This window comes from Ammodytes marinus (assembly GCF_949987685.1).
Source record: "Ammodytes marinus genome assembly, chromosome: 11".
NCBI lineage: Eukaryota > Metazoa > Chordata > Actinopteri > Uranoscopiformes > Ammodytidae > Ammodytes > Ammodytes marinus.
In genome coordinates, this window is record NC_137215.1 from 19,185,358 (window position 1) to 19,245,745 (window position 60,388).

At 41.6% G+C, this 60,388-nt stretch overlaps 4 protein-coding genes across 5 annotated transcripts; 1 reads left to right on the top strand and 3 right to left on the bottom strand.

The window, feature by feature from the left end:
- Positions 1-397: 397 nt before the first annotated feature.
- zc3h6 (zinc finger CCCH-type containing 6) lies at positions 398-10,317 on the bottom strand. The gene is made up of 12 exons (XM_080036527.1): positions 9,914-10,317; positions 7,710-7,929; positions 7,485-7,607; positions 7,137-7,380; positions 6,852-6,994; positions 5,834-5,962; positions 5,592-5,708; positions 5,365-5,472; positions 5,044-5,267; positions 3,803-4,209; positions 3,511-3,699; positions 398-3,034 (listed from the first exon to the last, which is right to left on the bottom strand). Exons 1-12 carry the CDS (start codon positions 9,997-9,999, stop codon positions 1,545-1,547), a joined length of 3,480 nt encoding a protein of 1,159 aa, XP_079892653.1. The 5' UTR covers positions 10,000-10,317; the 3' UTR covers positions 398-1,544.
- Positions 10,318-10,995: 678 nt separating this feature from the next.
- Positions 10,996-21,167, top strand: fbln7 (fibulin 7). Its single transcript, XM_080037403.1, has 8 exons — positions 10,996-11,569; positions 12,819-12,981; positions 14,238-14,414; positions 16,508-16,633; positions 16,724-16,861; positions 17,448-17,585; positions 18,008-18,146; positions 20,027-21,167. The coding sequence occupies exons 1-8, from the start codon at positions 11,492-11,494 to the stop codon at positions 20,397-20,399; spliced, it is 1,332 nt and encodes a 443-aa protein (XP_079893529.1). The 5' UTR covers positions 10,996-11,491; the 3' UTR covers positions 20,400-21,167.
- A 3,865-nt stretch (positions 21,168-25,032) lies between these two features.
- tmem87b (transmembrane protein 87B) lies at positions 25,033-35,434 on the bottom strand (the record flags this gene model as incomplete). Of its 2 annotated transcripts, none has more annotated exons than XM_080036399.1 (19): positions 25,033-26,908; positions 27,405-27,435; positions 27,542-27,594; positions 27,744-27,811; positions 27,919-27,992; positions 28,086-28,189; positions 28,273-28,331; positions 28,501-28,607; positions 29,654-29,727; positions 30,985-31,078; positions 31,203-31,302; positions 32,479-32,662; positions 33,117-33,178; positions 33,320-33,488; positions 33,731-33,784; positions 33,875-34,009; positions 34,111-34,202; positions 34,288-34,348; positions 35,285-35,434. In XM_080036399.1, 19 exons carry the CDS (start codon positions 35,432-35,434, stop codon positions 26,867-26,869), a joined length of 1,713 nt encoding a protein of 570 aa, XP_079892525.1. In that variant the 3' UTR covers positions 25,033-26,866. The 2 variants fall into 2 exon arrangements, with proteins under 2 accessions (XP_079892525.1, XP_079892524.1); XM_080036398.1 differs by lacking the exon at positions 29,654-29,727 and adding an exon at positions 29,995-30,068.
- Positions 35,435-39,230: 3,796 nt separating this feature from the next.
- mertka (c-mer proto-oncogene tyrosine kinase a) lies at positions 39,231-57,124 on the bottom strand. Its single transcript, XM_080036924.1, has 19 exons — positions 56,923-57,124; positions 55,578-55,896; positions 54,779-54,879; positions 54,522-54,692; positions 48,474-48,560; positions 48,239-48,354; positions 47,966-48,155; positions 46,692-46,837; positions 44,572-44,707; positions 44,011-44,161; positions 42,171-42,259; positions 41,956-42,051; positions 41,764-41,844; positions 41,579-41,671; positions 41,362-41,480; positions 41,137-41,246; positions 40,861-41,020; positions 40,150-40,286; positions 39,231-40,009 (listed from the first exon to the last, which is right to left on the bottom strand). The coding sequence occupies exons 1-19, from the start codon at positions 57,053-57,055 to the stop codon at positions 39,550-39,552; spliced, it is 2,895 nt and encodes a 964-aa protein (XP_079893050.1). The 5' UTR covers positions 57,056-57,124; the 3' UTR covers positions 39,231-39,549.
- Between the last annotated feature and the right edge of the window lie 3,264 nt (positions 57,125-60,388).

Below are 60,388 nucleotides of genomic sequence, written 5' to 3' on the forward strand. Positions count from 1 at the left end.
TGCCCAGCAGACCTCAAACCCAGAAACCGATGAGCTGGGTTTAAGGAAGACCTCATCCCACCCTGTAGCACCAAGTCTGGCCCCGCAAATTAATCTGACCGCTCCTCCTTTAAAACACAAGTAGTTGTTGTGTCTGAAGAAATAAGAAGCATAGCAGTTATTACTTTCTTTGTTTCCTATTTGATTTAATAATACAGATGAAAATCCAGTTAACCCTTGGGGGCAGCGTCCAAACACTGTCATGCTCAAGGACACTTCAGTGAGGTGGATGACGTAAAATTAATCTTCGTGTTGAAGCTGAAATTTACAGAACACAAGACATTTTACTAAATGCATGTGCAGTAAAATGAGACACTGACGCTTGATTTGTGATTTTAAAAGAAAAAACACTTGTTTTATCTCTTTATTTCAGTTATTAATAATAAAATCACAGAAATGTGATGGCCATGTGTTGTTAAAATTTCATACAGTATTAATACAATCATTATCACCATACTGACAAGGGAATAAAATAAAGCATTATTCATTAAAACACTCAAAACAGACTGTACAAGTGATAGAAAAAATGGCATTTACAATGTGAATTATGACAAATAAAAGTAAATAGCTTAATTTCCTTACCTTACAGGACTGGTTAACATCATTATAGCAAACATCAACCCATATAAATTCATTGACAGTGAACTCCAACAAAATTCAACTTCAAACATAATCGTATAATTCATATTTGTTATATTATATACTGTATATCTGCAATGTGACTCAGATATTTCGCTGCACAGTGCACTTCTCTCTTTCTTTCTTGATTTCCCATTCTGATGAAAACAAGCTAGTCACCAGGTAATTTTACCATGACAAATAAAATGAAGTAACCAAAACCAAGTCATCTGCTTCATTAAGAGCTGTCTTAACTGCTAGGTAAGCAAGTAAAAAAAGCATGACATCACAAAGGCAACTTAAAATGAAATAAATCCAACAACAATGCACAAGAATGACAAGTGAAATGGTTAGGGCAGGATCTGCAGGGGTTTTCCAAATTCATAAGGGTGTGTGGTAAACACATTTAAATGTTCAAGAAAACAGATGTTGACTTATAGTGCAACAATCCTTCATCATAAAAGTGAGGATACACATGAGGATGTCATACTATGAAAGTGTCTTCAAATAAATATGAATAAATACAAAAAGTCTCAGGGGAAAACTTATAATATTGTTGCTTGATCGATTACATTGCATTACTCGGCATGTAGAGTGAATCAATGCTCTGTTCTACGGGGTGTACAGCCTGGAAATAGAACCAGAGGTTTATTTACTTTTATTTCTTTGATTTTTTAGATCGTACAAGAAAATCACACAATGATAAAACCCTTAACAAACACACCTCCAAAACACACATTTCAGCATAATATGATCTGTGCACATATCTTACATCATCTCCCTACCGACAAATGTGTGGTGCTCTAGATCTGATGTGCTTCTATACAGGCTCATTTATATACAGAAATAAATAGACTTATTTAAAGCTAAATTAAGATTAATCGTGTTTACTGACAGAAAGGGGAAGCAGTGGGATCAAAAGTCTTGAACACATCTTTAAGTGTCCTGTCGTCTGCCTCTGGATCGTCCAGTTTTGGTTCTTTGTCCATGACCTCCTCCTCCTCCTTCTTTTCCTCCACCTCTTCTTGTGGCCCCGTAGAGCCCTGTCCTCCTTGTTTGGCCTGCCTGGGGTCAGTGTACAGGGGTCGGATGAGCCCGGCCAGCGCCTGGATGGGGAGATTATGAACTGCTGGGGGTTTGACAGGTGAGGCAGGGGTGACTGTGGGAGGACTGGAGGGCGGTGGTTGATCTGAGGCGACTTCTGTGCTTTTGGACTCTTCCAAAGAGCTGCTTTGTTGGGTCGGCGAGGTGGACGGTGGTGGAGTATTTTCTTTCTTATCTGGCTGTTTCAGAATCCCCAGCTTTTTAGTAGGCTCCGTTTGCTCCTTCTGATCCTGCTCGGTTTGATTGCGAGGATCGTACAGACTGATGCCCCCGAGGATCGTAGTTGGACTCTCTAATCCCCCACCGGAGGATGCCAGACGGGGGGCGTACGGTGGCAGCTTCTCTGGCTCTGGCTCTGGCTTGGCTCGAGCGGTGTGAGGTGGAGCACTAACACTGGCCTTCTGTAACCTGGGATCAGCGAGTCCTCCCCCAGAGGAGAGCTCCTTTTGGCCCAGCAGTTTGGAGTCCAGACTACATGTACGCCTAAGTCTGGGGTCCAGAGTCTTCTGCTGACGCGGATCGGCAGTTCTTTTTTCAGCAGACGATCGAGACTCAAGAGATCCGGAGGATAACCGGGTCATACGCTCCTTTAAACGTGCGGCTGCCAGTCTGGGGTCTGTCCGTGGAGGGCTGGAGACGGGGGGATGGTCTGTCAGGCTCGTTCGGTTCATCTGAGCATCTGCAATCAAAGGTGGGAGGGGCAGGTTGATAGAGTGTTCCTGTTTGGGCACTAAAGAAGGGAGGAGGTCTTCGGGGGCCCAGACCACCGTCTGAGCAAAGGAGGGTCGCTGGAGCAGGATGTCCACCCGGATGTGGCTGAACTGCTTTAGCTGGCAACGAGGGTCCCGGAGCACCGCACCGGAGCTGGCGTCCAGTGGGATGAGAACAGCTTTGTCCTTGAGCTCCCTCTCTCCCTCCTCATCCTCCTCTCCTGTGGGAGGCTTGCGAGGTGCATGGTGGCTGTGCTGGCGGTAGGAACTTGCCTCTGTCGGTCTCACCTTCCTAGGGTCTCTGGAGAGCCGAGGGTCCGCAGCTCCGTCCGGCTCCTTTTTCATATCCTGCGGTCGCTGCCGAGGGTCTGCCTTCACACGGGGGTCACTGGGCAGGGCCCTCTCCTGCACTAGTCGAGGGTCTCCCAGTGCGGGCGCCACAGGGTCAGCCTGGGGAGGCTTGGACTGAGACTGCAACTCATTCTGCTTCTTTAGAGATTTAAGAATGGAGGAAACACAGCTCCCATCCTCCTCGTCACTTGAGTACCAGTTTGTAGTTTCATCTGCAAAAATACAATAAAATCAGGTGGAGTCTGCCCTTTGGAGAACGCTTGTTTACACAATAACTTGCCAATATCTGTAAATATCTCCTCATGATCCGCACTGTGTGCGCTGAAATAAAATCCAGTGTATATACACAGCATAGGCTATGTAAACAGATAAGTTGGTAGCTATGGTGGGCCCCTTTGTTTACATACACTTTGTTTACATACCAGTGTGCATAGCCTATGGCTGTGTATTAACAGGTTATGAATCAGGAGGAGATATTCACTGATTTTGACAAGGGTCATTTTTGACAACAAGAGTTCTCCAGAATCACTAACTCAAAGTTTAAATGTTTGTTCTCTCCCCGAGCATGCTTGTAAATAATCTATGAATCTATGCTTTGTCACACCTGGGGCTTGTTTCAAAAAGCAGGATATTTTTTTTATTTATAGTTTTAATTCAGCAAACCCGCTTCTTACTTCTGGGCACTTACCTCTGTTTGAGTTGTTATCATCCTGGCCCTCTGCACGCTGTGACTCATTCCCCGCTGGATGTGACTCTTGTTGCTGCTGCTGTTTCAAGTGCAAAAAGATGGCTTTCTGCACTGCTGGTGGTAAAGACTGCAACTGTGGGTCTGCGCCCATCTGCTGCTGGAGGTTCTGCATGAAGGCCTGACTGGGGTCTGCCATTTTGAAAAATAAAACAGAAATACACCATCTTGTCATTTTTAAGAAGTGTTTAAAGGTAATTCACCTTTTGGATAACCCTGCCGATGTAACACTGACCTCCTTGTTGACCCATGGCCTGGTTTGGGAGGAAGTTTCTGAAGAACTCTACTGGGCTCTGACCCACCGGGGGAAAAGGGAAGAGACTTTGCATCATCTGTAAATCTGGTATAGGAGGGAATGGAGGCATCTGCATATTGATCTGAGAGTTCATATTAGGTGGGAAAGGTGGGGGTGGACCAGGGGGAATTGGTGGCGGCATTAGAAATGTGTGTGGTGGATGCAGTCCGGGGGGGCTCTGGGGCATGGGCGGTCCAGTGAGGTGACCCATTGGAACAGTTGACACAGGGGGGAGAATAGGAGGAGCCGTGGTGCTCGGAGGCACCAGACCTCCACTCTGCGTGTCCTCTGGTCCTCCACTAAACTCATTAGTGCCTTCACCTTCATCCTGGGAGTAGTTGGAGCCACTGAAAAAATAATGTGCACAATTCGGTTGAGCTCCAAGTACTGACTTTAGAGGTCACCTATTATGCAAAATGCAATTTTCTCATGCTCTTTCAACATTATTATTGGTCCCCACCAATGTGAGAAGACACTCCCATATGAGAAAAAACAACCCACTTTTTCTCTACTGCCATCTTTCTGAAAACCTGTGTTCAAAAACCCCAGTCAGACTTTTCTCCCCACATGACATAAAAGGGGAGAAGCATCGCATACTCTTTCTTTTTTCTATTCTACATACTACATCCGACGATAAAAATAATCTAGTTAGGATGCAGTAGGCATACTATTGGGACATACTTTTACTCTTTTATTTCATCATAACATTGCGCCTTGATCTTGCCTCTTGCTGTTATATCCGGCGCATCCCTGTTTGTTTTCATATTGAGGCTTCGTCGATGTGAAGTCACTTCACGTGCGCACCGGATTGTGGGTCAGAATCGCCCAAATAGGATGCAGTTTTCAACACTAACAATCTTGGCCGGATGAAGTAGGACATACGGGTACTTCTAACCATCCTAAATCTGGCCACACGAATCGGGACATCCTAAATCTTTTTCTACATTCTATATACAATAGTAGAGAGTATGCGATTCGGAACGCAGGGAGAGTGTTTCAGACAGAAGGTGAAAAGAGGAGATTTAGCAATGGCACTGTGATAAATATAAAGGTTTTTTTGGGACACCACCATGAAAACGATTTCTAGTGCTAACCCAAATTACAATTCTGAACCTGAAAATTAGCATAATATGTGACCATTAATGTTTGATTTGAGTTTCATTTAAGATGATCTTGGTTACCTCTGAGCAATTTTTTGCGCCAAGTCTACTGTAGGATGAACCTTTATTTCAAAGAGGGAGGGGATCTTCTTTCCTGCTTGTCCATCTGTAGGGCTGGTCTGACCAGGAGTGGGCAGCAGCCCCACCCCAGGAGGAGGCTTGGGAAGTGGGGCGATACCCTGCTTCCTCAGATCCTCCAGCTCCAACTCATCCTCACGGGCGTTCTCCTCTTCGGTGTTAATTATCTGATACATGAGTCACAAAGCATATGCAAACGTCAAAACAGAAAATCCCTTGGCATAGAGGTGTTAGAAATTAACATAAAACATTTTTTTGTCTTACCTTATCCAGCAACTCTTTGGTCACATTGTTCAAATTGTCGTGGGAGAATTTGCAGTTGTCCCCTTGATAACATTTGGCACCAGTATGAAAGAACTTGCATGGGTATTCATGTGCAATCACAGGTTAAGGAACAGCACTCATTAAACCGGTATAATGAGATTAAAGTTCATTACGCATTACAATTACACAGAAGTGCTTAAGAACAATTGTCGTCATTAGTGAAGGATATTGTGCATGTAAATGCAATTATCTCCTTTACTGCAGTATCCCTGGAGGTAAAACTTACAAAGCTCCTTCTTCTTATCTGGTATGACGAGCTCGTGTTCGAACTTGCACTGTTCCCCCTGTGTAAAAAATTCATAAATTCTTATCTTTCAGGTAGGAAAGACATACTTTATTTCAGATAGTTCAGCAAATATAGGCTGAAATTGATAAAACAACCCAAAAAAGAACATTTGTGCCACTACACCTTGATGCAGCGTCCCTCTAGGAAGTACTTGCAGATGTATCTTCCATTGTGTTCAACTGTGTGCTGATTTATGAACTCCTTGCTCATGATTGGCCGTTTCTTCTGAAAACCGCAAGGATTTTTCCCTTCCTGTGACACAAAATAAATAAAAATGTTAGTCTTTTCCCCTCATAATGTATCAGAAAGCTGAAAGAATAACCAATTTTCTTATTATGTTACTTCATTGATACCAATAAATGTCTATCATCGGTGGGTGAGCGTGTGTGCGTGAATGGGTGAATGACTTGCAAATTGTATTTTCTCTGTTAAAGGTGGAGTCAGCGATTCTGGAGTCTTGGGACAAAGCTAGTGTTTGTGAGAGGGGACGTAAGATGGAAAAGAGTTTACAGCGTGCTTGGTCCAAGACTTCAGGGCACTTGACCTCATGTCTGTGTCACCTGTTTTTAGTCACAAAAAACACTTATGAATCTATTATGTAATCCTGTTCTCAATGGGAAAATGGCCACGTTACGTGACAACTGTCAAACACACAGAGAACGGAAAACATTTACTAATTTGTCCTGTAATGTCCCCTGCTTAAAGGTGCAGTCAGCGATTCTGGATGTTGTCACAATCACTTTTTGTCAAAATCAGTGAATATCTCCTCACGACCCGCCATCTGTTTATACTGTGTGTGCGTTGAATTCTTTGTTGATAATACACAGCCTAGGCTCTGTAATCTAAATAACGGGGTTTGTAAACAAAGGGGGCCCATTGTAGCTAACGAAATTGCCAGTTTAAAGAGCATGGGCTGTCTACTAACACTGTATTTGTTACAGCACACACAGCATGTACAGGTAGCAGACAGTGAGGAGATGTTCAATGATTTTGACAAAAAGTGATTTTGACAACAAACATTCTCCAGAATCATTTACTCCACCTTTACGGTAGAAACGCACCATAACGTCCATTTAGCATTATTTCTAATTAAAATATATAATTCTGGTACCTCTGGCTGTATTAAGAGGGCTTTACTTACCAGTGGCATGTCTTCCATCTCCTGGTCTCCTCCTCGACCCCTTCCGCGTCCTCCCCAGGGTTTGCCCTTCAGCTTCTTGTTCTTGTTGAGCATCCCACGCCCTCTGCCTGGTCCGTTCCCTCTGCCCCTTCCCCTCTGCCCAACTGAAAATTAAAAAAAATCAAGGTCTGTGCATCCATATTGATGCCTTACATTACACTTCCTAACCGTGTTAATAAATTGACACTGACTACAGGTAACAGTAAATATACAGGTTTAAACTGATATCAAAAGAGTTACACTAACAGTGCTGTTGTTTCATCCCCCTCATGTTTCCTCTCTTCATCTGGCCTTTAGCATGGCGTCCCCTTCCCTGATTGGGGAAAGTTGAATCTTTTGATGACTGCTGATACTCGGACATGTCGTCTTCGTAATCCTCCTCCTCCTCCTCGTAGTCATACTTGTCATCGCTGTAGTCGCTGTATTTGTCGAAATCATTGCTCTTGTGCGGCGGGGACTTGCCATGGCCTCCCTTTGAATCCCGTGTGTGCTAGAAAGTAACAAAAACAAAAAAAAACAACAACAAATAAGTCCTGTGATAATGCAAACGTAAAATGAGGTGTTAGCGTCAAGTGTCAGCAGTGAAGAAGTCACCAGAGTAGACTGGCCATCAGGCTCCCGGCTAGATCCCTGGCTCTTGCGGTTTTTGGGCCTTTCTGAACGCTCGTAGTCTGAGTCGTAACTTTCGGAGCTGGAGCTGCTGGAGGGGGAGTGGTGCTGAAGGAGGAAAAACACAACATCAAAGTGAATTTGTAATTAATCTCCACAGGTCACATGTTAATGTCTTAACTGCAAAAAGCCGTGAGAGATTGTTATTACTTTCTGTCTGTCGCGCCGCCTCCTTTTCGACCTCCTTTTCTCTTTGGTCTTTTTGGATCTTTTCCTGGAGTGCCGGTGAGTCTTTTCTTCTTTCTCTTTAGCTTTTTCCTTTTCCTTCTCTTTATCTTTGTCTTCATTCACCTCTGTGGCCTCTTTGTTTTCCTCCTCAATTCCAATCCCTTCATCGTCTATCTCTCCGTCTTCCAGTTCGCCGTCCTCTCTATAAAGAGGAAAACAGTTATTGTATAACTGTAAGGGGTTTATACAACACACCTGAGGAGAAAATAACCAGAGTCACCTGCTTAATTATTTAATAATAAATGACATTATGCTAAAACTATCATAATGTGTTTTCCCTTCATTTGGAGCAAAGTAGCATATATCATGCCTAACAGTTTCCAATATGCCCAGAGCCTTTCCTTCCTATTAAAAACATCCTGCCATTAATTAAAGGCTAAGCTTTGATTTCCTGTGAACTGGTGTGTAGTTATTTTATTAAAAAATCAATTAAATTCCAACTTAGGTTGAGTAAAATTAATGACAAGAAGAGTTATGTGTGATTCAGGCACATATACTGTATGAGTTGATGACAAAGGTTCAGTAAATGAAGTCTAAGCTGAAATGCTGGAGCGCTCCTACAGTGACTGGCTCTCCAAATAAATAAGTGCAAGGATTGAAAACATCATAGTAGACACTTGATAAGTGGGCATAACATTGGAATTATTGATCATTTCTCAGACATGGATGGTATGGGTAAATTGTCACACCTTGGCAAGCTTTTATGACACTTGTTCCAAATTCTAAATGTTGCCTGAACCTGCTTTGATTTAAATATTCAAAACTGAAATGAACAAATTCTGTCTTATAGTCGATGGCCATTACAGAGCAATACTTTCATGTAAAAGTAAGGCCTAGGTCTTGGAAAAACGATCTCCACTTTCTCATCAAACTATGACAATGATAAATATTGGCATTGCAGTGCTCATAATGCTTTCACAACTTGTAAGATGATTTGATTTGAATGCAGTGAAGGTATAAGCATGGCACAAAAATACAACAAAAGGGAAAAGAATGTCCACCCTCTGATCCAGTTGTCTGTTTTCATAGACAGTAGTCTTCCTCCTGACACCAGTGGCTCACTATCAGCCTTTAATCCAACATTTTCCACATAAGCGACTATGATACTGTACGGTACCTAAAGCTCACTTTCAGTCCAGTTAGAGACCTCAAGATTCAATAACAAAACACTTGCCATCTTAAATATGCTGCATAGGATTAGGAAAAACTGGAATGAAACCACCCTTTCCTAGTTGTATAATGATGTACCTAAGATAAAAAATGTTGGCAAATACTTGATCCAACAACAGTAATACCGCAAGGTGCATTCAAACCATAATTTACCTAATCCCTATTATTTAGAATCATACTTGATTCTATTTTAATTCAATGTGACCTGTCTGATCCGCTATAAGGAAATGTAGGCAGTGGGGGAAAAAAAGATGCCCAGAGAGAGGCATGGGAGGAGTAGAAAAAGAGACTGCCAGGCATGCCTTCGACAGCTATGACTACACCAGCTTTTGTTCCAATCAAACACCAAACCAGCTGGTTATTCTTCTTAGCTTTGAACTTGTGTTCCACAGTGAACATTTGGTAAGATAGGCCTATTATGTGTGAAACCTGAACATTCTCTGCGCTATTCTGTCAGTTGCTATAACAGGTATGTTGGGACTAGAGTGTAATCATAAGGACCAAGCCACAGGCCCTAAACCCAGCAGGAACACACTCTCTCAACCCTGTGTGAACCCTGTCTCAGCAGTACCGGCAGGTGACCGCTAGGTGGAGGTACCGTAAGAAGATGGGCGTGGCATTGACATCATAGTCATTTGCATAGTCTCCTGCAGATGGCAACAATGAAGCCATGAATCCAGCCCAGGATCACAACGACACAAACGACGGAGGTGTGCTATCTCGCATGGAAATGGTCATGAATGAGTTTTATCAACACGGTGATGGACCGTGGATAGAGACACCAAAGAGGCATGCAAAGATTTTCGAGGGAGGTGGGGGGAGGACCGTGGACTCTATTCTCTGCACCAAATGGTTTAAATAAAAGAGAGATTACAGTAACACAAGCATGTATAGAGCCACAGCACTGAAACGCACAGATGAGCGTATTAAGAATTGCATAAGAATGTTTACTCGACCTTTCATCCCCTGCAAGCTCAGAGTCTGTCATGTTTTTGTCAAGAACAGGGGCTGGGGGACTGGATACAAGGCTCACAGAAGCCATTGGAAAACGGATGTGCCTCCGTTCTCTCCGGTACAAGAGTGCATTAAACTCAAGTCACTCAAGGAGACGTTGTGTTGTTGTGAGAGATGCTGGAAGATGTCAGACTGGAAAAAAAACTCACGGTGTTACATGTCTCGACAGAGACAGTAAACAGACACTCTCCTCTTTCATGTCAATGACGTTTTAACTCTGTGAGCACGGCTTGATACCCCGCTTTGCTAATGTCCCGTCGGTTGACAGCTGCCATGTTGAGAGAGAGGAGACGGAGAGAGAAACAGACAGAAATGTAACCATGTTCGTTGATTTCAGCATCTTCATAGGCTTTTCTCAACAGGGACATCATCTCAAAATGGCTTCTGAGGTCTGCAGCACATTCCTGGATCGTGTGGTCCTCACGAAGCCTATTTATAGCCCCATCTGGATCTATCTAACGTGGATACAACAAATCCTCAGCAGTCATTGGCCAGACACCGCACGGGTAGGGAGAGCTGCGATTCTCACTGGTTCAAAGCGACGTCATTTATTTTCAACATCTGCAACAATAAAGTGTATACGACGCTCAGTGTTCTCCTTTGTCAATGTTTTAATTTACGACCTTGTGTATTACGCAGTCACAACAATTCGAGTGTATGGTATTTTTAAAGACAAAACACCGAAAGCTCTATGACGCTTTATTAATCCCTATTTCCTTCCTTGTTGTTTTCGCTCGCGGGCTCACGCGCTCGCGCATAGCGCACGAGCTCTCCATGAGCTCGATTTCACGCGCTCGTGCAGTGCTGTCATTGACCACCAGGTGTAGCACTGAGTCTACTTTATTAAACCCTGCAAGCCAATTCCATATTTTATTGTAGGACAGACGGTAACACCGTGCTAATAAACTAATGCAGGTCCGACATTAGGACAAACGTTCAGACAATAGTGTAACAATAGGCTCAATTTGAATGGTGTTCTTTCTAGTCGACAAAACATTGAAGCCTTGACAGGTAGGCCTACGTTAACTTGATATTAGACTACAGCTAACCACCTTGGTCGTTTTAGGACGGTGCGTTAAGGCGACTTTAAACCAGAAACCATAACGACCTGATGAATGAACGGTGAACAATAGCACCTTAATGGCTGTGTAAACAAACATAGCCTATAGATGTACTCGCGCAGTTTGCCAAAGATTGCTGATTTCATATTGTGTGAAACTTTCCTCGTCCGCCACAGAGAGATAAATATATAAATGTTTGGGAGTATCTCAGTGGGAGGGATTCCTGTCGTAGGAAACCTAGGTGGCGTGCAGAGCTCAGAGGCTAAACTTTCCGAGAGCGCACATAAGAAGACAGGAGCGCATCCCTCTCTCAGACACCTGACGAGCACCTCCCTTAAAGAACACAGGGGGACGAAACTTCTCAAGATATAAGAGTTGTGTTTGGGGAATTTGACCAGAGAAAAAGTTTTTCAGAACACCAACAGGTCACGGTACTTTTCTGTTGCTGGACTTTCGGCGATGGCACTGTCATTTCGGCGCAGGTGTCTGCTTTTTCTGTGTTTGACAGCGATCCAGAGTGGTCATGCTGCCGTTCAGGTAAGAACAATTCCCTTTAATTAACTTACTTCTCTTTGATGTTCTGCCGACTGGGCAAACTGGCTCAATAAAAAGTGGGTTACTGGTTCAAATCTCTCAAACTGACCAAACCATATGTTGGGAAAAGTCATATGCTATTAGAGGTAATTAATTGTAAGATCTCTATTCTATTATCCATAACGTGTTACCCCACATGTTTCCTTCCCCTGCTTTATCCAGCTAACATCTATTGTGTCATTTTAAGTTTTGTGATCTCAGTCACTGGAGAAATTATTCCACACTTTTTGCATTTCCAGAAAATGTTCATTGCAGCATCCTGCAAGGGATCCTCTCATGTCTTGTCAGCTGGTGGTATTTCCCCTTTGCCTGGGGCAGGTAAAGGAAACTGAGCACTGTCTAACTACTGCCAAGGGTTTAAACTATGTTCAAAATGAATATTACATGTATCAAAGCTTGTTCTTATTGTGCAAAGCCCCCATTGAATGCCCGTGCAGGAATTTAAGGTATGCTGCACAGAGATATTGTTCCAATGAGCATGTGATTAATAAAACCCTCTTGAAAGGATTAGATAAACTTTTTTCCCTGATGAACTTTGTAATGCCTTGACAAGCTTTCTACATCAAGTAACTTCTCCAAGTGGAACCCATGCTATTTTGAGTCTGACCATTCAGGATTATCCAATGAGCATGTGCCTTCCAACCGCCATGCAAAATATACAGAGGAACAGCATCTTGGACTTAGGTCCCACTGACATCTGCCAGACAGCTTTCGTCCAGCTGTGTCTGCCATTGGAGTTGAGGTAGTAAGTGGAATGGGATGAGGGAGAGGAGAAGAGAGATGGTCTGCTCAGGATATCTCGCATGTAAGCTCGATGAGGTCTAACGGAAAATAGTGGAGAGCAAAAATATTTGTTAAGTGAGAGAAATCCTGGTGAATTACTGCATGAGGCAAGTCCAGTAAAAACATCTCACTAATGCGTCCTGTCAATGTTAGAGAATATATTTTAATATCAATGAAAACTCCTTGTAACCATAACGACTGTGTGCTCACCAAAAAAAAGATGTATTTAGTTTCAATTGCATCATTCTCCACAGCTGCACATTAATGTTTATCCGCCGCTCATTTTAAATATTTTATGACCGTTGAACTGAGGTGACCGCTTATTCTTTCGCTCGGTTCCTCATTGGAAAAGCAGAGATGTTTTGCCAGGACTCCTTTTTACAACTCTTGATCCTGCTTTTATTCACAGACGTGCATGGACAAGCACCAGGTAGTGGGGGTTCTGCGTCAGATGGAGAAGTTTCTGAAAGGCCAGGAGATGAGGTTCACAGAGGGCCTCAGGATCATGAAGTCAAAGCTGGCGACGCTTCAGAACTCGGTCTCCAAGTTACCTCAGGCCGACCAGTCAGCCGGTGAGTAATAAAACAGAGGACAGCCATCATATTCATCACCATTAACACCACTGTTGTCATTTTTATGGTTCCTTTTTCACAGCAGGCATTTTGACTTGTGTGAGGTAAGTCCTGAAAGTGTGGAACTCAGCCGTAGTCCATTTTATTATTTGCATTTTCCATTTTTACATGTCATGTAACATGTCAACATTTCTCCTGTGAAAAAAGTAATGTAGCCAGATATGCCTTCTTCTATTATCAGATTATATTATTCATATAATTCATTCATATATTCATCCAATAAGGTCAGGGCTAGGTACTTGACAGGGGAAGTGGATTTGTGGAGCTGTGTTGCTTGGCAGCAGACACTGAGGCCAATTTGTTACTGATGGACCAGTGCAGTCCATAACTCTGCGGAGAGAGTACTTGGCAAGATATGAACAAGCTGATATTTCACATTATCTGCAATAAAGGCTCAACAAAATGATTAGACAATTAAACAAAATGACTGCGCCACCAGCTTCAAAATGCTCAGATATTAATCAGATCAGGATCAGAACTCCATAAATCCACATGTACTGTACAGTAAATAACAACTTAAACATTTCTTTTATATTCAAACATAGTTAGATAGTTAGATTTAATTGTGTGTATCATCTTTTTTCAGTGCTTATCAACTTGAAACACATTTAGCATATTCAACTGTTTGTGCTTCTTAATATACCTTAGATGCTTAAAAAAATATTAAACATAGTTATATTATCTTTTCCTAATCTAAAAGATTGCTCTGAAACAGGCAGAGTGGGCTTTCAAAAAGCTACAGACATGAGCTTGACATGATGGAGCTCAGACCACACAAGACTTACTCATCATACACTATCTTAAGTGTACGCGCAGTGGATTTCACTTGAGGATCAAAGAATAGAAAACATTTTCCCACAATCTATTTAGTGGGATGGAGCATGCAATTGTCATGAAAGCCAAAACATGTAATTAATTCACAATATTTTGCTATTTAATTATTACATTAATTATGCTACTTTCCATGCGACATAGCATAACCTTTGCCTGCTTGTGAAAATTCTGCCTCTAAAAGTGTCTGGTCCTCTGCTGGTCGACTGTAAATGAGGCATTTCAAGCGTCTTTTCCCATGAAAGCTCTGCACTGCCCAGTGACACGTGTACATCCCCAGGCAGAGAATGCCAGAGGATGTCAGGAGGCTTATGCCACATGTGACCAGCCTTCCTTTTCCCTTGCTCTCTTTCCCTCTCCCACAGCTCCCACCACCTGCCCCTCTCTGGATTTCCCTGCCCATGGCACCAAATTTGGCTCCAAGTATTTTGTCGGGCACGAGGTTCATTTCGCTTGTTCCCAGGGCTACCATCTTATCGGTTCTGCCACGCGTCTTTGCCGGGACAACGGCACCTGGAGTGGCAACAGTGTTGTCTGTAAAGGTGAGCCTCACTTGGAGTTCTCTTAGTTTGTTGATCAAGACGCAGCAACTCCAGGCCCAATTAAAGGTGGAGTCAGCTAAAATGGAGAACACGTGTTGTCAAAATCACTATTTGTCAAATTCAGTGATTATCTCGTCAAAAAATCCACTATCAATACCCAGCCTAGGCTCTGTAATTAGGCATGTTACTATCCATGGTGGGTCCCTTTATTTACATACCTGTTTGCAGAGCCTAGGCTGTGTATTAACACCAGAATTATTTTCAGCGCACACATAGTACGGACTGGTAGCGAAGATATTTACTTTTGACAAGTTATTTTGACAACAAGTGTTCTCCAGAATAGCTGACTCCACCTTTAACCCGCCACAAATCCTCATTTCTTGACCATGTGTGAGACCAGTGTTACACCAGATTCAGGTGAGGAATGTAGTTTCACTTAAGCTTTAACATACTGTTTTCATCACAGGATTAGGAGCTTTTCACCGCCACGACTTTCTCCACATGCAAACGCACATCCACTACCATGATTTGGTGGAATGTCTCGGGACAAGACTGATATGTCTGTTGAGCAAAACACTTCCACACTCCATTGAGGGTGACCTTGGCTCGGCCGCGCCTCAATGCCCAGCTGAAGGAGACAGCAGCCCAGAAGCCAAAACTGAGCTCCTCAGACACAGATAACAAGCGAAGAAAAGAGCCATTCTTCAGAGTAGCTGGAGTTCCTCATCATACTGAATGAAGCCCCTCGTTAAAATGGCATTAAATGTCTCTGGACACAGAAAAACACCTGTACTGCATTCCACTGTGGGGTGCCTTACCCTCCAGGTTTCTTCTTGTGAGGAGCAGTGGTAGGGCTACTGTAAGATAAAACCCCCTCTTTTGCTCATGTTTCCCTGGTTCTTTGACAGCAGTCCCATTGGACCGGGTTAGGTCCAGACATTATACCCACACCATGGTCTGATAGCACAGAAGTATGCTAAGCATGCTATTGATAGCCCCCTCAGCCTGCAATGGTGGAACTTTTCAAAAAATTCCAAGTGGCACACTCAGTTGAACATGTGCATACGTTTATTGACATTCATGGTTATAACAACACAGGAAGGCTTGACTCTGCACAGTATCATCGCTGTTCATGTTTTTCAGCCAAGCGTAAGAGGTCTAAATTTAGTCATGCTTAAAAAGCGGTATTGACGGAGTGTGAAAAGTTTAAAGTTAAGAAGAGTTTAAAAATATCTAGCAGAGTGAAGTGGGCCTTTTCATGTTATGGCCCTGCGGTGGCCCCCGGGGAAGCCGAATAAACATTCAAGGGATTGGTTGTTGTCCGGTATACTGTGGCCTCAGCACTGGAGCTCAGAGAGCAGAGGCTGCACCATCATTGGAACATCTGCACAACTCTCTGAGCTAACCATAGAAACAAGATTATACAACATGAGGTGCTATTGGTCAACTTATGTCCTAACTTTGGCATAAAGAACTTGTTTTAAAGCTGCCATCACCAATCATCTCATCTTCTGTTGTTGTCAACAATTTGCTTTCTGTAGCATTTCTCTATTATATTGAGTGATAGTACATTTTATACATGAGAGTAGTACAGGATAATTGCAGTAAGCTTGAGTATGTTTCATTGGAACTGAGAAGATGTTGACAGCGAGATTATTCACAACAGATTGTTTTGCTAAAACAAAAAGCCTTTAAATCTTCAAAAATGCTAGAAAGATGAGTAAAACATACGCTAGCAATTTACACTTTTAACTTTGATGATTCAGATGGATTTAATTGAATATCACCTCGATATGACTCACATTAGATTGGATCAAGATGACTACTTGTTTTCAACAACTGGAACAAATAAAAAGGCACCACTGACTTACTGCCCATAATGACAGTACCAGTTCTTCATTCTTAAGTACCAGTTTTCAAACTGGGTGGACACACATCCCTGCTCTATTAATGGATGGTCAGGCTGTTGTGCCTTTGATCTGTTTGCATCAGGACGATGGGAAACAGGGGAACAGGGAACTAGAGACTGCTGAAGAAGCTACAAGTGTCTCAACAAATTGAACCACTGTTATCATTCTCTTCTGCACCCACAGATATAAGTGAGTGTGCAAGTAATCCCTGCCAAAATGAAGGTACCTGTGTGGAAGGTGCTAATCAGTACAAATGCACGTGTCCCCAGAACTGGAGTGGCTCTCACTGCCAGCACCAAACCCAAACAGGTCAGTACCACAAAATGCATGTCTGAGAATCTTGAGAGAGAGGTTGTAGCACAGCTATTCCAACTTTCATATTTTCTCCCCTTCATGCAGCACCACCTGAGTGGAGTGTTATGAACGACCCAGCATTCAGCCGGAGACCTCGCTGTGCCCAAGTGAAACAAGCTCAACACTGCAGCTGCGATGCGGGCTTTAGCATGAGTGGCACCTCTGACAACAGTATCTGCCAAGGTAAACTGTAATTATGTGTTACTTAATTGATGTCTGTGGGGTAATTCTCCTCCTCCTCCTCCTCAAGGGAAAGCAAGGTCAGCTACCGAACAGTTTCCCTTGAACTGGCGCAAAATATATTATATGGGGACGCTGCTGCTGAAAAGATCCCACAGTACCAGAATCTTTTACTCCTCTGATTAATAAAGGTACAGTAATCTGGGTAGCCAGTCTGTGACAAACAAAATAATCCTCTCGAGAGGTCACAAGGTGATTAGCATGCATTCAGGCCATAGTTCAGTTGCTTTTAAGATGTTATTGGTTGAGTAACATTTCAAAATGGGACTGTTCTTGCGGTTGCTCAGAATGTGGAAATGTCCAAGGATCTTAAAGGGTAAAACTAAATGACCAAAACACTTATGCCAAACTGAGAGAAATAAGCAAAGTACATTGGTTCCTCAGATCGTGCGAGAGTTGTATCATTCCCTACATCCCCAATCACCTTCTCCCTCCTACCTACTTGTGTAAGTGCAATGCCTTGGCCTGATCATGTGATGCATATTTATGCAGACATGCACATGCATTTGTTTTTCTGTTTTCTCTGCAGATGTAAATGAGTGTGAAGTGTTCCGGCTGGACCAAGGAGGGAAGCTGTGTGTCCACGAGTGTGTGAACGTCCCGGGTTCCTACCACTGTTCTTGCCCAAGCGGCTACAAGTTGCTCCCAGATGGGCGGAGCTGTGAGGGTGAGTGACAAGAGGGAAACGGAGGACAAAGGCTCATTCAAAGGGCCCTGACCACATATCTGGCCAGGTATGTAGCTCCAGAGAGGAATACCTGGGATTTTTAGAAAGACCAAGAGTCTTTAGCTGCAGAGCTCTTAGTTTTTTTCTGCAGAGGTGTCTGTTAGCCCACTTTCATTTGCACCCATGAAGCTCACAAAGCTTGCCAGTGGAATGAATGATCTCACCACTTTCCCAGCAGAAGGGATCTTTGGGACATGAGGCGTTTTGTGGGGAGACTAAACTAAAAAACCAAATAAATAATCACAGCACATACAGCACCCCCCTGCTCAGACTGTGGTAACCAGGAAGCAGGGAGTCAGTCTGGCAAGTATCTTTGCCTGCTTCTACTTCTTCTTACACGCCTCTGCTGTTTTGTCTTCCAGATGTGGACGAATGTTTGAGCCAGCAGCACAACTGTAGCCGAGGGACAACTTGTATCAACACGGGTGGAGGCTTCCAGTGTGTCAACCCAGAGTGTCCCCGTTCTCATGGCAACATAAGCTACGTCAAGACGTCTCCCCTGTAAGTGACTACACCCCAATGTTTTCTTTGTTGTTTGTTTTGTCGGTGAATATAGACCAGGATCTTCCAGGTCTCAGCAGAAAGTCCTCGTCAAAACCTTCAAATGGCCATCTGCATACTAAATCAGGCCCCACTCTGAGACACTCCTGGTGGAAATGTTGACTAGTAATAGCAAGAAGAAGATGATTGATTATTGCTGTATTAAGGTGTGCCAGTGAAGCAGCATGCATAATGAAAAAACTGCTGCGATCTGGAAATGCAGCAATATCACCAACGGAGAAGTTAATACAACTTTATTAGAAGAGAATCAACGGCTTGGGATGAAATCATTACTAAAACTGTTAAAAACATCAGTAGCCCACAACCAACCAACCGCTTGGATCAAATTTGACCTGCTGAACTTCCAGTATCCGTGTGCAATAAGAGATTATTTAGAACATTCTGGGTCCACTCACTTTCCATTTTACCTAATTAAAGTAATTAAGTAAAGTGCTTCAGATAATTAAGCTTAACTGTTGTTCAAAACCTGTCTTGTTGTCTCATTGGTCTTTTTCCCATCAGACTTTGGTTGTTGCAGTGCCCCCTTGTTCGCAGCTCTTACTTTAGTGAGTTTAATAAATAGGATGATGACAATAAAAGAATAAGAGTTAGTTGGTTCGTTGGTTGTAGCTCTACCACAGTGAAGCAAATCGTTCGTGACAAAGAGCATGCACGCTTGGCGGATTTTTTTTCTTCAACGTGTGTCCCTGCCAAATGTTTGTAGACCTTGCAACTTCCATCTCGCCCATTTGCCAGTCATCAGCGAGCTTGCCTCATTTAAGAGTATGAAAAAAAGCTCTGTCTGCTTCTACTGAACCATCAATATGGTGAAATGCCGCTCCACTGCCAGCAAAGGGGATGGATAAATGTTTGGGAAAACATTTGTAGCACGGAAGAAAACAGGGAGTAAAAAGTAGATGTGTCCGCATGTTGTACTATATACTAATGCTAAGAAGGTTTTGCGTTTGTATTGCATAAACAATGAAAACGCAGGTAATGGCGAGGCAGCTTCAGGAAGATTTCGGGAGATAAAACAATAATTGTGTTATGACTTTCTTTCTGTAAAGTGGGAATGACTATTACAATCTACAATTTGATTGCTGTCTGACAATGTATGTATGTATTTGATAATTTCCCTTTATTATTAACATGGAAAAGAAATATTGAATAACTGCAAAAAAGTCTACTATGAAGATGTTGGTAGGGCCTACATTCTGTATTCTATTATTATGTGGCATTGAACGGTCTTGGGACAAAGCTAGTGTTTGTGAGAGGGGAAGTAAGATGGAAAAGAGTTTACAGCGTGCTTGGATTCAAGACTTCAGGGTACTTGACCTCATGCTATATGTATGTGTGTCACCTTTTTTTAGTCACAAAAACACTTAGGAATCCATTATGTAATGCTGTTCTCAATGGGAAAATGGCCACGTTACGTGACAACTGTCAAACACACAGAACGGAAAACGTTTACTAATTTGTCCTGTAATGTCCCCTGCTTAAAGGTGCAGTCAGTGACTAGAGAATGCTTGTTGTCAAAATCACTTTTTGTCAAAATCAGTGAACATCTCCTCACAATCTGCTAGCTGTCCATACTATGTGGATCCTAAAAAGAAAAATCCAGTGTTAATACAAAGCCTAGGAACTGTAAACAAACATGTTGCTATAGTTATGGTGGACCCCATTTGTTTATATACCAATTTAACAAGCCTGGGCTGTGTATTAGCATCCGATTATTTTTTTCAGTGCACACACAGTGTGGACAGATAGTGGATCGAGGAGATATTCACAACAAGCATTCTCCAAAATAGCTAACTCCTATTTGCTGTATTTATTTCCTTTAGTCAGTGCGAGAGAAACCCCTGCCCCATGGAGAGCCGCTCCTGCCACCTGGCCGCTAAGACCGTGTCCTTCCACTTTCTGTCTCTGACCTCCAACCTGCAGACTCCCGCCACACTCTTCCGCATGGCGACGGCCGCCGCCCCAGGGCGCACCGGGCCCGACAGCCTGCGCTTTGGCATTGTGGCCGGGAACTCCAGAGGCATGTTTGTCATGCAGCGCTCAGACAGACAGACCGGTGAGCTGATCCTGGTCCAGCAGCTGCGCGGGCCGCAGGAGATCAGCGTAGATGTGGACATGTCTGAGTACAGCGACCGCTCCTTTCAGGCCAAGCACGTGGCCAGGGTCCACATTCTAGTTTCACCTCACAACTTCTGAAAGCCAGCTCGCCAAGGGGGAAGACTAGAGACAAGAAAGGTGGAGAGGAACAAGGAAGAAAGTGTGTAATGGCCCTTTGCTGATACTGTTTCTTCATCAGAAATTCATAACCAGCATTTGTTTAGTGGCCAGATTGCCAAAAGAGTATGCCAACATTCAGAAGCTATATTATGAATAACAATATGGCAAAGAACATCATTAAGTTTAGTCAGTATGAGCTTTGACTGATGATCCTTGACTGAGTGTGGTTGAATGTGTGAAAGCTAGCTTAAAAAAAGCATAATGAATGGGTTGGGAGGGATGGATAAGTGTGCTGTTGCTTTATGTTTGTGTTGTTCTGTTTGTGTAGCTCAGGGTAAGGCCCCGGGGCTGATGCACTGCCCTAGCTTTATTGATGATAAATCCCCTAAGACATTAGTGCTCCTGTGGCTCTAATTTATTGGAAATATTGTTGGTTGCTTTTAAACTGTAACATACTGTAGACCACATGTTTATCTCCCATCATATACTGTATATTTGTTGTTTTTGTACTAGTTTGCCTTGTTTAAGTCACCTTTAATTATACTAAGGGAGTTTTTTTAAAGTAGTAGAAGCAGTACTATACCTGGGCATATTCCTTCTATTACTCTTATTCTGTATGTTACCCAAAAATAGTCGCATTATATTTTAAATCAAATATGATTTGGCAAACTTGTCAATGCACTATACAATTTATCTGGAATTTTAATTGCCTCTACATAACTGAAATAAAGTCAGTCCAACATTTCACTATTTGTTAGAACTACCTTACTTGATGCTGCACAGTGTGCTATTAAATGTCCTTGTGGCAGTGCTTGTTTTCATTCTACATTATGAGTGAACTTTAATGAGCGCAAATTCAAACCAACGCAGAGTTGATAAATGAAGGCTGGATGGCTATAAAAAGTTCTCTGAACAGACGGATGAAAGGTTAGAAAGGAAGGAATGTGTGTTTTATAATGTAACCCCTGGGGCAGCAGTTCACAGACAATACAAGTCAGAGCAGCATGTCTTGGAAGTAAAGGGAGATTTGCAGTATTTCCATTCGATTTTAATATGAGGAACAGTTGCTGTCACATTTGAAAAAAACATATCTCTAGTGTGTCTATTTGTCAGAGAAAGAAGAGACTAATGTTCACCACATGTGTTCTCTTAATCACGTCTCCATCCAGGGGTTTACGTTGCAATAAAAGGGGCCAGAAGAGTTGCATGCTTCCAGGAGGGAGTGGGTGGTGAGAATCAAAACACATGCTCTGACGGTACACACTGCTCCGCCACTGACGGTGTACCTTAATGGCAGGCACTATTTTCTCCGGTTACCGTACCAGGAGCACTCGCATTGCAGCCTTTTGTTTTGAATGCCAGCTCTCAGACCGTTTGATCTTCACACGTTTCATACATCCTGAGGCGGTGGGATGTTACCAGAGACAATTGGAGGGTGCTGAGCTACATAATATAATACATTTGCTGGACCAGTAATGGTGGAAATATAGCCTATAGAGGGCATTGAGCCAAAGTGTGGCTTGCACTGGTTTGACAGTAGTCACAGAAACATTTAGTGCACATACCCTTAGTAGGTGGACAAAATAACAGAAAACACACTCACAGTACACGCACACACAAAGATACAGTGGCCTTCAGTAATTGACAATTAGATTAAGCTTTTAATGTGTTTTTGAAACTTAAAGAAGTGTCTATTTTTTATTCCATATTTTCTTTATTTCTCTTTTGTCTGTTCTTTGGTGTTGTTAAGGATCCATCTGTTACCACTGTTCCCCACAGCCACTTCGCTGTGTCTGGTTAAGTGTCAAACTGAACTGCTGGTTGAAATGGGCACAAAAACAGCACAACAGTGGCACGTGAGAGAGTCTCAGAAATCACGCCATCAGAAGAGAACAAAACAGGAAAACCAAAAGAGGAGAGGTTACGGATATAACTCAGCAATCCGTAATTATCTTAAAGGTGCACTGTGCAGTTTCAAGGGAGGAGGATTTCTTTACATTTGCAGAGCCTGCAGTTAGTTAGTTATTTTCACTTAATTTAATTATTAGTATTGATTAATTATAGCATCATAAATCAAAACTAAATTATTTGGAGACGCCTGGAACCATAGGTAAGACTAAACAAAAACAAAAATGCTTGCAAACAAAAAGGCGTGTAAACAAAAATGTGGGCCCTGCTGATCTAAAAAAAAGTGAAACAGTAACTTTTAAGGTAGCTTTCTAACTTCAAACAGTGTATCAGGGATTTTTGTTTATTTAGTTATGATAATATACCTTAGACCAGGGGTGTCAAACTCATTTTGGTTCGAGGGCCACATACAGCCTCTCTGATCTCAAGTGGGCCGGACCAGTAAAATAATGGCAAAATAACGTACATCAACTCCAAATCTCTAGCTTTGTTTTTCAGTAATATGCTTTATCACTCAGTCTACATTTGTAACCTACATTATCACGGATCACAAGGGATCTCTGTACCCCCCAGGAAATGTCTTAGTAAAGGTTGCTGCTGGCCATGGGAATAGGAGGTGCGGCGCGTAGCGCCGCAGCAAAAATTTGGGGGGTATTTTGCTCAAAGATGCCAATACGCTCTAATGAAATAAACAACTGTTTATTTGAATACACAAATACAACAGGCACTGACCTTACAGTTGTCCAATTTTGTTTACTATATGTACAGGGACACATTTTGTGCAAACATGCAGACAGTACAAAATAAAATTTAATAAAAGTGCAACTTCTACTGTTTTGATTTATTTTTAAATACAGAGGTTATTGGTTGTTTTGGAATTCGTTTTTCCCAATTTAAAACATAAAAATAAAGCAGCATGGAAAATTAGGAAATAAATCTTGTAGGCCTACACTAGCATGCTCCTGCTCGTTTCGCACGTGCAGAGCCGCGGACACACCACGCTTGCTAGTACATTAATTGTTCAGCACTAAAAATAAAAATTGTTTTATTTATTTTTTATTTTTTTGGTTTTTACTTTGCCATAAAGCACTGGAGGAAACATTAATAGCGGTGAAGCAAGATTGCCATTTACCATTTCCCACGTTGCTAAAATGTGCTTTTTTTTTTATTTAGGCTGCCCCCTAGCGGCTGGAGTGAGCATTTTGGTTATTTCTTTAAAAATTCATATCTCCTCACAGGAATGGGCTAGAGACTTACTTTTTTTTTTTGAAATGCTCATAAATGTGTGCTCTACAAGTCGCGGGCCGGATTAAATCATCTCGCGGCCCGCGGGCCGTATGTTTGACACCACTGCCTTAGACAATGTTCACCTCTCTGACACAGCCAAAGTATCATAGTGCACCTCTAATACTAGAGTTAGAAGCTTTAGTAAACTGGTAGGCCTATGTGTGTATTCGTCATTTGTCTCTCCCCAAATAGTTCGTCATTTGTCTCTCCCCAAATAGTTGCGGCTATAGCTCCAGGTCGCATGCCACAAAAAAACGCATGCACCTTTCACTTCGGGGAGGAAACAATCTCCACATCAGACATTCTTGGAATTCCAGCACGTACAGTATCCTCCTAAAAACATCTCTTAACATAGTCGTTTTGAAGTGAAAACGCTTTAAATCTACCGATCTCCATCAAAACAGAAAAAAGAGGCAACATGTGTTGCTCGTGGGCAATTGTCCAGAATGAAAGGCGCTGCAAAAGGAATTTCGCTCTATTTTTTATTATCCACGAGAGGGGGAGAGGTCGCCTGTGGATCATCTTTCATGTGGGATAAATGTTTGGATGGAACCCAGAAATGTGTGAGCGTATAGAAAAGCAGAAGGAACGTCCCTTGTCTTTAGTCTCTGGCTTTGAAGTGGCTTTTAATCTGCCATTACAGTGTAGTGTTAAGTACACATATCAAACAGTTTGATGTCATCCTAGTTATTACATGTGTGATGGCTTGACAAGAAAACTTGTAAACATTTTTTTTTTATATAAATTAATTCACAGGTTGCTCAGATGTTAAAATATCCAACATGGATCTGGCCCCACAGGGCTTTTTTCTCAAAATGTGGCAACATTTTACCTTTTTGTTTCTACACTTTCCTAATGGTTTTGTTGCTGTATATGGCCCCTTAATGTTTGGTATTTTAAACCCAAATACTGTAGCAGAAGCCTACAGCAGGGTTAGAACTCTGCCTTGTTTAATGGAGAAGGATACAAACTCTGAAACTCGTGTTTAAGCCCCGACACCTGGTATTAAGGTGGAACTTTGAAATGGAAATTTATTTTCAAATGTTTTACTAGTCTGGTCTCCATAAAACTTGTATGTTGACACGACAAATGCATTGGGTTGTTTGTTTATTTTGGGTTGTTTGTGTATTTTATGGTGTTTCAGCACTCACTTTCTCATAAGCCTATTAAGAGCTAATGGCTTGAGATGGCTTCAGGGTTTATAATTTCAGCAACTTGGCTTCATTTAAACTCTCCTCTCAGTATTTCAGTCTCTGTGTTTCATTATCATTCATCGTAATTTTCCTCACAATAGCCCATTCATTCAACAGTTTCTTCTGCTATTTCCTCTTGAATCTGGTATTTGCAAGACCGCTTTAAAAAGAAACAGATTTTAAGTGATGTTGCAGAAGCACCCATTAGAATAAAATGTGGACTTTTATTGCCAGATTATTGCTGAAAATCATAGATCAGGAAACAAACATTCTCCTGTATAAGATTAATGTTACAGTTCAGACCTCCTGAAAGGGAAGTAAGGAGAAAACTGCTGGTATGAAAAGTTCAAAACAGTTCTCTGCGACACCTGTGAAAAAAAATCATATTATCCAGACACCTCTCCACCTGTGGAATTACGAAATAACAAGTATCAGCCAAAACCCATCTGTACAAATAATCAAGGTCCACTGCAGGTGTCTGCAGTTTTTACATAACAGACTGACAGTTGCCATCATAAGCACAATTATTCCAGGTTTCCAGCCCCAAAAGAAAAAAAAGTGACAATTATAATGCTAAGTGATCAGCTTGTGCTTGTGCTAACCACATAACTCATCTAACATGTCAAGTCCTGCTGTTTAATTTAGTCAAGACGTTGACAATGGCCCGAATTCAGGACTACACTGGCAAAAACACCAGGCAGGCCATTTTCAAAAATAATACTAATACAAAAAACCATATTAAGACTTCTGTTGGAAGGAACATGAATGTTATTAAGGTGTCTGTGTATCTAATGCACTAATTTCATCAGCAAAGAAAGCAAACAATAAAGATAAATAGGGAACAAGCTGCAGTTTGCTGTTTGCCTAATTCAATGTGAGCTTGTTCTGGGTCCAATGCATAGAATAAAAACAAAACAATTAAAGCACACGTTGTAAACATACTTAAGAGTAAACATGGGTGAACACTCACTTACAATTTATAAGTACACTTAAAACACAAATAAATAATGACATTATTGAACTCCATATAAACATACTGTATATTGCTCCTTATTTCAGATGACGAAAAACTTGCCTGACGGCACGCACACATTACAGCAGATTCAAAACATGACCGCAAACCTCAAATCTACACCCCTGAAACCCGGTTACATTTCAATTCAGAATGTACAAATCACTCGCATGTGCTTTGTCCCACTGCTGCTTTTTCACACACACAAATACTTGAGAAACCCGGGGAGCTTCAATCGGAGACGTGAACAACACTTTTGTACATATTGTTCTCAATTTCCTGAACAGATTAGGCCTCATACAAGAACTACAGGTAGGCACAGGTTGATCTCCAAAGTGCATAGGCGCAAATGGTCTACTCAAAATCAAAGGGTTTGAATTTTTTCTTGTCTCAGATTTTGATACTGGAAACAAAAGCCTACTTTGGACAGCCAATTGAAAGTACATACCATTCTATAACTTTTGCAAACTTCGCCATAAGAAGAAAGCCTCGTGTTTGAAATTAATTGACAAACACATTAAAATCAATTGCTCTCTCCTTTGGCAGCAAAAATAGATTTGATTAATAATTCTTGGTGTTTATTACTGACAAAACAATTACAACCAACCATTAATATTGATACCTTAAAAAAAAAAGGAAGAGACACTTAAAGAATACTAGACAGTATGTTCATGCATGAGGCCCATTGTTCTTCACTCTGATTAAAAAAAGAATTCACCTGAACATAACAGAAATAAATACAGTATAAAATGAAACATTCTCTTTGGAAAGGAAGGCTAAAAACTGATCATATCAGGGAGACGGTGGACCAGTTGGACAGTGAAAAGACAGTTCGACTCTGGTAGAGTCCTTTGCTCTTTTGAATAAGGACCAAAGGACCGCTAAATTGTGGCCTGCTCCACCCTGCAAAGTAGCAGCCGTACGGGAAGATACCGTGAAAAACTAGATGGCACTCCACCATCATCTGGCCGGAGAATACCCTGCTGCAGTCAGGGACAGCTGCTCCGCTCCCTCCTCGTCAGCTGATGGCTTACAATTGTTTTGCCTCATTCCAGCTTTGACATCTCATACCTGGTCGTCACAATCTCCTGTAAAATAACACGCAAATAACAAAGTCAACCAACCAAATATTTCACTTTCATAAAAAGCACATAAAAAAACGTAGTCAATGATATTTCCTGTTGTTATTCAGAATGTTGAGGAAGCGGTGCCCTGCCTTATCTATAGTCACTTCTGAAACAATGGATCCCTCATTTTAAGACTCAGATATACACAAGCAGGTATCTTATTTATAACCAGTTGCTTACACTGGGTTACATGACAACAGCTTTTATCGGCTTTAGCCAATTTGCTAATTCATTGATAATAGTGCGACACATCACTGCTGCACAGGGTGTGGGCAAAGCATCTCGTCACCACTAGTTAGCAGAACAAGCCAAATTGTTAGACTGGGAATAGTTACTTTTTTAAATTAAAATTGTTCTTACTACAGCACCATGCACACTGCTTTGCACGTGAACAAATACAAAACATATGTGTTACAAATCTAAGTTATGTCGGTTTATAAAGTACTGTTATTCATACCTCGTCTGAGTCCAGCAGGATTGGTAGAGCTCTGCAGTGACAAACAGGACCAAAGAAAGACTCAGTTAGAATCACACCTGTTTTCTTTGGAAACAACTTTGCCAGATTCTAAAATATTGATTATATTGGATGCTTACATATCAGTAAGAGAGCTAGGAATGTTATCCTCCACCCACTTCAAGTCTTCATCCTGGGAGAGTAAAAAGAGAGAAGATGATGAAATCAGTAAACACTGCCATCTGCTGAAATGTGTGACATTTGTAGTACGGGCTGCATGGGCTGCATTTCCTAAAGTCGGACAGCTGCTCTCATGCAGATTGTAAAAGTTGTGTTACTCACTGGGTTTGTTTCTGCAGGCGTTGCTGTGCCATTCGACTCACTTTTGGATCTCATCTTTATGCCATCAGCTGTAGATACATTTTTTTGAGAACGTAGATAGAAAAATAGGATAAGAAAAATGCATTTCTGGGGAAAAGGTCCAGGTAAAATGAACGCTGCAAAGATGTTACCGTACAGCGGTGTGAAGAGGCGATGAACTCCTCAATCTCTTCGTCGTCAGAGTCATCAATGAGAGGAGTGAAAGCATACCTGTGGACAGTGAATTCAATCGCCCGTTAAGGAAAAATGGGTCCAATTCAGTTTGTGTTGTGTGAATTCAACCAGTCCTTATGTTCTACTGGCCTTTGGTTGTTTGCAGACGGTCTCCATAAGAACATTATGACCAACAGAATGACGGAGAATAAGAACCTCCAGAAAGCATCTTCTACCCACAGCTCAATCCAGTCCTTTGAAACATGAACAGGTTCAATTATCAGTCAAATATTATTTTCTTAATGCTACAACGGATATGGAGTCAAACCATACTCACAGACTGGCAATCTGCTAACCAGAACTTTTTTGCTGTCCAACCCATGAAAATGATGGAAGCTGATGGAGGAAAAAAAAGGAAAGGCAAAGGTTAAAGACGGTTTCCTAGGGATCCTTTACGGAGTACAAATGTGTTCTGACAGGTTCAATAAAAAACAAAACTGCAAATACTAGAAATCATAATAAGCTCTGGTTGAGAGCGGAGGAGATTCTTTTGTAATTGACTCACCGAAGACAGCAAATATTAGTGTGTTTGTAAAGTGCCGGTAGAGGGACAACTTGACTGGGTTTCTCCTCAGCTTCAGAGTCTTGATGGTTTGTGCCAGGCTGACAAAGATGTTAGTGGCAGTCAAGGTAAAACGTGTGGCAGACATTACATAGAAACCATTTCACAGATGAATCAAGGGACTGGTGTAACCTCTACATGTCTCGGAATCTAACACATTTTTTGACCTGGTCTAGGTGTCAAACAAAGAGGAATTGGATTTTATTTCACTACGTTTGAGACCACAACTGCCCTGATATCCCTACATACTCACTTGTATACAGTATAAAGCAATAAAAGAAGTGAATGAAGGAATCTTATTTTGTTTTCTGTGGGTGTTTTTACCGGAATGTGCATCCTTTAGATCTACCTGTGTTTTGCATGTCCAACCTTTTATTGTAAGTGGGTTCTGCAGTGTTGGACTTGCCCTGCCTTGGTCCTAGTTTTGACTTGGTCTCAACCTCTCAAAGTCCTGGTCATGACTTGGTCTTGGTTTAGGTTGTCTTGACTACAACATTAACTATGTTCATGTTTTGCATAATTTCTTTACAAATCATACAACTGTATACAATTAAACCTGCACATTTATATAACCAATTCTTTCCTCCAAATGCACATACTAATAAAACTAGAAATATTGTTTGATAAAATCCAACTGTTGTCTCAGAAAATAATACTAAATAAAATTTAAATACTATAAAAAACACTAATACATTTAAATCAAATGTATCATAATCTAGCATGTTATCCACATCACCCACCTGAGCGGCACCAACATTTATATAATCTTGAACAAGAACAACTGTAAAAGGTTGTTGATGGGCATGCAAATTAAATTGCTTTTGCATTTTCAGATAAAGCCTGTCAATTAATGACCACATAGCAAACATTGATTGTGAAAGAAAAAGAAGCATAGAAGACGGAATCATCAACCAGAACAAAATGATATGTTTCAGTTGAGGATGAAATCTTAATGTGAGTTGTTTTTTCTTTTCCTGAGATGTCTCTGTGTACTCTTTCTCCGCTGATAATCTTGGAATGTGGCTCATGGGAAAGAGGTGAGGAGCGGGGCAGAGGGCAACCACAAAGGGAAAAAGTTGTAGGGGCACTAAAGGATATCCACCAGCACAGAGAGGAGTCAAGCAGAGCCAGGGGGATGTTGGCCAGCAGAGCCAAGTCAGAGTCTTTCGCCTAGAGCCGGACCACAGAGCAAACGGAAGAGGAGACAGACATTGGGATAAAAAAATCAAAGATAGGATGGGAGATTAAAAAGCAGCATAGCCCATAAAACCTAGAACCATTCACCAAAAGTGCAAAGAAGAAAACACCAAATCATTAAGCCGAAAAGGCATGAACACTAAGCATTGCTCAGGCTCTGTAAATTAACTAATACATCCACTTTTATGTTCTGTGATAGCGGTTGATCGTCGGTGCTGCTGAGGAGCACAGTGGAAGGATATGTACCAGATGAAGCAGGAGTCAAATACAGCCAGAACAATTGCTGTAATGAGATAGAGGCCATTGTCTTGACCCTTGATTTTTGGCCCCCGCGACAGATCAATAAAATACACAAATTGTAATGTCAGTTTTACTTCAAAACACAACTTCTGACAACAAATTTGATAATTTTCAATTCAGGTAATAATAAAGAAAAGTCTCACCGATCATCAGAAACTGAATCAAGCTCAGCTTCGCTGATCAAACAGTGGTTTGTCATTTGCCAACTAGTGTACCGTAAGCATTTATATGTCTAATTAAATTATGTTATAACTCCCCCTTATTATTTTACATTAATAATAGATAATCAATAGAAAAATCAATATAGTCTGAACTTGATTTAAACTCTCTTTTGTTTTTCTCACTCCAGACTCGTGAGAGAGTCGGGGAGGCAGAGATGACTTTGCAATAAAAAGCCCAGTCATACATTTCCCATAGAGATAGCGATAAGAACCAGACATGAATATAGTTATAAACACCAGTCTTTTGTAATTTTGATACATTCGAGGACAATAGTCTAGACATGGTCATGCTTCTTTCCCAGAAATCCAGAAGATGACATCAGCCAGAAGAGGAGACGCCTTGTTTAAATTTTATATATAAGATCCTGATGTTGAGAGGATCTGGACTTCACACTTCACTACTACTTCTTTTTCTATACTTCTTTTTGCTTTTTGTCTTCTCAAACTGCCTTGTCAATTTACTTAAATAAATACTGAGGCCGAGATCCTGAATTTTACACCTTTCTCCATGGTTATTTTACACCTTCATAAATAAGGCTAAGAACACGTATATTTTTATTTCTAACACTAACACTAGGTGGTTAGAACTTAGCAAATTTGAAAATAATTTGTGTGCTTGGCCCTGGTTCCAATTGTTGTTGAAATGTATGGGTTTTTATGTTTTGGTTTTTAATTAATCTTAATAATAAAAAATCAGAACACAGCTCACCCCTGTAATCCTCAGGACACCTTCAATGCTAGCAAAGGCAAAGTACAGGACGCCAAGCCCCACGACTCTGTGCATTACTGTCCCCAGTCGAGGCCTAGAACAAAAAACATACAAAGTAATTTAAAAAGTTGAATGCCTGACTTTTGTTTCTGGAATAATTGTATCTATTTTTTTTTTAATTAATCAAATGCTGTGCTTGCAGATATATCCCAACATACTTTACAATGCCATAGCCGAGGCTGACGATTATGACAAGAAGTCGGGCCAAAGTCCTCTTGAGGGCAGAGACCAGCTCAGCAAAGACCAACAAGCCTGGAGCTAACGGTGACAGGAACAGGAAGAAAATTGCATAACAAAAACTTAACAAACATCTTAAGCTGGGAACACACCGCACTGGCCGCGCGGCGAGATTACATACAAAGTCAATGTACTAGCGCGTGGCCGCGCGTCCACCCAATAATCGGCGTCCAGCGGCCGGCGGCGGGGGCTTGCGCGGCGCGTGGCCGCGCCTCATGAGAGGCGCGTGAATCGGGAGCGCGGCCATTAGCGGCGCATAGAAATTGTGTCATCGAAGGAGCGTGAATCGAAGGCTTGTGCGGCGAGCACGGCGCCGCAGAAAAAGATGAAAATGTTCATCTTTTCATCAAAGATGAAAATGTTCATCTTTTTCTGCAGCGCCGCCGGGCGCCGCGCCTCCACAGCCAATCAGCGTTGAGATTGCCCGGTGGCGGTGGTCTGCAAGACGAGGTGGGCGTGTGGAGTGAGGACATTGGGCTTCCAATACATTCTGCAAATATGTTTTTGCATCTGTTTAGCTGTTGGTTGTACTTTAGCCAAGGTAGCGCCGGTTAGCATAGTGAAACTCACCCAGCTGTGTGCTGCTCCTGAGGATAATATGAACCCAAAGTTGATGGCAGTGTCCGTGTGGAATTCCATATAGTACAGCGAAGCACCGGTGTTGTCCTCCGTCAGCCGGCACACTTTCACTTTCAGGTAGGCTGATGTCTGCCTTTATTTGTGCTGCTGAGCACACACTGCTGTTGTTAATTTGTTTAGTATGTTGCTGAATTGCTGTTAATGTGTGTGTATTTGCGATCGGGGTGCGTGTTCAGGCTGTTTTAATGATATTTGTGACAAGACTGCCGCTGGTTACACAGTGAACCTACATCTGTATTTTTTGGCACAGCTGGACCATGTTATTGTTGTTGTTGCACCGTAAGTGTGACGGGTCTGATCTCGGCGTCGGCGTCAGGAATATATGGCCCAATATGATCAAGCGGCGAGCCTCCTGCTGTCACGCGGCCAACCGCCGCCTACGATGAGGCGGCGGTTGGCCGCGGCGGCGACTGCGGTGAACATGGCCCAATATGACCAAGCGGCGAACCTCCTGCATTCACGCGGCCAACCGCCGCAGGCGGCCAATGCGGTGTGTTCCCAGCTTTACTATCTCATGTAAAAAATAAAAATATGTAGCGATGATGCGTAGACACTCACAAGCAGAGCCGACGGTGTTGGTGTTTTCGTACTCGGCACAGAAGACGGCCTTCTCCACCATCCCCAGGAATATGACCCCGGCTATCCAGAACTGGATGCGCAGCAGATCCTTCCAGTAGCACGATGCCCAGAGAAACCAGAGCACAGCGTACAGGACGTACACTACGCACATCACCATGTAGAACTACAAACGGACAGAGAGAGAGAGAGAGAGATTAGTCCGTAAACAAATATGGGAGCAGAGCAGTTGTTCTTCATTAGCTGAATTCCAGAAAAACAGGATTTGTCCAAAAACATCTCGCTCTTTATCCTCAAATAGCTGGTGGGAACACTTTGTAGATGTTTCTTTTATAAAAGAAGCCATGTCTGTTTGTATGTAGTCAGATTTTGCTGGGAAGTTTATGAAAAGGTATCCCCTTAATCTTCCTGGAGTAGATTGTCCTGGGCAGAACAGCTCTAACTGTAGGTTTAATTACATTTCAGGTTAACTGTCCCTTTAAAGTGTGACACACATCTTTTGACTCCACAAAAAACCCCAAAACAGCAAATACAGTCCTGTGATCAGGCACAAATAATTGTTATAAAAAGAGTATTTCATGTCTGTAACATAAACCTGCTTCCTTCTGTCATGTACTTACAATCATGAGAGGCCACTCTGTGATAGAGATATAGCCATGGCTGCCTCTCATCACCACGTTCACTGGAAGAAAAGAAGAAATCCAGACTTCAAAAAACAAACCACCTTTCCCCACACATTATGAGCTTTGTGATCCCCGAATCCATACATTGATGCGCCATTTTGCCAGACTTTTCTCATCAATCCACGCAGTTAGCATTTCACCTGTTAAATTCCAGTTGGCTTCCGGTTTACTGGACACAATCTTTACCACCAGCAGGTAAGGCCCGTCCTTCCACGTGGTGGCTATGACGTTGTCTTTGAGATGCACACTGCTGTTCTTCTCTGTGCTGCTGTCGTACTCCTCTGTGATCCATTTGGGGTCATTTTCATCCTGCAGTTGAACAAACGTAGGCTACAGTTCAGTGTTTATCACTTTAATAAAAATAATCAGTTAACACTAGGGTTCTGGAAACCATTTAAATTCACAATCCACAAAAAGAAAACACTACCAGTTGAAGGCACCCAAATACTGAGCAATTATGTATATCCAACCAGTTACTTTCTGGAAGACTTTCCTTAAATCTTCGCTAACACTATTTTATGAAAGAAAAAAGAGAATTGATGTTATCTTACTGGAACTTCCCCCTCAGCCAGTGGCGTGACAGTACGTGGATCTGCTTTGGCTTTCTGTAAAATCACAAGAGAGTCCCTATATGTTACGAACTAATAAACTACACAATGAGCAGTAAGATATAGAAATAATTGTACCAAACCTACTTTGAGCATTGGAAAGGAGCGCAGTGTATTGTTGCATGTTATGGGACTGTGTTTGTGCTCGATGTACTCTCCTTGCACCAGGGAATTGGGATCCAGGCTCTTCCCACGACTGAGCGGTGTCCTCTCATACATCTCCTACACACACACACACACACAATCCCAATGCAGCATTCGTTAACAATCAACTCTAGACAGAAATACATACTGTTCTTAAGTGTGATTTTGTCCATACTTACTTCAATATTGTTGAACACATTGTGACACGGGTAGTATTTTAAAAACCAGTGAATAGAGAAGGTCACCTCCTCGGGACAGCCAAAAGACACAACTAAAATATGGAGACACGGGAAGGTAAATATGAAGAACAAAAAAAAGAAAGCACCATTTTTCTTATTTCATTGTCCACGTCTTACCTTTCAGTTGAATGTCAGTGTCTTTGAACATGGATTTCCTTAACAGCAGTGCTCTCGAGGTCTGCAGAACAGTGAAAAATAAGGTTTGCAAGGTGGAATGTGGATTATTATTCCAATGAATCGAAGAGAAAGGTGAACTGATTCAACATTTGGGTGAGATAAGGGCTCAGGGATGAGTACTTTATGTCTAGGGTTCAAATCCAAATCAGTATAAACCCTTTCTACAGCTTTGAGGAGGGAAACTTAAACATTTTGAAATGCTGAAATAACTGTGTCCATTACGTGTGAATGTGTTCCAGTGTCTGAGTAGTTATGTGGCAGACCTGTACCCTGCCTCTGTCTCAGCACACCAAACACTGCAATTAGATCTAGACACAGCTACAGAGGGAATGTGATACTTCCCAATACTAAATGATTGATCAAGGCTTTTGTAAGACTCCTTGGATGGAGTCTGGGGACTGTACTTGTTAAAAAATAAAGAGTAGAGAGTCTACTGTAGCCTACCTGGCTGTAAACGAACTTTTCTGGTGTGTTTCATTAGATTAGTTTAAAAGGATTAAAAGTAAGCAAATTACATAAAGCAGGCGACACAGAGTTCAAACTGGGATGTGGATCATGTGTTGGTCGAGAGGTTGGAGAGAAAGATATTACATATTAGGCTTGTTCTAGGCTAATTTACTAAGAGTCTTTGGACAGCTGTTAACCTAGCCGACGGCTAACCAACACTCTTTTCTTCATAGTGCGCTAACTGCTAATTAGTGCAGCTCAGTTTATTATGTAGGCACAGTTTATTAAAATCTAAAAAGAACAGCAAGTCGCAGTCAGGAGAGGTTAACGCGACATCGTCAGTGCAGGACAGGTCACAGGACTGTGAACACACTCCCAGCTGATACCGAGCGAGCACAACACGGCTAATGTTAGCTACCCTCAGCTAGCCGGTGCTGTAGTTGTCCAGCAGGTCAAGTAGGCTATTTAGCATTTCCGGTTGGATACTCACATTTATAACTGATATTCTCCAAAGCCCTGTCTCTGGTCCCGCGACGACCGCATTTATGTTAGAGAGTGAAAGTAGAAAAATGACTGCCCATGAGTAGAGAGCTGCTCTGGTCGGACAGCTCCACGTCCTCATCATGACTGCAGCAGCCATGTTCCTATTGAGCTTGAGAGCTTCGCTGAAGGAGGCGCCCTGAACGCAACATCTGGAAGTGGACTCTCGGCCGGGCGTTTACCTGCGCAGACACACTGTCCAGCAGTCTGACCGCGTCTTTTTTTCCCCCAAAGATAGTATGTAAAAAAGCAATTTACTCAAGTCTTACAGGGACATTGCTCAGGCTTATTGTCAAAGCCTCAGGTTTATTGTCAGCCATTGATTCTTCACACTGACTATACCTGATATAAAAGCCCACCCTACAATGAATAAGCTAATTTTCATCAGATAAAGTTTAAACCTGCACTGGGGTAGCCTATATGATTTCTGATTAGTCAAAGTTAACATGAGCTGTCACTTTGACCAATCAGAGCGAGGCTCCGATTCTCTGTTCTTATTGGCTGTTGGGACTGTCGATTCACAATTTGGCACAACTTTGTTGGTGTGTAGAGCGTGTCGGGGAGGGACCAAAGAGAACAAGTGGAGAGGTTGAGGTATTTGGATTCGAATCTCTATCCCAACTGCCATTTTCTCCCCAAATCCTCCACCACAGCTTTAAGTTAAGCTTCACCAGCTACACCGGTAAATGCTCACACTGATCAAGCAACATTAAAATGACAATTAGATTGAGTAGGGGAGAACGGGGTAATTTGTCACACGGGTTGGTTGTCACAATCGTTATATCTCGGAACCAGAAGGTGCTGTCTATGAAATTTTGGTATGTAAATATCCAGAATTGGGATCAGAGGTCACCTACACAGTCTTCCTTGGAGTTAGACTGCTGAATTTGAGGTGAGACAACTGTTTGTGTTTTTCATGTCAAATTGAAAATATTTAGTTCCTCAGTATTTTTCTTCTAGGCTTTTACACAATGGGTTTATAACAAAAAACTTGTTACCCATACAAAGTGTGGAGGGTAAACTATATTTGAGATTGTGGTTAGCAAGCTAATTAGTTGTCAGATGGTTGTTGGCCTTGATTCTAGCAAGAAATTCAAGTTGGGGTTGGTCGTCACATTTTTGGGGGGGTTGGTTGTCACCATAGACATAATAAAGGATAGACCCGCGATGGGCGTTGAGCGCGAGAAATGCGGGCGCCATCTTGGACCGGTCACAGTTTGGCATCGACAACTACCATTCCGACTTGTTGTCATTGGTTGTGTCTGTCTTTCACAAATTAAGGCTGCACCACATTGCCAAACTCGCCTCGCTTGAATTACAGAAAGGGAGCACAAGAAAGAAGCTCTGTAAAACAGTCCTCTTTCAGGGGTTTTAGCTAATCAGAGATCAGAATCAAAATCCTTTTATTTCTCTTCGGAGTAAAATGCGATTGTAAGGATGGTTAACTTTATTTTATGCATTTGAGTATTATTGTTTGCTGTTTGATTTTCCCTTAATTTAATACTTTTGATTGCTGTGGTTTTGTATTGAATTTGTTTTTAAATGTACCGCGCTGCAAGGCACGCATTGATTTCCTGTCTGTGTCTGAGGAACCAACTCGAGACTAGACTGAACTTGGTATCCCCCCCCCCCCCAGTATAGAACATTGGATTCTGATATGATATAAGTAACCAGACGTCCGAGATCAAAACGAGGAACATCCCCCAAAAAGGGGGAAAACGGAGACATTTCCAGTTTGACTAGCAATCTGATTGAAAAACCTAATGAGGTGTCAACAAAACGGGAACATGTAGTTGTTTCTGTTTAGCCAGGGACAGGCAACCAACAATGGGGACGTATGGTCACTTTTATGATGTGATTTAGGCTATGATATGTATTTTGCAAATCACAAACTATAGACTAAATATGATAGAGAAGCAGAAACAGATAGGGGCAGTAAAGTCAGCTATTTTAATAAGTTAACAATATATGATTAGGCTATATATAAATATATTTATTCATTTACAGTGATGAGCATACACAATAAAGACAATCACACTAATGAACAATGAATTCAGCTAAAACAGTTACAGTCAGATGTGTAAAATTCAGAAATCATAGATTCAAATAAACCAAGAGTAGGAAGAGCAGTCATTTTTAAATTGCTCTGCAGAGCATTCCATGATTTAGGGGCACTACATGAAAAGGCAGTTATTCCTAAACTGGAGTTAGCTCGGGAAATTTAGGAGGAGTAGTCGAGCATGGTAGGCCTACATATGAAGGGTGGATGTTTCCCATGAAGGCATTAAATATAAATAAAAACCAGTGTATATAATATCTCATTAAAAGAGAAGGACAACATGAGTGTTCATGTAAAAATATGTTTTATTTCTCTAATTTAAAACACAAGCTTGTTAGGCAATTGCCTCTTAAAAGAGGACGGGATTATTTAAAAGCAAAGTCTTCTTGGTTGCTTCTATGACTGTTAAGCCCACTATGAATATTAAAACACGTCGAAACTTGTGCCCTGTATCTTAGCTACATGTATGATCTTTGCAGCAAAGAAAACCGTGTGAAAATCAGTTTGGTATTTAATGAGATATGATTAATTACATGCGCTGACAGTTCATTGCACCTGCCAAACAGACTACACACGAGTGGAAAGTCGTCAGCGCCAATAGGCAGTAGCGGCCAACGCGGAGTCTATCCTTTATTATGTCTATGGTTGTCACATGTTCTCTCATGGCTGCAGCCAGAAAAGGAACCCAATAACGAAAAAAATTGTCAAGCTGTATCCTCACTGACACTCCAGAGAAGGAAAGAATAGAGCAGGAAAAAGCAGATAGCATGCAAAAGAAAAAAGGGCAACAAAATCAAAACAACCCAGTGCATCCCAAACTAGACCAGCTGCCAAGGTTACAGTAAGTTATGTAGGCCTATTTGTCAACTTGACAATGCAATTAAACTTTCCAATTTAGTCCTACTTTCTTGCCTTCTTTTTAAGAGTATTCCCATTAAGATAACATTGTGACAAACAACCCCATAGTGTATGACAACCTACCCCTTGATGGGGTTGGTTGTCACAATGTGTAAGGGTGTCTTTGATGATTAATTTCTTCTTTATTACAATAAGATAGAAAAAGTGAGGGGTACATATTTCAAGCCAACACCTTAAGCTTCAATTTAATGTAGCAATGACTATTGAAAGATGTTTAGGTGATAGGCAATTCTCACTAGAGTAAAAAGTGTGCCTACTTACCCCGTTCTCCCCTACCATTTCCTGTGATAGCCTACTAAAATATGCCTGATTTTCCATTCGTTACACAAACATATTTTACTTTTGATGACATATTTGCCCATTGTTAAAGACGCTATACTTTACTTTTACTATTTTACTCACTGTATAATTTTGTCACCTATTTATGGGACTGTCTGCAAAATGCATCCCATTTAAAGGTGAAGTAGCCTAAGCGGTTTATTTATGTTAATATAAGTGTTAAATCTCTCTTTATTCATTCAGTGATCACTTTCATAATGTGTGTTTCATAATGCCGATCTCTCAATCAGCTGCTCTGCATGTAATATAGGCAAATAATCTCACTCATCTCACTGCCGGTGCACGCCAGAGCAACAGATGGGTGAATGTGTATGCGCCTACAATGGCGGAGCAGGTAAAAATCCTTCCCAATGTCTGTTTTGATGGTTTTTATCATGTTTTATCACACTTATGGATCTGAGATGATGCTAGATAACTCGCTGCTAGAAGACCGCAGTGCATTAATGTGGTGACGTAGGGACGAGCGAGGGGACTGCTAACTGCAGTAACTGACAGGAAGTTAGCTAAAAGAACCATTCCGCTTGCACCTTTAATGAAAGACTTCAAGAAACTTATGAATCACATGTTTTTCTACAGTATCACTTTATAAATGTTCTGTACATTTCTATTTACATCGCGACACAAATTTCAGTACAGTAAACAATTTCACAGTTCATAGTATCTCAAGCTTATTTATGGAACATGTGCATGAACATGTTTGATGTTCACACACACACAGAGACAACATTCTTAACACTGGCATGAAGGCTGACCGTGTAAAGCAAAAGAAAAAACTGTGGTACACCCAAGTCCACAGCAGGAAATGTCAAGGTGCTCCCAGTGCAATGAGGCATTATGTTTAGTAGGCTACTGATGGTGACAGTTTCATTACAGTCTGGACCTGCCGCAGCACCCACTATTTACAGCAGGAAAGAAGTGTCACTCGTGCAGTGATCTATTGCCCTCACGTCAGTAGCCATGTCTCCATTTGCTCGCCTTAAATTAGACCTATCACTTGACAGGAGAGGAGTGTCCGCAGCGGGAGATCTCAGGGAGGGATTGGAGTGGATCACCACCACATAACGATCTTCGTCATCATCGTCCTCGTCGTCTAGGTTACCGTGAATGTCCGCAGTAACAACTGAGTTCTCCGCTGCCTGGTGGCTGCAGGAGGGCGAGGAGTGGAACACAGGACTTTCCGCAGTAGGCGTTTCTCCATCGGGGTCCTCTTCAGGAAAGCTGGTGTTAATATAGATGATATCGTCCCTGCTTACAGACTCTGGGAACTTTTCCGTGAGCTTTTCCAGCATTTCTCGCAGTTGGGTAAAGACGGGTCGGTCCAACGGATCCGCCCTCCAGCAGCTGTACATGATCTCATACCTAGATGTCGAATAATGAAGAAGTGACATAACTTATTGACTACATCTTGGGACTTATTTGGTTAAGAGCCTTGTATTCAAGAAGCAGAGAAACACAACTGGAGACGTTCATTTTGGTGAAAATAAAATTAAAACACTCACAACTCATCCAAACAGTCGGTTGGCTGCTTCAGTCTGTGTCCTTCGAGGAGGTAATCGTAAATTTCATGGTTCTGGATGCCGGGGTACGGCGTCATGCCTCGGGTAGAGATCTCCCACATGGTGACGCCAAATGCCCACTGCGTGACACAGAATACACACTTGTTGTAAATTGCTAATGTATTCCGGTTTTCAGTTTTTATGTTACAGTATGGAGGTGAAACATATATTTTCCCATAATTCAGCTGCATGAAATTCTGCCTTTTTGCGGACAACACAAAGGAAGGCTTTTTTTTTCTTTTCGATCTGACATTTCTTGAAATTGGATTTTTTCCGTCTTCAAAGTACTACTTTTAGAGTCCTTAAATTGCAAAATGTTGGAGGAATTGCAAAAGAAGGTAAACATCCAAATGATGACCTCACACTGTTAAATTGATGCAAGAGAGACTGTCAAAAAACCCTTTCGCACATCCTCAAAAGGAACGCTGTGGAATTATTAATGTGCAAATTCAGCTGACAGCTCAGTGTAGACTAGTTTTGAAAGTCATTTTTTGAGCAATGAGTAATGAGAAGGTGTAGACAAGGGTTCAGTCCTTCTTTGGGTTTAAAGCACAGTAAACAGGATTGCTGTTTCTGGCAGTGTACTTTTTATCAAACACTTTCACATATTTTGCACACAATGAGCAATGACTGACTGATGGAGGAAAAACGTACCACATCACTCTTCACCGTAAAAACTCTGTCAGCCAGACTCTCTACTGCGATCCATTTGACAGGCATTTTGGCTATCCTGCCCTGCCTGTAATAATCTCCACTGTAGATCTTCTTAGATAAGCCGAAGTCTGCTACACACACCGTCATGTCGTCACGCAGCCTGAAAGACAATCCAAGGATGGAGAATAAATCTTGCAAAAAAAAGAAGCAAAACAACCTTTACAAAATTCGCCCTTTTTATCTAAAACTGACCCTAAAATTCAGAATGCAACCTACATGCAGTTGCGAGCTGCCAGGTCGCGGTGCAGAAAGTGACGACCACTGAGATACTCCATACCCAAAGCAATGTCAACCATGAACTTCAGGAGGGTCTGAGTGGGTAAAAACTGTGGGGAAGAAAGAACACACAACAAAATAACAATCACAAGTTGACATATGTTTAGTTTAATAATTATAATTATATATTATTGTATGTATTTCAGCGTTTGTCTGAAACCTTACCCTTGGACTCTCTCCTAGGCGAGAGCGCAGCAAGAAGCTATGCAGATCTCCATATTTCATGAACGGCAGGATGACCATGGGCTTTGGAAAATGTCCGGCGCCTATTTCCAAGCACACACCTAAAGGACAAGTCAATACAAAGACACAATATAAGAATGTACAAATAAAAATTAACCAGGAAACAAAGCAGTGGGATTATCCACTTCTTTAATCCTACCGAGCAGACTGATGACGTTGGGATGGTTGAAATCTTTCATGCAGGCCGCCTCATTCAGGAACTCTTCAATCTCCCTCTGGGAGAAGCTATCCACTGTTTTGAAAAAAGAGAGAAAAATCAACCCCCTGTTTCTACTCATCTTAAACGGTTGTAGATGATCAAAGTATTTAGAACAGACAGCTCACATTTCATCGTCTTCACGGCGACTTTTTCCGATGTTCCGTCCGGCTGTATCAAATGTCCCTCCACCACCGAGCCAAATTCACCTGATCGAATGAAACCAAATCATGAATTCTCCGTACTCTGCATAGTATGTGATTTTATCTGCATTAACATATATAGAATCACATGGTTAGGATTATTTTCAATCCACTCACCCTCTCCAAGGATCTTCCCTATGGAGAGCAAGTTCCTCAAGACCATCACGTCCTGAAGTTTGGCCTGGAGTTCAGCACTTACACCGAGGTTCTCAACTGCAAACAGGAGGACCCACTTAAGTTATTGTGTCTTTAACAATGTGCCTGTAGCAGGACAACATACTACATGTTTATATACACATGCAACATTTTCACAGAAATGTTCAAGGACATACGTGTGACTCCTATGGCTGATCGATTGTAGGATCTCTGTGGTTTGTACTCTACAACAGGCTGCAGCTTTTCTCCACCTGGTGACAACCACCTGCAGGGGGAGACAGAGAAAAGGAAACAACACAGAAGGTTTAACACAAATCCGTTATGTGGTTGGTAATAACACACACATGCGCACACACGCACACGCACGCACACACACACACACACACACACATGCAAAGGCTGAGATTTAACTGAATACGTGGTCATTGTGAGGAAGCCCTCTGAGTTGTCAGATACTGTTTTCCTATCTGAGCAGCAGCCTGTGACACATTCCTAGCCATATCCTGAAAGGCAAGACTGAGTCACAGCCTTCATAATAATGAATTCCAGGGAATTGACATCTGGTTGTTGGCAATCTCTCCTGCTGCACAGTTATTACTGGTGTCAGGTGCAGACAATTGTAATTCAGAGGAAGCAATGGGAAGTTTATTAACAGAGTTCGGGAAGTGTTCAGTTTTGTAACCACAGTGTACAAAGGAAGAGAGATTACTCAGCACAAGCAGGACCCTGTTTACAAGCATGTTTGGTGAGACCTCTGAGTTCCTTGAAGCTTTGAGTTTTTCGGTTTCCCAAAGCCAGTTCAGCTTAACTTTGAGTCAGTTACTGCAGCAACAAATGTCGTGAAGCTAGCCTACTTGCTCCTCCTCTTTAGCTGATGTCTGCAGACTGAAGGAAGTGTCAGGCACTGTCTGTGTGTCCTTTTCAGCATAGTGAAACAGGAATCTCTGTTGAGATGTTTTTTTTTATTCCATGATGACTATCTGTTTGAGTTTCTATTTTTCAGCACAATCAATCATTCATCTGATCAATATTCTGATCGATCATATCAATCACATGATATATCGTAGACATGATCTCAGTTCTGTGCACACACATTTTTTTCATTATAACATTGGTGACGTTGAGCCTGTAAATTATGAAAATATTTACTTATTTATTTATTTACTTTTTACTTTAATCACATCAATTTGGATGTAAATCAACCATGGTCTGTACTTATTTTTCTGACAATAAAGTCTGGAGTAACCAATATAAAGAGGAGCGACAATATGTTTGTCAGAATACTCTTTATATAGGCTACAGTGTATATCAGTGTAAAGGAAAATCCTAGTGTAGCTTGTTTTTCCTGATCTTTACATAGCCATAGTGTATCTTGACCTATGCATACCCTTTGTCACCTCTGCATAGCCTTTTGCACTGTCCTCAGAACCAGTTTGCACCAGCTGGACTCAAACCTGCTGTATTATAGATGTGACTTTACTCCGTCCTGTCTTTGTCACACCTCATCAGACTGTTTGCACTCTGCATGATTGTCTGACCTTTTCTTTGTAAAGAAATAAAACTACCAGAAAGACAATTTCCTTCCTTCTTAGTTTGATTTCAGATCACACCAAGTATAAATTTCACAACGTCAGCGGTCAGCAATCTTGTGCCACTCCAACTCATGTTCTTTTGCTGCTGGTACCTTTTGTGTTTTACTTAAATATATTATATTGGCTTGTGGTGTAGTGGTTAGAGCATCCCCCAAGAGGCTCAGGCATACAGCCTATCTGCATGTCTTCCCCTCTTTGACCCATTTCAACTATGTCTCTCCAAAATCTGTCTAATAAACTAAAAAAATAAATAAAAGAAAATATATATATACATATATATATATTATCATACGGACGTGTAATACACTCAGTTGAGAAAAAAGCTTTGAAGTGTTGTTAACCCTGCTTTATGAGACATGCTACAGATGTAAAATGAAATCAAACCTTTTAAATCAGCACAGAATGTGAAAGATTGTGAGCATACCCAAAGCAAGGGACAGATGTCCGGCTGTGTACACAGATAGCTCCCCAGAGGATAAGCAGCAGAAGACAGACACCACACACCACACCCAGCCAAACATAGACAGAGTCTGGAACCCCTGTGTCGGGGCTGGACGACGGGGACACCACTGATTCTGAGGTAGGAGAAGGAGAAATTATAAACATGACCAAAGTTGAGAAAAACAACGTTCAGCAAATGGGATATCCAAAATCCAGATTTAGGATTAGTTACCTGTATTATACAACCAAAATGAAGCAACAGATTTCAGCTTATGTTAGAATATTCCCCCCTCAAAATTTTGATTCTCGTATGTGTTCATGGATATGTTGTTTCAATGTGAATCAACAAGTAGCCTATATTTAATTAATCCCTATTTTAATTAGTCAGAAAACGTATCAAAAATAATCCATGTCATATCACATACCGTATCAGTCCTGGCACTGTATCTAGGGCAGTCATGCTATTATACAGTAGTATGGTACAATATATCGTATGAACTATTTTGGCCAGACTACAAAGTGATAAATCAACAGAGCAGCTTACTGTCTTCTGGCACGAACAGCCAGACTTGTGGGCTGACCATGCCGCTCCCCGCGCGCGTGCACGCCGCCACCTCCACGCTGTAGGTTGAGTTGAATTCCTTCACAGGCACAGTGGCCGTGGTGGTGTCACTGTGGATCTGAAATCGGCAACAACAACAGGGACAGTTTAAATGTGAATTGTGTATTTTTCATATGCTATTTTCCAGGTTAATCATTATCTTTGTGGCGAGAATGTTCCACCTGTCAGAAGAACGCAGGTCAATGGCTCAACAGAGTTTTAATGATGCAGTGAGGTTGAAAGACATAAAAAAAACTGAAAGCGAAGCAAATTTGCAGTCCATCAAAATGGGTTAATATTTTGTGGACTGTCTGGCAGAACAGCATGCCACAGAACATCTTGTAGACTTTTGCAACATCTTCAATCCAGCTCAACAACTTTGCTGCTGCATGTCAGGTCCTTTTTCTCGCTATGCCTCTTTCCCCTTTTGTTTTGTCTCCTTTTCTTTGCACCTACCTAATGCACTATTACAAACGAAGAAAGGAGAATTGAGGGCCAAAAAGTCCCTAAGGTTGTTTTCACACTTACAATATGAAACCTTTTTTGGGAAAATACCAGTGAGGTGTCAACGGACAATTGTTGTATACAATGAAACTCCCTACAAAAAAAGGGGAAGGAGGCTAACTTTCTGGATAAGCTCATGTGCTTCAATTGGAAGGGAACATGTGACGGACTTAGCCCTGCATTTCACAACACCGCACAGAAGCATGTGGGGTTCCTCTGCTTTACAGATGTGCTGACTGAATCAGACTGGGAGCGCTGAACCCATGATGAATGGTCTATCAGGTTTGTGTTGCACCAAACAGTGGGAAACATGTGGTTTGAATGTTCTGATAGCTGGAAATTCTCAACTTATTTAGGGAAACAACTTCAGTTTTGCCACCACGGCATGATGGAATACATAGAATTGTGAGCAAGTATTAGCAACAAAGATTCAATTCATTTGAACTATTCATTATTGTGACGGTGGCAGGTGAGTCTGAGGATTTCCAGTCACTGTTACTGTTACAAAGCCCTGTGTGCCATGACATCACCAACTGACTGGACAACACATAAGAAATATTAGGAACTTTGGGACACATCCCGTTGTATTCATATTCCATTCAGTGTGTAATGACTCACGGCTACAAGCTGCACAAAGAAAAACACAAAATACGAGTTTTGACACTGTCAGCTTCCTTTAAATACGACACAGGCAGGAAGGACAGGAAACACACTATTGTACCAGAGAGTACTAACGCAGTAGCAGAAGTACAACATCATTGTGGAATAATTCATTCGGATATTTGATGTATACAAAATAAGTTGGTATTAATAATGTACTATTTCTTAGAAAGTGTATCCCAAAATAGGCACTTATTATAAATGGCTTTCCCTGTTTTGTTGATTCTTGAGAGAAGTGGAAAAAGGGTTGTCCGTAGATAATGGAGAAGCTGACCTCTGGTTCAGTCGGCAGGACAAAGGGCAAGATCATGTATTCCCAATGTGCGAGATTCTTTTCATATGTGTCATATGTTAGTCATCGTTATCAGACGTTCTCCAATAACATCCTCTCTCTCTTTCAAAAGAAAAAAAGGGACCTCAAAATTACAACATAAAAATGATTAGGATCAATGCACATAATCAGTATGACTCAATATAACATGTCTGTCAGTTGTTCTACTTGTACTGTGTATATGTGCTTCGTGTGTGTATGTGAGTTTAGATAACTGGGTACATGTGTGTGTTTGTATGTTTATACATATGTCATGTCATGTGTAGCCTATGTGTGTATGTGTATTGTATATCTATAAACAAAATAATTGGGAAATTTTAAGTGGTTCCTACTTCATACTGCAATAAAATAATCATTTGTGCATGTGTCTCCGTAGCAACACACACAACTCCTTTATAAATTATACAATTTAAGTATATTTTCACATTCAAGTTCTAATCCTGAAGATTTAAGAAGTTACCGTGACTACGCGAGCGAGGGAAAACTCAATAAAACATTATTTGCAGAAAAGAATAAAAGACAAAACAAAAGGCTAAATCATCAGTTACCATGTTGCCAACAAGCTCACCTGGTTCACATGTGGGCCATGTCTGACAATAACATCATATCCACTCAGGATGCCGTTTATCTTATCATCTGGGGGCGGTTTCCAACTGATCACCAGCCATGACTCATTCAGCTGCATGGTGACATTTCGGGGATAAACTGATGGCACTGAGAATGAAAAAAAAAGAGAAATTACGACATCATCGAAAACGATCAAAATAATCCAAAGGCTTCGTATAAAGCAGAAATTGGAAAAGGGAAAGTAATGTCGCCATTCCATTGGAATCTTTGATGGCAGTTTGGTATGTGGTCACTTCCTGGCACAGCGTATCAAATCTTTCAACTAAAATATCCCCTGCGGTGACTTGAGGAAGGAAATTGAAAGCAGCTCCACCCAGTATACAAACTTTGTGTATTCTCAGTGAGACCACTCCTATTTCCTATGTGACCCTTCAGGAAAACAACTGAGATGGAAGTGGATACAACATTTTTCTAAGGGGCACTTGGCATTTGCCTGGCAGGTATTTGTGCAACCCCCGTAAATTCCTACTGCTGCTGCTGCTGCAAGGAGGCTTATATTAAGCACATTTTGGAAAGTAGGCTAATTACATAGTGCTATGGCCCTGAAACCTAAACATCTGCTATGATGGAAAATGAGGCAGGAGCTTAACACAGGTTCTTTTTAGAAGTAAACACATACAGTGGTGTTTAAAGCAAATAACAACCAGAAACATGTGTATGTGCTTGGATGGATTGAATTAACATTTTGGACCAGTTACCCTTGTGTCTGCTGAAAATGCACCCCAAACCAACTGCCATCAGAATTGTTCCATGGTCCCTTAAAGCTGCTGTCATGTGCTCATCGGAAATATCATATTAACCATCTATGAGTTACGAGCACATGAACGGCCTTCCAAAGTCATAATTAAGAGTGGGAAATTTCGATGATACCCAGGTTGCCGAGTTGTGACATTTGCATAACGTTGCAGGCTGCAAAATCGTCTGGAAACGGGAGATCAGTGTCAACAATTGACAGTAAAAAAGAATAGACTAACCCCTTATTCTCTGAAACAACAGAAACAGAGACAACGTCAGTTAGGGCTACACACCGGTGCTGCACTACATTTTGCCGCTGAAAGACAAATAAGCTCTGTAGTAGATTTGGTGATACAAATCATTCAAGGAAAAACAACATTATTCCGACCAGTGCACTTCAATGCAACAAGTCGTAATTACGACTGCACAAGTGGGAAGAACATTATTTTGGAATGAAAAGCAGCACAAGTGCTTACACACCTCCCTCTGTGGTGTTGTCCTGGATCCACGTGCTGACCGGAGAGGCTCCCACCTCATTGCTGCAAGAGACGCTGATGTTGTACCAAGTCATAGCCTGCAGCCCGGGCACTTCACGCTGGAATGGCGGCACGGTGGCATTGATAAAGCGCGTGGTCTTCACCTCCCCCTTCCTCCGACTGACTTCTTTGACCTTACAAGGAACAGCGAACGTGTGATGAGGATCAATGTGAGGACACATATTGACAGTATGATTGGTGCAGAAGTGGAGCTTACCCTGATGTTGCATTTCGTCAGCGGGGAGAAACCATCGTGTCCAGGGCTCCAGCTCAACAACAACTTATTGGACCGCCTCTCCACCACAGTAACATCAGACACAGGGCTTGGAAGCACTATAAAAATACCATAAAAACACTTATTAACATTCCCTAACATGAAAGCATATGGTCAGCTTGCAGAGCGTGAAAAACTTTTGGAATGTCTAATGGCTCCCCAAAGGATCCAGTTTTACCTTTGATGTTGATATTTGCTTCTCTGGAGGTGGTGACACCCTTGGGGTTGTGGGCTTCACAGCTGAACTGAGTGTACTTGTCCACACCTGCAATTGACACATTACAGAGGAAAATGTAGCGTTGCAATGCTGGGTGAATTCAAAACAAACCAATCCCCAAGGTCAAGATAGCGGCGAATATTTTGAGTTGTTTTACTAAAAACAAAAGTACAAGCCACCCAGACACATTCTCACCATGTTCTACATTCTAGGACACACTAACTGATATCTGCCAGGGTCATAGGCGAATCTGAGCAAAAGTGCCATTTCAGCCTCAATGAAAAAACGGTAATATGCCTGAAATGGATACAATAAAGTAACACATTTGGGGACTGACTCCTTTATTATACCTCAAAAGTTCACACAGCAGTAGCTCGTGCAGTGAGCTCAAAATGAGCCTCTCCAGTGTGATGTACTGTGGCAACAATGCTTTTGCTGGCTCCCTTTTCCTGGATACACAATTCCAGTCTTTCAACGGCCCAGTTAGAATAGGACTTGGACAGCTACTAAAGAATGTCCCCTTTGTGCTCTGTTTTCCAGTGTCTCTATCTCGGAAACCTTTCCACAAAGCTAATGACAGAACAGCCCATGCTAGATGACTGGAACCAAACTTGGGATGTTTTGTTGGAGCGAGTATCAGAGCCTAGTATGAGGAGTATGTTTGCCCTCCTCTTGGCAGGAGCACCGGGCTTAAGACTGGCACACGCTACAATACATTTTGTTTGCTCAGAGATAGAACCTTACTTTAAAAAACGTCAAACTCAATCCTTTCAAGTTACATTCATGCGTAAAAGACACCTAAAATAGACTTTGGCTCACGTGGATCAAAAGTAAACAATACAACCGCTGAGTTCTGAGAAAAACTGGCAAATATGTTAGCACATTTACAGCCAAGCTGAGCAAATGTAACAACCACATGCCTCATTTCAAACTGCATGGTAGACAGATGGTTGGGGCATAGTGGGCACAGAGCAGGTCACTGTTATATAATAATACCAAGAGAGCAGGATGATCGAAGGAAAATATCCAAGTTAGTTATTCTCACATTTAAAAGCGTGATCTTAGTGATATTCCTGAAATCTGTCTTTTGAATATTAAGAATTCAGTCGCTGTCAGATTGAAACATTGCTGTATATAGTTTCTTTTATCTTTTCGTGGCTATGGTCAATAAAACATATTAACAGGCACTATGGAATCCAAAGTTGACTGGTTTTCTGTATCAGTATCACAATGTCCCCAATCACACTTGCAGTAAAATCCATACATATGAAGAATACATTCCAAACAAAAGTGAAAAAGTAGTGTTAAGAGGCATAACAAGTGACAGAGCCAAATTGAAGCATGTGTTTGCATGCATTCAGCGGTATTTCTGTAAAACAATGATAGTTTCAACATTTCTGTGCTAATAAATCTATACTACAACAGATAAGTTATCATACAGTATACATAACATAGTATTCTGCATGTGTGGTTTCATATATTGATTCCTGGCCAAACATCTATGGTGTAGCATATTTGGTGTATGTAGCAAGCACATGGCTCAGTACAAACACATTGTTTTTTTAATCATATTTTTGGGAAAAAAGGAAATGAATATAAGTAGAGTCCTCTCATTTCTGCTTTCACTGTACTTGAACTAAGTACATCAAAACAAAAAGCTACAATGCAGTGGGAAAAAAAGGATGTGTTGGCTGCTCAAATGGAAACACCCAAAATTATGGGGAGGGAAGCGTTCCATCTTACTGAGCTGCCTGAAATGAGGTTATTTTTATATTCGGGTAGCAAAGATGGTCAGACTACTTTTTCAGGTTAAAACAAAGCCTATGGCTTTTCACTCTAGTACAATATAGTTTTAATGTTTTCAAAGCTGAATTGCCAAACCAGTGTCCCCCTTAGCACTATAAACTTAATATGTTGTTGTGATAAATGAAATGTGGTTAAGAAGTCTTTCCAACCTAAATGTTATTCTCATCAACTTCTCTGTCTCTTTAAGAATGTATAATGGCCTGATTTCAAACAATATTAATGAAAAGTGTATGACTTTCCAAAAATAAAACCAAGTTATTCATCAGCCCATTTAACAGAAGCACAATATTATATAACATCATGCAATCCAAACATAAGTGGGAAAAGGGGCCCTACTCTCATAGTATGCATGTGCTGTTAGGCAGAAAAGTACGTTTGACCAATTTTGTTGTGCCAATATTTGGTCCTGCAAAACAACTCTGAGAGCCTGCCAGCCTGGGCGTCCAGCCCCTCCCCACTGGGTAGTGGGCAGTCCTGTGAATGAGGTCTTTGTCCCCGGAGCCAACCCCCGAACAGACTCCCTGTACAACCTCCCCACACACTTGCTGCCCAGGCCCTTGCACATGCTGGACCAAAGCACAGCTCTGAACCTTTAACCCCCTCAGCTTCTGGGCTGTATCAGCACTCGGTGGCTATAGCAGGACTATTTAGCCTGCGGCCAGCTGAAAATGAAGGGTTAGAGCATCCAGAGCAGGGAGGTTATGCTTCTAATAACAAATGTTTGTTTTTAAAAAGAGGGCAGCTGAGGCCATAAAGGGATAGTCCATGCTGAAAAGACGTTGTGCAAGAATTATTGTAGTTTTTTTTAAATTAAATGCTAAATAATTTCAGGATAATTCCAAGTTTATCTTAAAGGTGAAGTAAGCGATATATTTATGTTAATATACGTGTTCAGTCGCTCTATATTCATACAGTGATCACTTATATAGTGTGTGCGTTTCATAACTCCTTAACTCCAAAACACAAACTTTTCTGGGATCCCACAACTGATATCCAATCAGAAGAGATACCGCTGCAAACCGGCACATCTCACTGTCGAGCACAGATGGGTGAATGTTTATTTGCCTACAATGGCGGAGCAGGTAAAAATCCTTCCCAATGTCTGTTTTGATGGTTTTTATCATGTTTTATCGCATTTATGGAGGGAGGGGACTGCTAACTGCAGTCACTGACAGGAAGTTAGCTAAAAGAACCATTTCGCTTACAGCACCTTTAAAGTAAGACAACCAGAACTTATCTTCTTACAACTCAGCGTGACTTTTATATTAAGTTTAAGAATGAAAAAGACACGTTTACTTTGATGTCAACTTTTAATGTAAAGCTTGAATGATTACTTGATTAATAATATCAAATTATATAATACAATATAATAAAATGTGATAATCGATAAGTCAACTTACTCCATGCTTAGCTTAGCATAAAGGCTGGAAACTGGGGAAATGGCTAGCCAGGCTGTGTTCAAAGGTAATGAAATCGACCTCCAGCACTTTTAAAGGTCACAAGCATTAGTTGCGTCCGCATAAAAACAACAAATGAGCATGTTATAAGTGGTTATGTGGCGGACTGTCTCTTTTCACCAACAACATCCAAGAGCCTTTATGGCTTGGTTACCTGGCAACTTAGTTCTATATGCTAGGCTAAGCTAACCACCCGCTGCCTTTCTTTATACAGTATCTCACATAAGTGAGTACACCCCTCACATTTCTTCAAATATTTCATTATATCTTTCCATGGGACAACACTGAAGAAATGACACTTTGATATAATGTAAAGTAGTCAGTGTACAGCTTGTATAACAGTGTAAATTTACTGTCGCCTCAAAATAACTCGACACACAGCCATTAATGTCTAAACTGAAGGCAACAAAAGTGAGTACACCCCTAAGAAAATTTTTCCAAATTGGGCCCAAAGTGTCAATATTTTGTGTGGCCACCATTATTTTCCAGCACTACCTAAACCCTCTTGGGCATGGAGTTCACCAGAGCTTCACAGGTTCCCACTGGAATCCTCTTCCACCCATTCATGACGACATCACAGAGCTGGTCGATATTAGAGACCTTGCGCTCCTCCATCTCCCGTTTTAAGAAGCCCCAAAGATGCTCAATAGGGTTTATGGCTGGAGACATGCTGGGCTGTCCATCACCTTTACCCTCAGCTTCTTTAGCAAGCCACTGGTCATCTTGGAGGTGTGTTTGGGGTCGTTATCATGTTGCCATACTGCCCTGCGGCCCAGTTTAAGACGGTTGAGTGCACGTTTTCAGCGTCACACCAAGAGGTTGGTTTTGGAAAATAGACGTATGAGTGCTGCCAGCATTGCTGCAGGGCTTGAAGTGGTGGGGGGTCAGCCTGTCAGTACTCAGACCATACGCCACACTCTGCATCATACTGGTCTGCATGGCTGTTGTCCCAGAAGGAAGCCTATTCTAAAGATGATGCAAAAGAAACCCCACAAACAGTTTGCTGAAGACAAGCACACTACGGACATGGATCACTGCAACCATGTCCTGTGGTCTGATGAGACCAAGATAAACTTATTTGGTTCAGATGGTGTCAAGTATGTGTGGTGGCAACCAGGTGAGGAGTACAAAGACATGTGTATCTTGCCTATAGTCAAGCATGGTAGTTGGAGTGTCATGGTCTGGGGCTGCATGAGTGCTGCCAGCACTGGGGATCTACAGTTCATTAAATGCTAACATGTACTGTGACATACTTGAGCAGAACATGATCCCCTCCCTTCATAAACTGGGCCGCAGGGTGGTATTGCAACATGATAACGACCCCAAACACACCTCCAAGATGACCACTGCCTTGCTAAAGAAGCTGAGGGTAAAGGTTATGGCCTGGCCAAGCATGTCCCCAGACCTAAACCCTATTGAGCATCTTTGGGGCTTCTTAAAACAGGAGATGGAGGAGCGCAAGGTCTCCAATATCCACCAGCTCCGTGATGTCGTCATGAATGAGGGGAAGAGAGTTCCGGTGGCAACCTGTGAAGCTCTGGTGAACTCCATGCCCAAGAGGGTTAAGGCAGTGCTGGAAAATAATGGTGGCCACCCAAAATATTGACACTTTGGGCCCAATTTGGACATTTTAACTCAGGGGTGTACTCACTTTTGTAACCGACAGTTTAGACATTAATGTCTGTATGTCGAGTTATTTTGAGGGGACAGTAAATTTACACTGTTATATAAGCTGTACACTGACTACTTTATATTGTATCAAAGTGTCATTTATTCAGTGTTGTCCCATGAAAAGATATAATGAAATATTTGAAGAAATGTGAGGGGTGTACTCACTTTTGTGATATACTGTATGTCCATGGCTGTCTTGAGCTAAATCTTGCTCTTGTGACAGAGAGTGGTATCAGTCATTAATTATGGCCAAAAAGTTGAATAAGTGTATAACAAAAGGTTGTCTTTGGTAAGCATAAACAGCAAGCAGAGCGGTGTCATTAAAAGCACTGACCATGCGTGAATGACCGCTAGTAACCATTCAGCAGGGCAGCAGGAGGCCTCCGGGTGACACTGACCGTGGTGGTAAATCTCATTGCACTAAGCAGAGTACGATGCTGAGGCAGCAGAGACCAGACAGAATAGAAACCAACAACAAAGGCTGAGTGAGCTCCACTCTGCCACCATCATCAACGTACCTTCATCTCTGCTGATGAAGGTTCCCATATTTAGTCACAGGAGGAAGTTAATCAAAGTGAAACAAATGAGTTGGTTTAACAAGCAATGGCTTGTGTGTAAACTTCTTCTTACTACTTTTTAAACAAGAAAAAAAAACGAATCCGCAATACAGCCTGATCAAAAATAACTTTTAACGATTGATTGGACACAGATGAAACAAACTTTTTAATTAAAAAAGTGTTTTCAACCAGGGGAAATGATCTCTTCAGCTCCTTTGAAACGTTCCAGACTGTGAAGTGATAAATATCATGTTCCTGTGATAAACTACAAAGCATCTCTTCATCAGCAGCGTCACTCTGATTCCAGGTGTTGTTCAGAGTTATCCGAGTCATAATGGCATCATTCATTGGATGGTGTGTAAGGTCGAACAGCGAGAAACAACTATCTCTTTACAGCAACAGGAGGGAAGGATTATCGCTGCTGCTAAGTAGATCATCACGAAACAAGTTGTTTCACTGTATGTGTGAGAAAGACAGAGCTGAAGGAAAAGCTGTACTGTGAGATTGTGGTGTCCTACCTGGCACAGAGTAGCTGCTGGGAGAGCTATGCAAGTCACTGTCATGTAAGCCGTTGCGCAGCCAGCGGATTTGGACGGGGTCTGGAGGTCCCACGGCGTGACACGACAGCGTGAAAGGTGTGTTCCTCGTCACGTTCCTGTCCTCCGGTTGATGGAGAAACGTCGGCAGACCTGCGGATCGAGCAAAGTTGTTCGAATGAAAAACGTGGACGAACCTAAAAGCACGCAAATGCATGACGCATCATGTTGAAGCTCACCTTCTACCTCCAGGACGATTGGCTGGGACTCCACTGTTCTGGTGTTGATGCTCATTTTGCAGCGGTACTCCCCAGCATCCACTCGCTGCACTTGGCCAATGCTGCATGTCAGGACATGAGGACACATGTCAATATGTGTTATTAGCAGTGGTGGAGGACATACTCAAACACTTTACTGAAGTAAAAGTAAAAATAAACTTCAAACATGTACTCAAGCAAAAGTAAAAGTAAAGCATTAACCTTTCTACTTGAGTACAAGTAAATAATTACTTGCTATTAAATATTATACTAGAAGAATAAAAAGTAGTTTGCCAAATGTATTTTCTAATGCAACTGTCTACAGTAAGGCCTATCATTCAGTGTGCCCACTGTGTGTATACACAGTATACAGTATACCACTGTCTAACACTGTCAAAAAATCTCATATCAATTATTTTAAAGGTTATTGTTCTTATTGTGTCTGTGGTACAGTGCCACTTGGATTAAGGTTCTTCGGAAAGACCGATCATCTTTAATTGAAATCAGTTGGTTCAATGGACCAATCCCCTCTGGCTATCGATTACGATTAAAAAATATATATACATACTGTATATTGTAATAACCGCAACGTGACGGTAACGTGTAACACAACTCTGTGTAGAAATGTTGTGGAGTAGAAAATATAGATATTTACCATTACTCATGTAACAGAGTAAAAGTCAAAAGTACCCGGAACTAAATCTACTTAAGTAAAGTACAGATACATAAAGAATTGACTTAGGTACATTGACAAAACACATCTCCATGCGTCTAGATATACCTGACAGTGGACAGGAGGGTTGTGACACCATCTGTGACGGTCTGGAGCTCGTTGATCAACAGCTGCATGTTTGAGGTCAGGTCCTGGCCGTTCTTCACCCAGACGATGGTGGGCTCCAGCCTGGTGCCTGGGATGTTGATGGAGCAGTTGAACTTGGCCTCGTGGCCCTCTGACAGCTGGATGAGGGCCACGGCGGGCCTGAAGTGCAGCCGCCTGAGGTCATCTGGGCTCAGATAAACCCTCGCCACGCGGGCCGGTATCAAAACAGGATCAGAGGTCCTGGGCGGGCGCTGGAACTGGCTCCTCGAATGCTGCTGAGCTGTTTTAGCAAGGACGAGATGTGAGGCTGTGTTAAATGACTGAGCAGCATAATGGATGAACAATACGGTTCCATGCTTTACATCCCAATGAGCTTTGACGCACAATGATGATACAGATGACAGAATCAAGGTTTTGATATCCAAAGTGACAGAACTTTGCACGTGTTTACAAAATAAAGTAGCATTCAAAGATCCTGAGTGTGTGACAGTTATTTTTCAGCATCAATGTATCTGTCTTTTCTATAAAATTGTTATTTACTCCACCAACAGGTTGAAATGATAACTTTGAACAATGTAAGGTTTTTGGCATGTAGTGTGTTTTCTTAAAAAAGAGGCACGATTAGTTCAAAGTCTGACCAAAGTGCTGTACAATATACAATACAAAATGACATATAAGATACATGACGAAAAAAAAGGTTAGGAGTGTCAAAGTCTCAACTTGTGCCAAAGGCCAAAATTGGCCTTCAACACAAGTTGAGACTCCTGCAACAAAAGTGAGTCTTCAGCATCGTATTAAACTGTTGAACTTTACAGGGATCCAGATTCTATTCATTCATACACAGTCATACTGGTGGTGGTAAACTACGATAGTAGTTCAATACGTAGGCCTACTCAATATAAAAACCAAAGACTACACTGATGGTGTCAAAGCAATGGCTCTTCAGTTTTTTTTTCTTTTTTTTGTGTCACCATTCCAGTCCACAGCTGAGTAAGCCATATTTTATGACTAGGTTATAATTAAATCGAAGCCCGAGTAATACACACGTTTAGTGCCATTGAACACATTTAGGATTCATTGCGTTGCTACTTTTAATGAATTTGGAGGACTTTGTGTAAGTCAACAGAACTTTCTAGCGGCGGAGTGTTTACATCTGTTCCAGCTGCAGGGTAGGCTAAATCATGCAGAGCAGCAGAGGAGTGATCTGCTCCCTGCTGTAGGCTACTCGATCGACCTAGGCCTGAGATTCCACTTTGATGGACGTGAAGTTAGTGCAGGAAAACAGAAGAAAAATAAATTAACTCACAGTTGACCGGACTCCCCAAGATAATGGTTGTACAGAGAAACATTCCAAACCAGCCCGGAGTTGTCTTCTTCTCCATGACAGAGTGAGAGCTCTTCACTTGATGCTTTGCGTCCCGCAAATGTCGGGAAAACATCCACGTTTTGTTTTTGTTTAGTTTTTATCTTAAGCGGTTTGTGCGGGACCGGACACTTTAGTACCGACAGTGACCAACATCACCCACTACAGTGTCTTCAACTCAGCCTGTGTGAGGAGATGTTGACCCGAGATCAGATTCCAGCTGGAGGGGGAGAAAAAAAGTTTAGTTACCCGACGTCATTGGTGGGATCCCATTAAGGCGGGACCGCGTTTGGAAATGCAGATTTACCGAAAACAACAAAAACAATAGATACTAAATGGAGCTGAAGACACTTAACACAACTATTCGTAGCCTATTTAAGGCTACATTATATATATATTTTTGCTTTTGTTTTTTTCATAGGCCTATATATAGGCCTATTTTTTTTGGCAGAAAAAATGTCCTTACAAATATGCCTTTATCTTACACTTAGCATTATACACATGTTTGTAGACTAACACCACATTGATAAGCACGGTAGTTGATCTCTTTTATTTTCAATAACAAAAACTCAGGACGTCATAGAAAACAAAAGCCCTAGTGGTGTAGGTATTTTAATTGTCTTCCCAACTACTCCACCACGTGGTCAACTCTAACTAGGCTTTCCATATTACCATGGCTATATTTAATGAATGCATCCAACCCATAGATAGTATATAATAGATCCAACCTCATTGCAATAAACAATTTTTTGTAGATACATTAACAACAAAAATAAGATCAACCATCAAGGTTTGGTGTAAATGATGAGATGAAAAGTGTTTGCTCTTTCTCACCACAATGTTAATTTAATTGGCTGTTTGGAGCTTTCAGAGGTGTCACACTATCAGTAGTAAAACTGCACAATGCTATTATGGAATTGTTCATATTTCAATGTTAAGAGCACTTTAAACCTTTATTTAGCACCAATTGAAATACTTGGACATTCTAAATTCAGCGCTATTGGGCGATATTATGTCAACATTTGTATATTGCAAAGCAAGGTCAGTGAAGTATGGTCCCTTGACAGTCTATAAGGGTCACATCAGGGTCACATACAAAAAATCCCCAAAGTGTAGGGGAGAACGGGGTAATCTGAGCCACTTTTTACATTTGCTCTCCTCTAAGGGAGCTAACATTATTTATCACTCAAATTCACACATTTCCCATTAATTCAGGATGTTTCATAGAAATGGGCAGTGAAAAGACAAAGGGCAGTGAAAATATGATTGTTTTAAAAAAAGTTGTCATGTGGCTCACTTTACCCCAGCTGTGGGGTAAACTGATCCACTTACTTTTTCCACTGTGAAACTACCATAACAATACATATTGTAACAGTAAGAATCCAGAAAGCTAGCCACACATTCCAGAACTAATGTCGGACTAGCAAAAGAATGATGGGGTTTGGTCAATTAAGCAAAGCAAATTTTCTAAACACTTGAAAGTAACTCTGAACAAAATCAAATACAACATATTATAATTCAAAAGGTTTTAATAAGATTCAAATGAAAGATAGAATAAATTAGATTAGAACACAGTCTGGGGGTCAGAACACAGGACCCTTAGAGCCAGCTAGTGTCTGGGGGTCAAATCATAGGAACATCAGAACCAGCGAGAACAGCCTGGGACTCAGAACACAGGAGAAGACCCAATTGGATTATAACATCAGCCTGTCATACTCTACAACTAGGCCTACTCTACATTCCAGCCCTGAAGGTTACAGGGAAAGATGAGAAGGTGCTCTTTCCGTGTGGTTGCCCCAGGTCGTCTTCCTGGTGTATGATCGCTTTTCTACAACGTGTATGACATTAAAATAAAACATATGTTATGTAATATTACATTAAAATATGTTTCAGACTAAACTTAACTTGTGCCAAATGCTGTGGGGGAAAGTGAGCCACTGTCTCACTTTCCCCCACAGCATTTGGCTCACTTTCCCCCACCACCACAATTTGAGAAAAAACTACCTCTCTTAGCATTTCAGGCTAATCTTCAGTTATCAGCATCACATGGTTTCATATGTTGGTAGTTCATCAACACGTATGATAGAAGTTTTTCTACGTGAATACATTTGCAACATAGGAAAAGACAGCACTGTTTCAAATTAATTCGACCCCACTTTTCCTAACCAACGTCATTACGCGACGGCGAGTATTGCTGACGTGAGTCACTAGCGTGAAACTACACTATAGCCTATTCTCCGAAAATTGACTACAACAAGCACTCGTTTGATCCATGCGTTCTTTTCATATTGATTTTAATCAGGTTGTCGCCAACAGAGTGAGAATCACTCCCATATATCCCAATTCACATGTGGAATAAAAAGAGGCTACACTTATGTTGATGTTGAAATTAACTGCCCCCAGTAACTTCATTAAATGTGAAGTTGGTATTTTATTTTCTTATAGTGTAAATTATGTGCTACGAAAATAACTATTATGATGTTGGTCTTTCATGAGTTCTTTATTATCTTTATGAGGGATGGGGGGGTTGGTATTTTGTTTTAGCCGAGTTAAATCTTCCTCTCTTCTCCTCTCCTCTCTTCTGTTTTACCTCTCGTTCGTATTTGTGTTGCTTTAAATCTTGCCGCCGTAAAGGATTATGGGATACCACTATCTCCTTTCCTTTCGCATAGGTTGGTCCGGAGTAACCTATGCTAAAGGAGGGTTAAAGGATGAATCGAGGCTCCTTTCCTATGCCTTTCCTAAGCATTTTGAGAATTCGGATCACCTATCTGCCGAGTACTTCCGGGTCATCTCGATAGGAAAGGAAATTTCCTATGCAAAAAAGACTATTCGGATTGGCCCCCGATCTCTCAGTCACCCGCTCTGCATGTAATCGTCAAATAAACTTTCCCGAAACTGATATCCAATCAGAAGAGAGAACGCTACAAACCGGCACCCGTCTCACTGCTGGTGCACACACAGAGCGACAGATCAGTGAATGTGTATGCGCCTACAATGGCGGAGCAGGTAAAAATCCTTCCCAATGTCTGTTTTGATGGTTTTTATCACACTTACTTATCGGAGATGATGCTAGATAACTCGCTGCTTGAAGACCGCAGTGCATTGGTGACGTGGGGGCGAGGGAAGGGACTGCTAACTGCAGTCAGTGACAGGAAGTTAGCTAAACTGACCATTCCGCTTACTGAACCTTTAACTTTTCCTTTTTTTTTTTTTTTTTTTAACCTTTATTTTACCAGGCAAAATTGCTTGAGGTCAAATGACCTCTTTTCCGAGCAAGGCCTGGCCAAAATGGCAGCAGTTGAAAAGTTGAGATTGTTCTGGAGCTCCTTTCTGTAGATTTGTGGGACTACTATCTGGAGTGATGGCTCCATTCTATTTAGGTTTACGAGCTCTGGGAACACTGGGA

What these genes read in the sequence shown, in the direction of transcription:
- zc3h6 (XM_080036527.1), bottom strand. Translation starts at nt 9,999, where the DNA reads ATGGCTTCTGTGAGCCTTGTATCCAGTCCCCCAGCCCCTGTTCTTGAC. An exon ending in GGCGGCGCGACAGACAGAAA is followed by an intron (nt 7,608 to 7,709) that starts GTAATAACAATC and finishes TTCCTCCTTCAG; the next exon opens with CACCACTCCCCCTCCAGCAG. An exon ending in AGATGGAAGACATGCCACTG is followed by an intron (nt 5,963 to 6,851) that starts GTAAGTAAAGCC and finishes TTTGTGTCACAG; the next exon opens with GAAGGGAAAAATCCTTGCGG.
- fbln7 (XM_080037403.1), top strand. Translation starts at nt 11,492, where the DNA reads ATGGCACTGTCATTTCGGCGCAGGTGTCTGCTTTTTCTGTGTTTGACA. An exon ending in CAACAGTGTTGTCTGTAAAG is followed by an intron (nt 14,415 to 16,507) that starts GTGAGCCTCACT and finishes CTGCACCCACAG; the next exon opens with ATATAAGTGAGTGTGCAAGT. An exon ending in CCAGCACCAAACCCAAACAG is followed by an intron (nt 16,634 to 16,723) that starts GTCAGTACCACA and finishes CCCTTCATGCAG; the next exon opens with CACCACCTGAGTGGAGTGTT.
- mertka (XM_080036924.1), bottom strand. Translation starts at nt 57,055, where the DNA reads ATGTTTTCCCGACATTTGCGGGACGCAAAGCATCAAGTGAAGAGCTCT. An exon ending in CTGGCAGCTCGCAACTGCAT is followed by an intron (nt 41,021 to 41,136) that starts GTAGGTTGCATT and finishes ATTGTCTTTCAG; the next exon opens with GCTGCGTGACGACATGACGG. An exon ending in ACCGACTGTTTGGATGAGTT is followed by an intron (nt 40,010 to 40,149) that starts GTGAGTGTTTTA and finishes TTCGACATCTAG; the next exon opens with GTATGAGATCATGTACAGCT.